Raw genomic sequence first — 68917 nt, forward strand, 5'->3', positions numbered from 1 at the left:
TTTCGCTGTGTCATGCTTAAAATTGGACAAGATATCAAAAAATTCGTAATTTTTTGTAAAGACGTTGAAATGCCTCCTTTTTTTCGTTAAATTGGGCTCGGAATTTTCCTTTCGTTTTCCTCAAGTTGGTTATGCGCGAAATGGGTGGTTGATGGGTGTTTTTTAAAATTACCCAGCTGTTCGAGGGTTACGGAAAAAAAAAAAAAAAAATAGATAAAAATGTGATCAAACTGTGGACACAATTTACCTGTTCGCAAAATGCTAAGCGAATTTGTTCCTGTATATCTTCCTGTTAACAAATGAGAATAAAAACATATGAACTGCTTATAAAAAAAAAAGTAGAAATTCTGGACATTGCGTATATGTGTGTGTAGGCCCCCCCCCCAGCATTTACATCGCAATGATTTGTACAACGTCGCGTCGCCTTCGTGTTCACTGTTATGTCGCATTTGTGTACGAAATCGCTCCGCTCTTCGCCTCCGCCGATAGTTAAACTTTTGCATTTAGACAAAATTTCGAGGAAAAGAAAACTGTGGCGCAGCGCGTAGCAAAAACGCGTAGCAAAAAGGAACAGTTATACAAATTGTAGAGGGGCGAAAATCTCCAGTTGGGGGACAATTACGTTGCGTAGGGAGAATTGCAGCCTTGTCCCCCTTTACACTTTTCATTTCATTGCTCATATTCGTAAGTTCCGTTCTTCATTCCATATGCCGATCCGCCTCACCTTTTTGTACCCTATGTTAATGTGCCTCGCCGAAAAAAATAGACAACGGCGTGCGTGGTAAAATGCTTACTCATCCTAAATGACTTTGTGCCACTCTTCAAACTTGCGACATATTTTTTTTTTTTTTTTTTGTGTTACATAGTATGACCACTTTCGCGCAATGCTATTTTTATTCACAAGTTTGTTTGAAAAAAAAAAAAAAAAAAAATACAAGACGGCTGAACTTAACCCTTCTTACTAAATTCGTTTACAACTGTTCGTAACACTTTGGCCAAAAAATGGACCGGAAGAAGGCAATGCCGCTTATCAAAAGCGAAGATGAGCTTTCCAAGTGCATCGAAATGCTGCGCATAAAAAGGCAGGAAATTCACGAGCAGATTTTAAAGGTACAAAAATGACAGAAGTTGTGGTGAACGCATTTAGACCCACGAGTACATGTGTTTGCGGGTGCTTCGGAGCGACACATGGGCTGATTTTTGTGAAGCCCATTAATTGCCCGCTTCTGCCAAATTTCATCTGACCCTTTTTTCTACCCTCCCCATTTGCTACCGCTTACCACCTACATGAGGAAGAGGACAAAGAAAGAATGCAGAAGGAGATCGCCATGCTGAACGAAAAGCTACAAGAGGTGTGCCATAGTATAACCAAGAAACTACAAACACGTTTAGAATATGACCGAACCATTAAAGAAACATCTGCAGCGTACACAAAAATAAGAGAGTCTGCCAAGTCTCTACTGCACATTTTAAAAGGGGAAGAGAATCATCTGGGCAGTAAAGTATACAGTGGGGCATCAGAGGACGATTTTAAATCGCTCAGGGAATTAAGGAATACTCACTACCATTAAGAGTGGGTTCTGCCAAATTGGTTCTTTTTGAGGGAACAGCCCTATTAATTTAAGAGAGAAAAAATAAGAGCCTATCTTCATGTCGAAGCAAGAGAAGGATGGGCACATCGATCTGCGCATATGCCTAGAGACATTTTAAATGAATTCCCTTCCCCCCTGCACAGCAATTCTGTTGAGGAAAATTAGGGCGAAAGGATAAACTGGCACTGCTAACAAGTGATAACGGTATGGCACGGAGGGCACTTCCGCAAGGAGGAAGCATTTGACATGTAACACCTGGGAGAGTGATAACTCGCAGGGAGGAAGCAGCGTAGCTATATTAATATCTTCACAAGTGTCTGTATGGATCCCCCCCCTTCGCCTACTGAAGGAATATAACCCCTTTCTTAATGTAGATATAATTAGACTGATACTTTGTCCAAATAATGTCTGAGATTGAAAAAAATGTTTTCTAAATTTAGGAAGCCGATCAGTTATAACTCACTCTATCGTAGAAGAATGATTTCCTCTTTTTAACAATTTCGAAACCGACCAGGTGCAAGTATCTTTCTTATACACACAATGGCGTCATCCATCAAGGTGGGCATGGCATGGAACGTGACACAATTTAAAAGCTTTTTTATTCCATTTGGGGTGTCATCCCAATGTTACGTGAAATTTTTAAAGTGTACATTTTTTACGCAACACGATTGCATCGTTGTATGTAAGTGCACGGATTTGCATTTTACGTCACTCATCATTTGGCTTGTTGTTTACACGCATTTAGATAGTTATGGCCTGTGTAACTTTGTCAATAGAGTCTGCACCGCTCGAGTAGCGTTCACGTAGCGGTTACGTAGCGGTTACGCATCGCGCATGAATCACTCGATTATCTTCCATTTGTTAACATGAGAAGAACGTAAGGTAAAATGGCTCCCTTGTTTAAGAGAGATGTGCAGGGTGGCATGTCGCAGAAGGGTCGTGATACTTCACAAGTGGTGCGTCTTAGCCACTTAGCACCCTTCCGCAATATGAAGTTGTTCCACAGAGGAAGGGGAACTCTCAATAAGCACTTGCCAAAATGGGTGAACGCGCAAATTGGTGAGAAAAGAGTGTGTACAAAAAAGGAAAAAGGTTTCCCTTTTTATTATAAACGGATAGTGTAGCTGTTTAGCGCTTATTACATTTTCTACATCCGTAGGTTGACGGAACGATGATTATAAAAATTGCGGCGTCGACTTTTTTTTTTTTTCCAAGGTTGTTCCCCGCGTACGTTTATTATATGTATGTATGAAGAATGTGCGAGCGTGAGTTTTTTTTTCACATAATCCGAGGAAAGAAGCAAATTGTTTGATTTTCCCACCCCCATGAACGCACCTGGTGTGTTTTATGTTGCATCGTTGCCTTATGCTGAGTCATTTCCGAATTGAAAAATTTTCTCCTTTTTCGAAAATGCTCCCAGCGCACAGGTAGGAAGGCAAACTGGGCGCTGTTTTAACGCTGGCATTTGCAACGGCTATATTTTTTCGTGGTGCCCATACGACCAGCTGCCATCGACGAGTAAATCAAGATGAAAGCGCCCGGGAAGGAAAAGCAACTGACGCTCCTCATATGCCGCGTCAACATGCTAATAAATCTGCTGCAAAGTAGACTGGCGTTCCCACTGCTATACCCATTCAACACCACCGCACTGAACAATGAAAAGTCGCTAGACTTGTACTTAAAGAAATTAAGGAAGGATGGAAACTTTAACGAAGAAGCTTTTATGAAAACACTGGCGTTTATAACACCATCTATTATAACCCTGACGAAGTTAGTCCATGTTTTGAAGGCAGGCCATTCTTTATGTAACTACTCTGGGATATCCACCAAATTAAGATATACGGACCGGAGGCGGGGTCCTAGTGTTTTAAAGCAACATGAGACAAAATTGCATTTATTGAAACCACAGGTGTGGAGATTGTTAAAGCCTAACGATGAAATGAACACGAAACATTTGAAGTGGCGGAAGTGACCACACAGAAGGAAAGGGGGTCAAAGTCTGCACGAAGTGGTTTAGAGAGTCCCCTACAGGGGGGAAGAGAGGAAAATGGGGTAAGAAAAAGTGAAATGGGGTGAGGAAAACATAAACTAGGACGAAATGGGGTGAGGAAAACATAGACTAAAACGAAATAGGGTGAGGAAAACATAGACTAAAACGAAATAGGGTGAGGAAAACATAGACTAAAACGAAATAGGGTGAGGAAAACATAGACTAAAACGAAATAGGGTGAGGAAAACATAGACTAAAACGAAATAGGGTGAGGAAAACATAGACTAAAACGAAATAGGGTGAGGAAAACATAGACTAAAACGAAATAGGGTGTAAACTGCTATGCGAAGTGAAAGGTTTAACAGTATCTGGACAGAGACATGGGAAGGTTCATCTACCCCCCATTGCTGAAGTGAAGAGTGACGTAAATTAATTAGCGATTCGATGTGCCGTGCGCTTTCTGTAGGATGATCAAATTCGGAGACCCCCTCATCGGGTGAATGACAAAATTGTGTCTTAACAATGGGAAGGGTCTGGCTGCGCCACGAGTTGGGAGGGCTCGTGATATATAGGAATCTTCCTTTTTTGCCCTGGCCAAGAAACGGAGCGCTGCATGTTGATAAGGGGTGTGGGTGCGCCACGTCCAGGTTGCGATAAAGGGGTTCCCCTCCCCTGAGGTGCCACTCCCCTGAGACACTTCTTCCCATAACGAATTCACTTTATGTCAACGCCGAGCTTTTTAAATATATCTTTTATATTTTTATGTCTGTCGAGAATTTTAAGAAATTTCATTTTAATTCTGGGGTCCCTGAGCAAAACGGGCTTGTTCACAATTTTACAAACGTCTAAATCGTTTTTATGTCCATCCTCTGAAAATTCTTTCCATCCAACTAAATTGAATTTGTAGCAGGTGCAGTCTTCGAACTGAGAGTTTTTATTGGGCACTTTACTGGCTTCCCCGTTTTGGGTATCCTGCTCGAGGGTGATCTTACTAGCCATGTCGCTACTCACTTTGGCAACACCACTGCTTTTACTTTCTGTATGGTTTGAAAATTGACCTCCATATGCTACGTCAAATTTTTCATCATGTTGCAAAGTTACGTGGTAGTCATTCGCCTTTAGATTGTTCTCCATGCCGTCTTTATTTAGGTCATTTTTATTCTTATAACTGTAGAGGGCGTGATCCCTGTCATAGAGGTCGTTAGGATGGTGACTTGGTCGGTTGGACGCATTCATTACTAAGTTATCTTCATTGGAATAATTATTCAGGGGATCGTATGGATTGTTTTCTTCTCCGTCCATGTCGTAGCCGTGGCTGCTCAGATGATCTCGTGGGTCGTACTGGTCGTAGTCAAGACGGTGGTCCTGGTTTGGCTCGAAGGTTGGGTCGTATTGGGTGTCGTAACTTGCGTCATAGTTGGGGTTTCCATTCAAGTCGTGGTTCTCATCATAGTTGGAGTCATAGTTTACCTCTTGTTGATATTCGCCCCTAGCACCGCCCGATGCATAACCATCGGCGCGCCTTCTGCCGGAGGCCTTCTCGTTGTTCCTTTTGTTGGTTCTCTCCCCAGGTTTAGTACTATAAATATCATTCTTCACCATGTTTCCGCTGCTTGGCACCCCGTCGATGTCGTTTCCGATGACGTCATTAACAATGCCGTCAAACCCGATGCTGGTCGTGTTGTTCATGTTGCTCGTTTTGTAGACGCGGTTGGCAGTTTTGCTCACTTTATTTTTATCCTGTGTGTGCATATTTTTTGTGGCTGCATTTTTGGATCCCCCTTTTGGCCCAGTTATGATATCTCCTTTGATGGTGCCCTCAAGGGAAATGTCGTTATTTTCTCTAACGGCTTGCACATTTTCGTTTTGATTCTCTTTTTCGTTTTCCTTTCCGCTTAGGTTACCGTTGCCTTCATTTGGAGATGCATTAGTGGTGGCATTGGTAGCACTGGTAGCATTGGTAGCATTAGCAGCTTCGTAATCATCCACGTGCTTGGAGGGGGCCCGAGAGGACACAGTTTTTCGATTCCTAAAGTGGTCCTCAAAGGTGTTTTTTTCACTCCTCTTATAGAGTTTTCCCCCTTTGGTCTGAGCAGCCTGTACATTTTTGGCATCCATTTTTTTCTTCTGCAATTTGTTCTTTTCTTCTTTCAGTAGGGTTATGTAATTGTACAGTGCATGTTGCTCGTCTATTTCTTTGGACTTACTTTCCTGTGATAAGTTAAAGAGGGTGAAGCTGTTTCTGTCCTGGTCGTTTTCATTTAGATATATTCTGGACTGGATGTCAGCAAAGAGGTGTGAACAGTGGTCATACAATTTTTTGTTTAGGGAGGGGATGCAGATGCTCGCATTCATGTTCTTCACCGTGATGAGGTAGTTGTCGTCTATGTGTTGGTGGGACTCAAACGATTTGGTAACTTTGTTAAGAACGTTTTGGGCGTAAAAAACGTCGCTCAGCTTTTTGAAGAGGAATTGGCTGTTTATCGTCACGTTGGCGTCGTTGAAGATGGAGTAGCACAGGGAGGCGCAATCCTTCGTGTGGGTGGCGGCGGGGTCAGACGCGGCAAGATCATTGTTTTTCGCAGGGTGACTCTTCGCCGATCGTTCCTCACTGGTCTTGCTGTCCTTGGCGGCACCCGATTGTTCATCCTCCTCGCCACTGCGAATATCCTCCCCGAGCTCAGCATCGTTATCTACATTCGCATCGTTATCTACGTCAGCATCGTTACCTACATCCGCATCGTTATCTACATCAGCATGGTTATTTACTTCCGCATCTACCCCATCGTCGCTCCTGGTGCATCGTCTCCTCTTCTGGTTAGCTTCCCCCCCGGGTACCTGCCCCCCTGAGAAGCTTCTCTTTGCAGTTTGGGCTCGATAAATATTCTTCAACTCACTCATCTCGTAGCAAACGAAAAGGAGAAAGGTCTTAAACGTGATCGTGGGCACGAAGCATTCATTCAAAGTAAGGACTCGTTCTTTTACCGACTTGACCTTGCGGATGAGATTTAAAACGGAAACTGAAAGGAGGTGCAAGGGGGGTTCTGCATCGCTTGTTCCGATGGCACCTTTCGGTTTGTTTCTATTCATACAGGTGGATTCAGTGGCAGATTCGTCTCGTTCCGCTTTTCCATCCAGCTTCATCGCATCCGTGTCGGTGGTTTTTGTGGGCTCATCATTACAGTCGTCTCTATTTCCTCTTTGAAAGTTGTCTCCACTGGGATCATTATATGGGTTCACTTGCTCCACTTGATCATGCAGCTTTTTGTTCATATAGCGATGGAGATATTCCAAACTGTTGAGCAGACCGGATAGGAAGTTCCTCTTGAAGTCATCCACATTGGGTAGGAGCATTGTCTTTTTTTTTTTTTTTTCAAATGTGTTTATTTTGATTGAGTTTTTATCTTTAAATTCAGTATTGGTGGAATTGCTCTGCGCTGAATGGTAGGCTTCTCCTGTTTGGCGAAGTCGCTCGGTTCGGTGAATCCGAAGCATCTTGTTTACGTGCCGAGTGACTTCTGATGCATCGGGGGAGACCAAGTGGTGGAGAATGAAGAGCGAATTAAAGTTGTAATGAACAATCTGGAAAATTATACTTATTATCATATCTATGACATTTATGTATTGATAAAGCTCAATAATTTTGTAATTCATGTCTTGGATGACATTGCACAAGCAGGAGAAGAAGTCGAGGAGGTAGGAAAGGTTTATATGTCTGTTTGGTTTTAGGTAGAAATCGAACAGGTGAATGAAGGCCATTTCAGTTTCTTCACAGGGTGTCGGTGTGAGAAGCAGCTGGGCTGTTTTCGCGTCCCCCATTTGTGTGGTCGCCCAATAATCTCTGCTAAACAGGAGTGGAGAGCCTTCCTTCGTACTTTTACACCTGTGTACGTATCTAAAGAATAAGTTGGCTAGCCCCCTCTGAACTTTGAAGAAGGAGAAAAAAAAGAACACTCGATTCTTCACAATTTCGTAAATATTTATTAAGCACAGATGTACCGTTTTCAGATCGACGTAATGAGCATATTTGTAGAGCACTTTCTTTTTGTTCTCATCATCGATCATATTTTTCGTGTTTATTAATTCGGCATAGTATTGCACAAAGAATTTGATATACTTTACGTAGTTAGGGCAAGAAAGGAGGACTTTCTGATTGGGGAAGAAGCCGGTGTTGGTACTTGTGATCTCATTGTCCTTTTGCTTGTCTTGACACAAGGTGAACTGCTCTGCGGGGTTTCGGATCTTCTGTATGAAGAGGCACTCCTGTGACTGCAATTGTGGGCATCCATTTGGTCTTTCACATGGAGAGGCCACAACGAGGGGGTTTCTTTGACTGTGCAAAATGGCTTGCTTGTTAAAGAAGACGAAGAGGACATAAGCATAGCCTCGGAAAATCGTGGCGGACAGTTTGACGACATATCGAATGAGCTCCTGTGGAAAAACATCATTCAAGTTGCTTATCAAATCGTATAGAATATCAAGCAGCTTCTTCGATGGTAAGTAAATGAGTCTTATTAACCTATTGTAATTATTTTTATAGCTGTTAAAGAAGCACATGTGAAAAATTTCACAGAGGAGGGAGAAAAAGTTAGACAGCTCCTTTAAGAGGTAAATCTCCTTATTGTAAGTGTACAGAATGTTACTCAGTTGGGTGCTGTTGTAGGAATAGAATGAGTAGAAGTTTATTTTGTTCATGCATATGCTTGTCTCGTCATCGTTACTATTAGTGTTATACATGTTTATCTTCTTCAACTGGTTCATAATGCTATATATGTGATTGAAGAGGATCGAAAAAATCGGGATTCTGTGATTATGAAGCAGAACACAACAGTACGTGCTCAAAGCGCGACCAATTACGTTGTTCGTTTTGCTTATTCTTACGATGAAATTTATGTAATCACACAGATCTTCCAAATTGGTGTACTCTCTTATTTTCAATTCCCTTTTTATTAGATATATTTTTTCCCTTTCCACTTGACTTAACCTGTTCAGGTTGATGTGCTGCTCTTCGAGGTGCTCATTTTGCCTGATCTGTTTTAGGATGTGTTCCGCACAATTTTCCTCGCTGTCGTTTACAAAATTTTTAATTGCATACGGGCACATCACGCGGATGGAGGTGGTTTTGTTTGGCGATAATACACCAGCGGTTTTTTTCCTTATCACTTTCAACCTTTGCTTCGCTTCCAACCTGAGCTTTGAGGAGTAGTAGTCCTCTCCCCAAAGGGGCTGTTTACTCGACTTCTCATCGGTTCGGTCAAAACTTGGGTGATAGAAGTCGTCATCGTTGGAAGCACCATGATCGTCACTATTATGTCCCTCCTCGCTGGTTATTCCCCCCGTTGTGTATTTAAAATTATGAAAGGCGAAACTGCTTTGAAGGCATTGGTCATCCTCCTCACTGAACTGGTCCTTAAATTCTGGGGACAAAAAGGAGATGCCTCCCCCTCCGCCAAGGTTTACACCTTTGCCACTGTACGGATTTAATGGCTGTCTCTTCCCTTTCCTGCAAAGGAATTTTCGTGTCGATAGGAAGGAGATTCCCTTAGAGTTATTCCCAATATAATTCTTCGCCAAGCTATCATCATTCAGTATGTTAAAATTGCTGGGGCTGCTTGAACCGCCCTGATTCTTATTTTCTTTACTAGTTTCATCCTCTACATCGCTAAGGTTGAGTGATAGATTGCCAATCAATGACCTGTTATGGTAACCAAACATCTGTTTGTTGTTTTTTCCATTGGCTTCTATCATTTCTTCATGATCATCCGTCGAGTGAGCTAAATTGAGCACTCGGAATTGGTCGCACAGCTGTTCATTTAAAATTCGCTTCATCACATTTATGTCGCAACAAAGGTATAGCCTTTTGTCTTCATTTTCTTGAAATGCATCATCCAGCTTGCAGTACATAACGACTCTTTCTAAGCTCCTGCCTTGGTTGTCTTCGGCGTCGGGCTCGCCCATGTTTTCAATGTACAATTCTTCATTCAATTTTTCGTGTGCCTCCTCATTTGAGGTTTCATTTCCTTCCGTGTTGAATTTCCCACGATAGTTTGTCCCACCTACCGGTCTAACTCTGCTTAGGCTATCCTCATGGAGGGGGTCTGCGTTGTAATACTCCGGTTCTCCGTCGTGGGTAGCCACTCCATCTTGTTCTTCCTTCTTCCTATCTTCCTCCACATCGCTCAAGAAGGTATCGCAGGGGCGGTCCAGCTCAAGCGCGTAACGATCAAACGTTTTGCGGTTCTTCCTGCACACGGCCCATTTGTCATACGGAGAGGTACAATATTTCGCATGGCTCGGGAACTCGTCCTGATTTTTAGCGAGCTCGTGTTTGTTTCCCCCTGTTTGAGGGATTTTGCTTCCTTGCAGACTTTCCGAGTGGGCTCCCTCCTCATTCGCCTCATGGTCCTGTACCTCTTCATTGGGGCTATCACCATTTGGTGGGTTCCCCTTGGGTGAGTCCCCTATGGATGCGTCCCCTTTGGATGCATCCCCTTTTAGGTTGGGTTCCCCATCAAGTTGGCTAGGCACCTCCGTTTCATGTCCGTCATTTTTGTTTTTCTTCCCCTTTCTGCCGATAACCCTGTTTGCGGTTCGTTTGCTTTTCCTTTGTTTGCTTCCCCTTGTGGGGTGTTCTTCTTCCTCCGCTGCTGCTGCTGTGTCGGCTTCTCCCACCACGTCAACTTCGTACTCCTGCTTCGCTTTATCCACCTCATCCTCTTCGCATTCCTCCTCCGATTCTTCCACCTCGGTTACTTCCTCCCAGTCCGAGTCTTCCATCTGCATGTCCTCCCCCTGGGGATCTCCCCTCTGTTGCATTAGACACTGTTGCTGTTTGAAGAGTTCCTCCAAAGAGGAATTAGCCTTCTCGGCGTCGTAGCAAATGCCCTTCAAATTCTTGGCAAGGAAAAAGGAGTAAATGTAATCTGGAAAAATATTCTTCAAATCGAAAAACGTCAGAATGAGGAGCATGCCAGAGGTACTAAAGGAAGGGAGAATTCTTGTATACTTCAAAACGCAGCGAAAGAGGAAAGACTGATTGTCAGTTGTCTTATTAAACCATAAGGAAAAAATGCGAAGCAAATAAATGATGTTATATCTTAGGAGGAAAACAGACGAATGATGATTACACTCCGATGTGTTGTTGGATCCCAACCAGTCGCTAAAGCTCAGTAACTTGTTCAGCAGAAAAAGGAGAGAATAAAACAACTCGCTATTTCTATACGACTTTAAAGAAATAGAATTAGCATTACTCGTTAAGTTGTAAAAAAAGTTTAAAAGGATGTTCAGGATGGATTTTACTAGAAAGAGTGTTTTTCGTCGATTTTTTAATATTTTGTAGAGTATTCTGCCGCTCATTTTGTTAAAATTGAGGAGAGACAATTTGAATGTGTTTCCATTTAGGTAGAAGATACACTTTGTTATCAATTTGATTATGAACTGAAGGTTATTTTCCACGTAGAGTATCGTTCCTATGTTTTTAAAATCCCCGTGTTCGTGCTTGCTTATGTAATTGGCGTTGGCCAAGAAGGGCCCCTCTTCCTGCTGACTGCCACCACTGAGCAGGTTGCTCTTGTTGTTACCGATGTAATTATCAATGCTGTGGTTATGTGTTTTCCTCTCCTTGGTGGTCTCTCCCCGTATCGGCTTGTTTGTCTCATCAATTTTATCATTTTTCACGAATATGTAATTTGTGTGGTGCACGTCATCCCCGTGGAGAACACCTTGCCTGTTGAGGTAAAAAATGTCCCCCTCTTCTTGCATCTTGTACTTATCATCTTCTTCCTCCTCCACTGCGCCCTTTTCTCTGAGCCCATTTTCATCATACAGCTTGGAAAAGAAGTTCACATTTGGGCACAAATTCATGTAGTAATAGAGCAGGTTGAGCGGGAGAAAGGGATACGTGGTAGTGTCGACTTTCCTATTTGGGGGGTAACTCTCTGAGGGGGTATCATCCAGTTCTTCTAACAATTCTACGTATTGGTGATTTGTGCTGCTGCCACTACCCAGGCGAGAGCAGTTTTTCGAGGAGTTGTTTATATATATGTCGTTATTCAGCTTGCAGTTGTAATTGTTTAATTCCTTTGATTTCTTCAGTGCGTACTTGCTGTCCTTTTCTACTTTGCAGATTTCAATTATTTTTGTGACACTTGGTGTGAAGGTCGACTTTAGGGGTGGTAAGTCCAGGTACATTTTTTCCTTTTTCTGTATGCGCTGCTTGATTTGGTTGACCAGGCTTGGCGCAGGGGCGCTCGGGCCGGTCACCTGTGTGCTCGGGGCCTGCTTTTCGTTAGCGGACTGCTGTGTGTTGTGGCCCCGATTCGCTGCTTCCTCCCCAGTGGCATTACTAAGCACGTTGAGGAGCCTACCTTCGTAGAGCTCCTTCTTCCTCCCCGGGGACATTTCGTTGAACTTCTTCTTCTCATAGCGATAAAGCTCGGAGTACAATCCCTTCAGATTGTCATACAGGTAGAAGTAGTTATTATAAAACAGCTTGTCGTTACTTAGATAATTTTTCAGTAGAATTCTGTTCGGAAAAGTATTATTCAGGTTACCAAAGGAGTAGTCTTTGTTCTTTTTCACCTCCCCAGTGATGTTCTTGATTTCTTCCAGGCACACATATATGGAGTAGCCGAGGTGGTAGACATAATGCCCCGATTCGTCATAAAAAATTAAGTTGTAAATAATTCCGAGGAGGTATCTAATCGTGACTAGGATGCACTCGTTGGTGTTGCTACTCACATGAGAGTTGTTCAGTTGGTGTGTTTTATCCATATCTGTTAATGTGTCTATTGGGGATGATTGTGCCTGCTTGGGTTTGCGCTCCGTGTCCTTCTCTGGGCCTTCTCTTCTTTCGTCTTTTTGGCCCAGATTCGTACAATTGGACTTGTTAGCTGCTGGCCCCTCACTGGGAAGTCCTTCTTCGTACAACTTTTCCAAGTAGATAAAGTAATACAACAAATGAATGAGATGCAGGAAGAAGTAATAAAAGTTGTCATTGTTGAAGAGGGCCAGTTTTGACAGAGGATACGAACTTAGGACGTTAAAAAATTTTAAATGTTCCAAAGATATGTTACCTCCAGAATTGAAGAAGAGTTCGATTAGGAGGTTCGTCTTGAAAAAGGTCTTCAAGGCGCATAATATGTATGAGCAGTAATTTCTGACATTCTTCATGTCTTTGTAGTTAAACCCATCCATATACTGATCGTCTGAAAGGTCCCTGTTCCTCAGGACATCGTTGTAGGTGTAGATGCACTTGGAGTTGTCATAGAAGAAGTTCTTCTCGCTGAATATGAAATGATGCTTCAGATTTTCCGCGCTTGCGTTCGGGTCATCCCTTTCGTAAGAGGAGTTGGCTGGGGCAAGGTTCCCTCGTGCTGCTCCTACTGCGGGGCGCGCACTGTCAATGTTGCCCCTAGGGACTACGTCCCCCGTGTCGGTTGTGTCATCCCCCTCCGGTAGGGGCTTGGTCCCAATGACTTGACCACATTCATCATAGGGGTCCTGAAATTCGTGGCAGGATGGGTCATTTTTTTCAGTGGCCTTCTCCGTGCAGCCACCCTTCACTTCACTCGGGCTGTCATACAAATTTGATGCAGCTTCATTTGACTTTGTTTTAAAGAGTTGAATTTTGGCCCCCACGTTTGAAAGCTCAGTAGTGTCCGAGCCTTTGCTTCTGCTGGAATCGATCATTTGGTCAGTGCCTGGGCCATCCTCTTGGCCTGTCATCAAGTCGTTTACCTTTCCATTGAGGTCTTTCATTTTTTTATTTATAAGTAGACATATGCTTTTGTACAATTTCTCGAAAATGGGGAAATTGTAATTTAGTAACAAATTAATTCCACCTGAACAGTTCAGGAAATAAAACAGAAAGTCGTTCACAGCCGTTACAAAAGCAATGTCATACGAATTTAAAAAGAGGGAGCCTTTTAAATAAATTTCAAATTCTTTTAAAATGTACAGAAAAAGAATGAAAAATTTATTTCGCTTTAAGTATGAAATGACATAATGATGTAATTTGTGTAGGTAATAATTTTTTTTTTTTTTTTTTTTTCATCTAAAATAAAAATTTCCTCCTCGTAGGGTTCGTCGTAGCAACTGTTTTTACTCTCTGGCCTACAGCTGTGTTGAAATAATTCTTTGTGAACATTCTTCAACTCGCACATCAGCTTGGACGTGATGGTTTGGCTAAACAGCTTCTTGTCATAGCTCCTCCTCTTCACGACGATGTGCATGACGGTTCTTTCGAAGCTGCTGATGTGCTGGTACAGTTTCACTCTGCAGAGGATGATTCCGAGAAGCCTCTTCGCGTTGTACCTACGGTGGGGATGGTAAATGGGGAAGGGGCACATGTGGAATACTTGGTTCTTAGTGAGATACGTAAAAAATGAGGGAACACAACGACGTGCAGGAGAAATCACGCGAGCGGGTAGCTGCTGCTAGGGAAAACAGAAAGACCCACGGGACTACGCGTGGGGCTAGGAGGATGGCTGGGCTTACCTCTTCATTTTGGTGCTTGAGGACACCTTGAGCAATTTCTGGTAGGGTGTTTCTCCATCCTCGTCCACCTGCAGCGAGGAAAAAAAAAAGAAAAAAAAAAGATAAAACAAAAAAAATGAGTAACAAAATGATAAGCGTTATCATTTGCTGTTAGATTTCCCTGCGGTGCTGACTAGACAGGCGGGGTCGCACATACCACATACACACGGTTCACTCATCGAGGGCAAATGTGTATTCGGGCCGCGCCATGTCGCACTCCATCCAATTGCTGTTCCCCCCAAAAAAGATAAAACAAAATTGTAGAGTTGCAAAGCAGTTTCTCGGTACCCGCGAGGGTGGCCATATGCGCACGTACAACCCTCCAGTGTGTAGCTTAATATATATGCACACTCGCATGGAGGTGCAATTGGGGAGGAATTTTTCAAATTGGCTTCATCTCCCCTTCTCGGGGTGTTGTTCCCAGATGGATGAAAAAAAAGACAATTTCACGAAATGGCACAGCGTGCTTTACGTAGCAAACAAATGAACCCGCGCCGATGTGCGCCGGGGGTGGCGCGACAGAGACAACTGAGTGTGCAGAATGCTGGTGCAGAAAGGCAAGTGCCCAGTTGAGATGGGCACGGAAAAACGGAAAACAAATGAGGCATTTAAAATGCGTTGGACACGTATATCATTTCGTCGTTGTATGCAGGGGAAAAAATACTATGTAATGGGGGCTAAATGGGGGGGTGGCGACTTGCATCCTATTGTTCGCCTCACGAAAGGCGTCAAGAAGAAAATGAAACACAAAAAATGAAACAAAAAAAAGAAAAAAAAAATGTGTCAAGCGGACAGCGGACTAATCAACAGAACCGCCGAAAACTCCTACGACGCCAAGGGCAACCAGAACACTTGGGTAAACCGCCCTAAGAAAATACTCTACGTGGGAGAGCATACACACAAATGTCACGATTATTTCACAGCGGGGGTGACAAACGTTTACATAAAAAAAAAAAAAACGGCCTCCTCTGTGCTTACAAAAAATACATAAGAAGGGTGGGAAAACGCGCAAGGCGATCTTCCACATGGCTGCACCAGATAGAAATGTTTGTGGAGCACAACACAATGGGATGCAAATATAAACAAACGAGCCCGCTTGTCTACATGGCGTATACATACGAATGTACGCTCAGGGGGGGAACGCGCAGAAGGGTTGGGGTCCAGCCGGACGTATCTCCCGAAGTACATGCGCATCTGTCCGTTTTTTTTCTATATTTTGTTTTACTTTATTTTACGTTTCTTATTCTCTTTTCTTTTTCTTTCTTTTCTTTTTTTTCAACTTACATAGGTGCAGAAGTGATTCATGACGTAGGCATCTGATATGAGCGCGATGAGCGATTTTAAGATGGACGTTTTAATTTTCCACGACGAAAAGAAGTAAACGTTATTAACACTGAGCATGTCGACTAAATTGATCAAAACATGGGGGCATTGGGGGTCCATATAAATCATGTGAGAATTGAAATTCATATGTATTAGGTCTCTAGCTAGCTCGGAATAAAGTGCACATCTCCTAAGTAATAACAAACACCCTAATATATCGTACGTCTTAATTTCGGTGTACTTTGCATAGTTAAAAAGAAAGTTTTCCTGATCTTTTTTTATCTGATGGAAAATGTAGAAGAGCCACATCATTCCGTATTTAATAATTTTCCTATAGATTATCGAATTGTCCTTGGAAATGTGTTTTCTCATTTTATACAGTTCAGTAAACTCGTTTAGTATCTTTATTATAAGTTCATTGTCCGGTGGGATGAAGCATGGCATGCTATCTTTCTTGGTGTAAGTTGTTTCACTTTCCGCTGCGCTCATGTCAATGACATCACTGGTGTGTTCATTCGATCGTTTTGTTGGTGGTTCTTTGACGTTTTCTCCATTTATCTGCTTTTCCTCGAGGGGGTTATTATGGTCGACATCATTTTCTTCCTCTTTAGCGGTATCTTCACAATTTGAGTTTCCAATCTGGTCAGCATTATTTTTTAGGAACTGTTCCTCTAGGAGGTCAGACAGGTGCCTCAGTTGGACCAGCTGCTGCGGGTGATGCGGTTCTCCAGGTTGGCCCATTTCACCAATTCGGCCGAGTTTGCTGGGTTCGCCCTCCTCATGCTGCGTACCCCCGAGGGAGCAATCAATTTTGTCGAAATAATTTCCCTGGCTGGATTGCTTCGAAATGAGCTTCTCATCAATCAGGGTGGTGATGTTATACGTCTTGATATCGACGGATCTCCTGGGGACATACAAGTGGTCCTTCTCCAGGTCTACGTTTTCAACGTCGAGTGTATCTTCGCCGATCCTGCTCCTCAGGTTAGCGTCCAGGAGATTTTCTCGGTAGGATCTGTAAATGGGTGTTGTGTAATGGATGGCATATAAATTTGTTGTTGCGAAATCGGCTGTGTGCAAGGTGTCCGCGTTAATGGTGAGGACGAGCAAAAAGTTGCCACCATCGAGGTGACCCCTTTCCCCTTGCTGCACTTACATCAACGCGTCGGTTATCTCCTCTGGCTGTCCCAACACGATGAGAGAAAGGGTCTTGAAGTTCCCCTTGATGATTATTTTATCCACCAGGAGAGATGAATCGACAACAGAGGAGCTACTTGGAGTAGCAAACAGAAGGCGATTTTTAAAATTATACGACACAGGATAAAGCTGCTTGTAATACTGAGAGGTGTACTTATTTATTACGTTCACGTAGATGCACAAATTGCAATCATTAGGAGAAGGGATGGTCCTCCCCTCAAACTCTAAGTTGTTAAAAATCTTATCGTTATTGGAGAGTACAAGAATGGCAGATAACTGAACTAGATGGTTTGTGAAATTGACTTCCTCAACGAATGAAGGGAACTCAGAGTTCGTCACTTCGCTGAAGACATTTTTGTCGTTACTTCTGTACACAGTCTCGTTAAATTTGTTTTGATTTTTTATGTCCTCTTCTGTTTTTTCTATATGAAATGAACAGACAGGTGTTTGTGAATTTATGAAAGTGTTATAGTTAATGTTATCTTGTGCGAAGTAATTTTTTTTGTAAAGTGTCGTTCTTGTGTTTTCCTTGATACTCCTACTGATGAGAGTTTTATTCGCATATAATGGATTGGCTTTTATATTTTCTGCCTTCATATGCTGGTGGTTACTATAAAGAGACAAATTTCCAAAGCTCATCATTCCATGGTTCCCTCTTTTTGTCCGAAGGTCATTATTTCGTTTCTGAAATTTGTTAATATATCTGTTGTTATATAATGGTGCGGGAGCTTTTGCATTTCTTCCATACTTTCTGTTCCTTTGGCTCGATGGGTTTTTTATACCCACGCCTCGTTTCCCTTCCTCCTCCTGTTCCTTCTTTTCCTTGCTCTGGTACATTTTTCGATCGGATGGTAGCAATCGTGTTAAAGGGGAGGGGTGGGCGCGTGAAAGAACAGCGGGAGTGCTTTCTCCCGACTCCTGCAACTATGTGCGCCTCTTTCCGCTTTTACGCGTGGATACGTTTGCAGATGCGCTGATGTGGGGCAAATTCCCATATGTAAAATGGTGGTGTTCACTAAGGGGAGTTAGAAAAGGAGTGACTTACGTGTACCCCCACCCCCCTTGCCTCGTCACATACAGAGAAAGTATATATATGTCCGTTCATCTACATCGGTAAAGGTTTGCGTCGAGGGGGGAAGCTTATAGGAGGAGGTACAAACATACCCACAGGATGGAGCAATAGAGGGGGGGGTGAGTGACGGTGTGATAAGTAAAATGTACACTAACGAATGTAGAAATGTATGAACAAAAGGAGGCACTCCTGGAAAGATTAAAAAGGGATGGGATGCTAGAAGGAAATGGTAAAAAAAAAGATGCCTCGTTGAGCTTTTCTATTTTTTTTTTTTCTGTTTCTTATTTTTTGTTTTTCCTTCCTTCGAGAAGCGTTTAACCGAGGGACCCAATCGTCAGTGTTGCACCCTCCTTCCTTTGTTCCTCTGGGGTTAACTCATTCCTGTGACTGTGCCACAGCTCCACGGAGAAAAACGCTGAACGGCCGCTTTCCCCAATATGTAGAATTGGGGCCAGTCATTCAGAGGCTCATTTTGCTGAGTTAATTCTGTTCAGTTAAAAATATTGTGTTTTTCACGTATCGCGAATGCGTGGAGTTGGTACATGCTAGGAAATTTGAAAAAAAAAAAAAAAAAACTAAATGGTCACAAAATGGTCACAAAATGTGGGTGAAGGGTGAAAGGTGAAGGATGAAAGAGTACTACTTTGTAAAAACGTTGGCGAAATTTACGTGTGGCAAGTAAAACAGGGAAGTATATAAAGGGGGTAGGAAAAAATGCCAAAGTGGAAAGCGAAAGTCAGTGAGAATATAAAGCTGTCGCAGTGGTATGAGAAGTTTTGCAAAGGCTATGCCGTTTTGTAGAGCTACGCAAAAGTTCCGCTTGGAAGGAAAGGATCTCGTTTCCTTTTGCGACTGGCATATGCAACGTATACAATACGACACGGAACAATATGCCTACGTACGTACAATGCATACCTTAACACTTCCATACGACGTGCGCCCAGGTGTTATGTACGTGGCACAGCCAATTTGTGCTTAGGGCGTGGCGTGCCAGGATGGCTTGAAAAAAAAAATATATACCCCTCATGCGACTTACAAAATTAGTACATGATAAAATGTACATTTGGGCATATATGGCTGGGGGAACAGGGGTAAGGAAAAAAAAAAAAAAAAAAAAGGGAGGGCACCAAAAGAAAGCAGGGGAAAAAACGAACGAAAAAATGAGGCAAATAAAAAAGAATCAGAATAAAAGAAAAAATTATTCCACCTTTAAGAAGCCTTCACTGGGAATACTTTCAAATGACATTTTGACACGCGCGTGTTGCATCTTCAAGCGTATCAAAATGGTGAAAACAGAATGGTGCAGAAAGGGGCTTATGTAAATAGAAGTTGGAGGGGGAAAGGAGCCCCTCCGAAGCCGCGGAAGGGGCAGGGGACACTGCTGAGGAGCAAGTGTATTTGTTCCTGGTAATTTTTTTTTTTTTGTGTATCCCTTCATAAACATTTCCAAGTGGTAAATTTTGGGGGGAGCATACTGGGTCTTATTGAAGTGGGTCTCGCCACGGGTACATACTCTCATGACTCGGGTCACGCACCCGGAACGTTACTTAATTTTGCATATATTTGCACAAGAAAGGGGCGCAGTTTTGTCTGCGTGTTGTGCTGGAATGAGGACCCCCTCGCGAAACGACCATGCTTCACGTTCCATATAAAGATAAAAATTCTCACGCTGGAGAGGGAAACATTATTGGAACACCGATGTGTTGTAACACGTCGTGGAACACAATAATATTTCCTTGCGCATGTTTACGCGTCTCCATCTTGTGCACGCCTTGTTCGTCAACCGCCACTCGATTATTCTTGGAGCTGCCTTTCGCACCGTTGTAATATGCACAGGTGGTATAAAAAAGGGGGAAGCAGAGCGGAGAAGCTCCACTTCCTAAATTTTAACCAAGGCACATACATAAGCATATTGTTCTTTCGTAAAAAAGGTGCAGCAACGGGGGAGAAGATTGAAGGCAAAGAACTGCCACGCTGGGTAACGTTCGCTGTAAATTTGAGTACCACATAAATGTGCACCATAAAAGGGGTTACGCTATAATTGTGTAGAAATGTTTTACGTGCCTTTTTTTTTGGGGTATACCTCACTGGTTACATGCGATTATCATGGGATGGACGAACGCATTCGGAAGTTCCTTGATCGTTATGCGAGCAGACTGGGGGAGGATTTAGATGGGCTTCTCCCTAAGGAAGTGTCTTATGATGGAGGAGCCCCATTTTTCGTTCCTGCTCTGCTTGGCGAAGGGGAGAAAATTAGCCCCTTTGCCGTGGTGGTAGTAAAAAATGGGAGGAAATTATGCACTCAGGGAGGCAGGTTATGCTTTTTGTGCCAACGGTTGAGACACTGTGGCATAAAAAGTGAACACCACCAGCGAGCCTAATTTTCTTTAAGAAGGTCGCTTCACGTTTGAGAGGCTTTTCCCTTAATCGAGCATGCAGTGTGTGTGAAATGTTGCTATGATGTGCACCTTTTTTTTTCTAGGCCACATTTTGTGACATGCTTTGGGGCGCCAATGAGGAAGAGGTATTATAATTTGGGGGATAGCCGCTCCCGGCCCATTCCTTAGGCGTCACCCTTACCAGGGAAGCATGTTTCGAGGAAGAAGGGGCGCAAAAAAAAGTTGTTTCCATGTTGGGGAGTTGAAGGGGGAAGATGCACCTCGCCGAGGGCACCGCGCAGTGCTATCGACACGTGGAGAATAAAACGCAAACATGAAGCGGAAGGCGGGAAAGATGAAGCGTATGGAGAGGGTGGGGCGGAAAGCTCACAGAATGGCTCCCTTCGGATAGCAAACAAGGTGGGAGAAGTACCGCCCCATTATGTTTCAAGCGCACGCTTGATTTGCAATCAGGATGGGTTCAGGTGTAGCGAAATGGAGTGTAAAAATGGAGAAGCGGTAATTATGAGCCGATGGATAGAAAGTCCCCTTTTTTTTGGGGGGGTAGGGAATACCCTTCTCACAGGTAGATTCTTTCAAGGGGGGAGTATGTACCTATCTGAACGGGTAACTGTCACATGGAGAGGATGAAGCAGAAGGAGCAGTCAACACGTTCTCTACGCATGCGTGTGGGGAGGTGGTGCAACTAAGCAGCAGAGGAAAAGCCAGAGGGGAGAGTTAGGACTTGAAAAATTCCTCCAAAATATATCCAATGGTATTCGGATAAGACAAATGAGAAGCAAAATAAAGGTGTATACATTTAACGGTTAAGAAGTTTGAAATGCCTCCAATTCCTTTAACCCGTAGTGTGTTGATCTTCCGAAGGATTTCGGTAATAACTTGAGAATCAATCTGATAGGAATGTATGAATTCACTTAACATATGAGGTGAGAAGTCAAAAGAATTTGAATAAATGGAAGATATACAATGGTTGCAGTCATCCGGGGTGAACTGTTTCTTAAAATTAAGACTATTTAGAAATAAGTTGTAAAAGAACCGCAAGATCCTCTTGTTGATATGTCTCAACCGAATGATTATGTATTTGAGATGGTCACAGATGAGATAATATCTGAGCAGGCGGAATTCTTCCTTCTTGCAATTTACGAAGTATTCTATATTTTTTATTATATTCATTTTTTCCAAGTGGGAAATATAACCACACATGTTTTTATTGATTAACCAGTACACTGTTGGGAAGGGTCTTATGCTTTTTAGGAGGGTTATTTCGTTTTGAAGTTCCGATTTGTATTTTGCTTTGCTCTTATATTTGGGTTCTATTTCAGATGGAGTATCTGTGTTTTTTAATTGTTCGTAATAATTCTGTTCATCGTCTTCGATCCCGTCTTCGATCCCGTCTTCTATCTCGTTTTCTATCCCGTTTTCTATCCCATTTTCCATTTCTTCGTAGTCATCCTTCTTGGTGCTCTTCGTGCAATCACTTATCTGCTCATTCGTTTTTTTTACAAGTTGCGTTTCCTTTTGACATTCGTTCCACTTGGATTGGATATATGCCACCTTCGGGGGAGGAGCAATTACGGTTTCGTCTTGGATCCCGTTTGTGGCGAGTGTATTGGTCAGGGAAATCCCACTTGACGTTACGCTGTTCGCGCTGCAGAGTGTGGGGGGAGTCACCCAACTGCTCATGCGGCAGGGGCTGTTGGCATTGTCCGACGCAGGGGTGGCCTGCCGACAGATGGTACCGTTCGTTGAGATGGCACTCTGCGTGGAGATACTATCCTGCGTCGTTATGGTCACCTGTGTCGCGACGGACGTGAGGGACGTAAACGAGCCAATGGAAGTTAACTCCCTGTTGACGATGGATGAGGGGTATCTCCCCCCCGATGGTAAAGCGGCTTCCATTTTGTCCCCTACCACAAGGTGACCATCATGAACAATGCGGCTTCCTCCAACTCTTCCAAAAGAAGTTTCCTCACGTTTAAACTCCTCAAGGCGATTTTGCGTAACATGGGATGAATCAGTATCGCTCACCTGCTTCTTCTCAACTTGCCCATGGAGGTGATGGAAGGAACTACATTCAATCTTCCGGACCTTGTGGTGAGGGGCACTTCGATCCGGTTCCGAATCGGACGACGATGCGGTGGCGGCGGAGACGTAGGTGGCATCGAGGGCCGTCTTATCTTGCCCCTCTGCTGACAAGTAGTCCCTGCACGAGTCAATCTTCTGCAGCAGGTATTTGTGAAACTTCTCGTCAATTTTTTTTTCGAAGACCATTAGGAAGAGTAGGTAATCGATGGTGAGTTCGTCGAAGGGGGGGTCGTCGTCGGGCGCGCAGAAGGGGCTCGCCTGCATCGGTGGAGGTAACTGTTCCTGTTGTTGCGGTGATGGAGATTGTTCCTGCTGTTGCCGTGGGAGCGGCTGGACCCACTCATTCGACCGCCTTGACCTCTCGAAGGCCTGGTCCTCCAGGGGTTTCCCGCCACTTCCTAGGGACTGACTTGTAAACAAATTGGAGAGAGGCGTTTTCTGCGAATATAAGAAGCGATTAATAAAATACAAGACGTTAATCCTTTTCTCATCGTCCAGCATTTCTAAAACATGCTCTTTATTCCTCATCTTGAACAGATTTTTTTTCCTGGCATTCTTTTTGCCATTCACTTCGCTATCAAATATTTCTTGCTGCTCATAAAGGTCGTCTAGAAAAATGTGTTTTAAAATTTCCCTCGATTTTGCCGTACTGAAACAGGAGTTAATAATCTGGTAGACTCCTTGATTCTTGTAATCAAAATTGGTGAAGTTAAAAGCTCTGCAGACTTTTTTAAATATTCTGGTGCAGTCGAAGTTTACGTAGAAGGGGGATATGTTGATGGTTCCGATGTCCTTTTTTATCATAATTTTTATTTTTCGCAGCCCGTTGGGGTCTCGGTTGAGGATGTTGTGTATTTCGTAGAAGTGGTTGAAGCACATGGAGGTCTCGTCGTAAAAGTGGTTTGCACCGTTAGAAGCGGTTGCTCTGTTTGAAGCGGTTGCTCCGTTTGAAGCGGTTGCACCGTTAGAGGCAGTTGCGGCAGTTGCACCTTTTTCTCTGTTGGCGTGGCCATGGTAGTTCGCGTAATTCGCGAGCTTAACGGCGCTGTCCCCGTTGGAGAGGCCACTCTCCATTGCACTCCCCGAGTCCGCCTTCCCGCCGCTATTGCACAGACGCGAGTTGTACAAGGAGAGCTTCACCGAGAGGTACTGATTCCGCAGCTTGACGTTTCTGTTCTTGTGGGGTTCCCTCTCCGCGTCGTCCCTATTGGTATTCTCGCTGTAGTAGTTATAATCGGATTCATCCTCCGAGATATAGCAGTTGGAGTTATTCAAGCCGAAGTAACTAGTGGCAGGAACTTTAACAAATGAATTTCTCAAATTGGGAAATCGTTCCGACGAATCAGAAACGGATAGGTCCTCTTCATTGACGACTTTTTTAAAATACTTTGTAGAAATTTTATAGTCTTCCTTTGATTGGTCGAGACAACTACAAGAGTTTTTGTGGCGAGAATTATGTATCCCTGAGTCGCTGCTATATTTACACAAATTTGTAGGAATGTTAACTGTCCCTTTTTTGGGTTTCTTCCTTTTTTTTTTTCGTCTTTTTTTCTTGTCAAATTTGACGAAACCTACATTTATATTTAATGGCTCGTTTATGAGTTCGTCCACGCAGCACTTGTTAACATAGTCCCCCACTTTTTTGCTTTTAGGGAATTTAAAGAATTGAAATATTTGCTTGTTACTTAGGTGTTTCGAGAAGAGGGAGTCATTCGTGAAGATTTCCCCTGCGTTGTGCATCCCCTTCTGTGCGCTGCTCACCCCATTATATGTGTTGCTGTTCAGGGCAGTGGGGCCATTCCGTTGAGCCTTCTCTGAGTCTGGCACCAGTTCCGCTTCACAACCGGCAGAGGCAGATGTACTCGTCTCTTCCCCATTGCTGCAAAAGTATTTCTTGTATATCTTTTCCGCTTCGGAAAATATTTCCCTAGACGGATTTTTGATACTGATGAGGGAATACGTGTTCAGGATGCTTCTCAGCAGGTCGTACGTCTCCCTTTCGTGTATCTTTACGTCATTGGTGATGATAAATTTAAAAATGCAGAACAGGTCAAGCGCCTTTAGGAACTTTATTTGCAGCTTGCTCTGCTCATCGGAGATGTCCAGCATCTTGGGAAGCGTAGTGACTAGGCGTGGTAACCAATCTTCGAAGGAACTCGGGGCAGATGCTCGCTAGCCTTCTGCACCAGGCGCTCCGGCAAACATCACGGTGTTCTCCACTTAATGACGGGGAACGAATCTTCGTGAATCGTATAACCTTTGCGGAAGGTATAATTATTGACATTCCCCCAATTTGGGAAAAGTAACGAAATTGGAAAAAAAAATAAACAGAAAAAAGAAATAAAATAAATAAATAAAGATGACCTTAAAACGGGTTTATCCGCTCGTTTCTGTATTCCTGTGGTGCTTAGCGCAGAGGGGTAGTTGTTAATCTTGGGCTATCTGTTCGCAATTTCTTCGCGATACTTTCCTTCCCCCCCCTTTTCGTTGCGGTAACGATAATTTCTAACTCCCCAGCCTAAGTTTCCCTTTATGAGCAATTCCTAGACTGTGGTAATTTCTATTCCCCCCGATTAGGTCCTAAGTATCTTTTGATTTTACGCATCTGCGAAATGATGGGAAAAAGGAAGAGAAAGTCGAAATGGCCAGGATGAAGAAACGGACGGGTGTGAAGATAAAAACAAGTAATCAACCAAAAATTGTTAGAAATAAAAAATTAAAAATAAGGTAACGTGTTTGTTTGTGTAAAGTGGGAACGTTAGTGCAAAGTTGGCAATTTTTATTTTCATTTTTATACCATTCTGTTCCATTTCTGTTCATTTTTATTCATTCGTTGTATAATATATAAATATATATGTATATATATATTTTTTTCTTTATGTGCCACCTCCGTATTCACATGTACGCAGTGTATATATTGTTCCCCCTGCCCACGGGGTCGATAAGTGTAAGAAAATGCGCCTGCCTGATTACACGCATATGCATCTAAGTGCGGGTATTCGCGCTTTGAGCGTCACTAATATATAAAATTTCTGTATGCCTACATGGGGCCAGGTAAGATGCACTTATCTTCGCGCCATTGGGTAGGTGGATGCGCTAAGCTGTGCGCACTAAACATGTAACGCGTGTACGCCCACGCAGATATTCCAACGCATATATGCACCTGTACACACGGGGGACTGTCCCCACTTTAACCTCTTAACTTCGGTAGCGCAAAGATAGGTCCCGCGTCCCGCTGCGCAGTCCACCCCGCACTCCGTATTACTTGCCATCCGCCAATAGGGACATACTACATTTGTGCAGTAGGGTGATGACCATGTGTGCTTATTCTGAACCCCCCAGAGAGGTGACACTCCTCCTTTTTGTGTGAGTGAAAGAAAAAGAAAAACGGCACTATTCTTATGCATTGGATTAGAGTACGCAGATACGTATGGTGAGCATAGGTAGTAGCGTGTGGGGGGACATGTTAAGGTGGACTACCTACTTCTTATTTATTCTGTGCAGCTTATGACGAGCAATTCCTTTTACCCCTATTTTGCGGCTGCTCTTTTGCCAGTTCGCCGCCTTTTTTTTTTATTTTTCTATTTTGAAAAAAATCGCCTCAAGGTAGATCCTCCTGGGATGGCTGGCAGAAGGGACACTATCTTCCTTCACAAATTTGATTGACGGTTTGATTCGCATCTTTCGCCATTTCGAGGGTTCTCACTTCTGTAGTTTACCACGTGGGTTCTGAACCGATTTTGTTAAATGAAGAAATAGACAAAAAAAAAAAAGTCGCCACAGGGGGATAATGGAAAAACGTTATTACGCGTAGGAAGATGTTCTCAATTTTTTGCGCTTACATCTATGTGGTCATTTGAATGGGCTCCATCACAGAGTAGCTTAATTGTGTTGCTCATCACGCACACATTTTTAGGTAAGTTCGTTCGAAATAGGTAAGATGTGTGGAAAATGAAGTGCCGGTGATGCGGAACGATGCGAAATGGGTCAGTTGAACTGCGCAGAAGGTGGAATTGCATTTAGATGTGGGGCTAGACCGGTGCGTTCATATTCACGAAGATCTCCTCCTCAACAGTTGGAATATTAGTGAAGGGACTTTCCCGGCAATTGTATCACATGCCCCATTGAGCATCTGTGGCTCCCCAGGGGAGGGAGATGCGAAGTAGATGCATGGAGAATGTTGCTAAACGGGGAGGAATAAATTCCCGTTTGTGAGCAAAATGGGGCAGAAAATGAGGCAGAATAATGGGGTAAACAAATATAGTCAACAAGTAGGATTAAAAGAGGCCCACTTCTGTTTTTCCATTCTCCGAATACGTTCTATGCAAAGGACAAATTGATGGAAAAAGAAAATGGCGAAATTTTTGCAGGCCAAAGGTGTCGCCCCTTGAGGAAAAAAAAATTGGGGAAAACACTTCCGCGGATGCGAATATTGGGTGTATTTTCTTTCTTTTTTTTGCGCATCTAGTAAAGGATGTGGAGCAGCCATGGGGTGTGATCCAAGAATCTCCCCAATTCTCTCCGCATGTGATTGGTTATGGGCAGTTACACTTCCCCCCTTGGCGTATCATCTTTCACAAAAATTAACTAACATGGTCCCTACCATGGCGGGGCTGTACTGTGAGGGGGAAAAAAAAGTGTATCGATAAGGTCCCGCGAAAGTGGATAAAAAAATCGACCCCAGAAAAAGAGGCGCGAAAAGTGTAAAGATTCTGTGAGAGGAGTTGGGCAAAAAGTACTGACTCGAAATTGATGAACAACTTCATATTAGTGCAATTTTTTTAAATACAAACCAAGTGAGTTTATTTATTTTTTTTTTTTTCTCTCTACATCTTTTCCATCGATTTCTCATATGACATAATATTTTGCACGCTTGTCATTGCTCAATTTGGAAATATTATTTTTGACCCTATCCTGATTCTTCTTCCTTCTTCGGTATCTGTTAGTGTAAGCCCCTGAGCTGCTTTTTCTTGGGGCCACCTTATCCACTACGTGTCGCTTTTTGTAGGTCTCTCATCGCAGCTTTTTTGAACCCCCTCGCAGGTAGAAGCGGTTTAGTTACTCCCCAGCTGAAACACTCTCTAAGGTGAGCAGCACCCTGCCATCACGCCTCTTTGGTGAATGCACACGATTCGACGAAGGAACGAGGTGACGAAGCGACGATTCGACGAGGTGACAAAGCAACGAAGTAAGAAGGCGTGATCCAATTGAAGAAACCCTTCTCAGTGGAGACGGACAAAATGGAAAAGAGTTTTATCATGGTGAAACCGGATGGAGTTCAGAGGGGACTGGTTGGGACCATCATCGAGCGCTTCGAAAAAAAAGGATACAAAATGATAGCATTAAAAATGTTGAATCCGACCAAAGAAATACTTAAGGAGCATTACAAGGAGTTAGCTGACAAGCCATTTTTTAACACCCTCGTTGAGTACATAAGTAAAGGTCCCGTCGTTGCCATGGTTTGGGAAGGAGTCGAAATTGTAAGTCAAAGCAGGAAACTCATTGGAGAAACGAACCCTCTGAATAGCAACACTGGCACCATTAGGGGTGATTTCTGTCTGGAGGTTAGCCGAAATGTGATTCACGGTAGTGATTCCGTTGCGTCGGCCAATCGGGAAATTAACATTTGGTTTAAGGCGGACGAGTTAGTGCAGTGGAGTCACCACTCGAAGCCGTGGATTTATGCGTAGGGGGCGTGCTCCCCCCTTTCCTCGAAGGTAGCCATGTGGAAGTTCCTATGGGGACTCTCCCATGTGTACGTCCTCACGTAAAAGGCGCTTTCCCCTGCTTGTGCTGCCACTGCCATTTATACCCATAAGAGGAACACATATGAGCACACACCCTACATGCATCCCCTTGGACGCTATTTTTACTCAAGCCATTGCTGAACTGAGCCAGTCATCAAAATGGCGACTCGTGAGCGGCACCATGCGGTTTTAATTAATGACTCCTTATTACAAGGTGGTGTTCCTACCCAATGCATCCACCCATCAGTGGACGGAAAAGAAAAAAAAAATGACACGTCATAAAAATGAAATAATTTATCGGTAGGCATTTTTTTCTCATTTTGTGTGCACCAGGTTAGAGGGTAAAAAAAAAAAAAAAAAAGGGGGGTGAGGTAAAGAGTAGTGAAGATAAAAGTAATGTGATCGCAAAACAACACAAGGGAAGGAAAACTTCCGAATGAACATTTTTAATTATTTAGGCAAATAGCTACGTGCACTTGGGCACATGGGAATATATGCAGACATATACAAAAATGGGCACGTGGCCGCAGGGAAAGGCGTATTCCGCGTGGTTTGAAGCGATTGGACGAAAATTCCGTCCGTGGAGGGTTCTCCTGGAAGGAAGTCCGTGTAATCACGAATAGGTTGAGCACCTGGACGAATTGATTACAATATCACGGAGGGGACTCCTCCTTAAGGGGCCCCCCCCTTTCTTACAAATAGGGCTTCACTGGTGTAGCGGCAAAATGACCTGAACATTTATAAGAGGTGCATTGGAATAAATTGCTAAATTGCCCCTTTCGTGGTTTGCCCTTCCGTTTGTGTGTGTGAGGAGGTCAGTTATGCCCCAGGAGGGGATGCTCTCCAATACGCGTCGTCCATCGCTCCGCTTACCGCGTACCTTGCCACGTGACTAGCTACGCAGCTTGCCTCCCCGCCTAGCTCAACGCCTTGACGACCATATTAACGTTGAACTTCTTCAAGTGGGTGTACTTCTGACCGATGCCGACGAAGACGATGGGCTTTCCCGTGAGGTATACCATGGAAAGGGCCGTGCCCACTTTGTCATCGACGGTGTCAAATTTGGTGAGGAGAATTCCATCGATGGTCCTCTTGTTAGCGTTACACGTAGCATCGGTTAACGCTTGGTTGAACTTCTTCAGCTGATCAATGGCATCATTACCAACTAATGCTTCGCCAACAAATAAAATAAAATCAGGGTTATTTATCAAAATAAGTTTCCCTAACGATCTCATGAGGGGCTCATTATCTTGCATTCTCCCAGCAGTATCGATCAGTATAACATGGAAATTTTCTTTCTTTGCATACGCAATGGCTTCCTTCGCAATAGCTGCTGCGTCTTTTCCATACCCTTTTTCGTAAAGGAAAACATCTAAGCAATTGGCATGGGTTCTTAGCTGTTCCACGGCACCGGCTCGAAAAGTATCGCACGCGGCGATCATAATTTTTAGATTCCCTTTCGTCTTAAGATAATAGCAAACTTTGGCTAAATTTGTTGATTTCCCTACTCCATTAACACCCAAGAAAACAATTGAGTATAATTTGCCAATCGATTTTGCTTCCAAGGCGGCTCGGAGGACATCAACCGATTCTTTTGGTATCAATATGGATTGGATAGTCTCGGACAAAACAGTGGAAATTGTTTTTTTGACATTCATAGAGAAGAGGGTTTTCTTCTTTCCAATTAGGTTCCCCTTCATCTTCTCAATCAGCGTGTCACATATTCCTACTGCCACATTTTTAGAGAGCAGCTTATTTTTAACTCCTTGTAAGACTGCCTCAATGTCATTTTCCTCTATCTTACTATTGTACGAGAAGACCTTCAAAATGGAATCATTTAATTTGTTGAGTAGATTATTATTACTATCCACATTGCAGTCACTTGAGTCGTCAAACTCTCCTTGGTACTTATTCATTTCGTGTACATCGGTTGAGTTCTTTTCATTTTTTGAGTAATCCAATTTTTCGATGTCCCTTTTGGTTATCTTTTTGCTTAGTTCCCATTCCCTTGCACTTTTTTTCTTCGTTTTACTTTTTCGCTTTACACTCGGTTCATCGTCCTCCAGCGTTTTGTCATCCTCGTCGCTTCTCTGCTTGCTGTATTTCTGTACTTCCATTTTGTGTCCGCCAGGTTTGCTCTTCCCTTTGGTTTCGTCATAATTTCCGTCGCTGTTGTCTGAGTAGCTGTCTGCATCTGTGCGTTCGCTGGCACCTGTGTCTTCGCTAGCGTCCGTATGATTATCCCTCGATTTATCGGTGCTGGTTCGCGTGTCTGCGCTGTTTCGTCGTCCGCCTATGCTGCCTTTCCGCCCATCTTTGCTTCCCTTTCGTCCGTCCACGCTTCCCCGTCTGTCCGCCCCCGCCCCCGTGGAGGCCATTTTAGCCTCCACGTCCTCGACGATTTTCAAAAACTGTTTGTCGAAGTTCAGGGGCAGGTCCACATCAAAGTAGTCCAAACTTTTGGGCAAAAGCTTCACAAAGGATTTTTTAATTCTTAAAAATAAATTCTCTACATAAGCAGAATTCTGTATCCCTTGATAAACAATGAGGATAACAACATCGACATCGTTAAGCAGTTTCCATTTGGCGTGGAATTTATTGTACTTTTTGCAGAAGTCCTCGTACTTCTCCTCTATAAGTATTTGCTTCACGATGGTTCGTATTGTCACGTCGTCTATTTCGTAGAAGGTGTAGGACCAGAGGATGAGTCCTCCCTTGCTGAATATTCTGACGACGTCTATCATTTTGGCGCAGCGTTGTGATGTGCATGGGTGTTACGTAGCCTAGCGATGTAGGGTAGCGTAGCGGTGCGTTAGCCCCAGGGAAAGACGCACATGCACGTGATTACAGACGTGGATGGGGCACACCAACAATCGGATGCATGTGAATGTACATGTGGGAAAAACACTCAGGAGGGGGTATACGAATAGGCCGGGAGCAGCTCATGGATGGCGAACTGAAAAGGCTGGACTGGAACAAACGGGGGGACGATACACACACTGGCTCATGTACGTGCATGTCTCAGGTGGTAGACTTGAAAGACGACCCACTCCGTTCCCCTCTCAAAAAAAAATTCGATCCTACTTAAACGGAGTTGCTGAAATGATGAAATGAACAGGAGAAGTAAGGCAGAGTGGTACGCACAAAAATGAGACGAGTTATCCCAAAAGGAAAAAAAAAAAAAAAAAAGTAGGGTGGGACGATAACTGCACGGTGGGCTGAGTACAGAAAGCAAACATATACACTTAAATGTTATCAAATTGTGTGCTTCGAAAAAATTTGCACTTCTCACCACTTTATGGTTGCGAATGCGCGTGGATGTTCGAACTCCTGAGCGGGCCAACGAACGAATGGGCACACGAAGGAATGGTCAAGCAGACCAATGGCCAAACAGACGAATAGTCAAAGAGATGAATGGTCAAAGAGACGAATGGTCAAAGAGACGAATGGTCAAAGAGACGAATGGTCAAAGAGACGAATGGTCAAAGAGACGAATGGTCAAACAGACGAATGGCCAAACAACCGAATGATCAAAGGGACGAATGGCCAAACAAACGAATGGTCGAACAAACGAAAGGGCGAACAGCCGAATGTGGGAACGGTAGCGTGCGCGTATGTATCCGTATGAATTAGCGCACCTACGAGCCAAGCGAGAACTGCGCGATGGCGCGTATGCATATACTTAAGCACATGCGAACGTGGGTACATACATACGTAGGTATATACATATATACATACGCGTAGGTATACATCCACACGGTCGGACGTACTCACAAAAAAATCGCCCATACACGGGGATCTCCACTTTCTGACAAAAAAAAGAAAGAAACAGAAAGAGAAAATTTTAACAATAGCTTACCCAAATTTCGTGAAAAAAGAAAAATGAAAAAAAAAAAAACAAAAAAAAAATCCATTACCCCTAAGAAAAATCGCTTGGCTAAATTGTTTCCCCTTGACCCGCATGTTCAGGAAAAAAAAAAAAAAAAAGGCAACTATTGGGAATACATAAATTGATCAATTGTGGGATCTGCCTAAATGGTGTTTTAAAGATTTATATTTTTTTCGTGGGGGGGTAGGAATCTTTGTAGGACAAATTATCCAACTGAATGGTTAGTAATGTGATATATATTTTTTTGTCCCCTTCCCCTGTTACTCAACACCCCCTTCTCACATATCTTGATGAAACTTTTTTGTTTTTTTTTTATGCTTCACCCATTTGAAGAGCGACAAAGCTATTTTCAAGTGAGGCATGAAAGAGGGTTATACTGAATTTTTTTTTTTTTTTGTTTTACTTTTATGTAGTTCTAGTTTTCAGCGGGAGGAACTTTCATTTTCGTCATTCAGGCATGTACGTATAGATAATAGCATGGCCCCCTCACAAGTCTACATTTGTAGATGTGTGAAATTGCCAAAAAGGGGGTTACAACTGAAGGAAGGACATATCCATCTTGAGCGTCTGGTCTGCTGCCTCACGACTGTTTATAGTCACTGCGCATACTAATGTGAACACGTTTGCATACACGTTAGATAATTTATGACGCGCCGAAGCACTATTTTATACACATATGTTTATATGCACTTATTACCGAGTTCGCTTTGGCGCGTGCCCCAGGGGAAAAACTGCGCAAGCGAAGATGATCAATGCCGTTTTAAGAAAGGAATATACTTGTCCAAAAGGGAAGAGTAAGAATTGAGAGGGCCATGGGCTAGCCTCATCCGTATGTGGAAGGTGATCATATTGACGTCTCACATCTAATTGGCACTCGCACGATGAATTGGTGATAAAACAACCCCTAGGATTCTTCAGGCGCTTAGCAACCCCCCCGCTGCCGAAACCGTATATCACATTTTTGCACAAAAAGATGAACCCCGACTTGGGAGCAACCCACAAGTTCACAAAAGGAATAGAAAATGGGGCCATCGAAATGGGAAACCCAAACCTGACAGTCAGCAAGATAAAAAGTCATATAAAGAGCTATCTCGAATTAGATAAAAAATTTTATGAACTGTTCATAAGGGTGATGGAAATCTCAGAAAATCTATGCAGCAATATTAAGGAAACTCTTAAGGAAGTGAAAATGGATATGACCGAGTCTTTATTGAATGAAGAGCAATTTTTAAAAAAAAAAAAGGACGAAAACTGTCTAAAGGAAAAACTACGTGCTGTCGAGGAGGTGATAAGGGAGTTATCCACAGTGATGATGCACATTGGCCAGAATTGCAAAAATCTGAAGGAGTTGTTTTTGTGTCTGTACATGTTCGTATTTGAGTCTCCCTCTGATGAGGTGCCTGTGGGTGGGTCCCTCAGTGCTCACGTCGTCAGACGCTCCAATGGCATGACAGAGCCCCCCACAGTTGCAAGCCTACTGTCACAGAACAAAATAAGTGAACACGAGTTTGAGGTGGCCCGTACAAAGGGTACATTCGTATCTGATGCGTACACCAGTGAGGAGATTAACAGAATGGTAAAGAGATGCCTGATGTTGTGTTCCCAACCCGCGGTGTCTTCTTACCACTTAACAGAACAGATACAAAATTTTTTTTTATTGACAGCTGTAATATTTTACATGGAGAGGGACATAAAAGTAAGAATTAAAATTTGTAATTTAATCTCAAGTGAAATACATATAAACATTTTGAATATAAAAAAATGTTCCGTGATACTTATGCACAATCCGTATTTAAATAAAATAAAACGGCTATCAAATAGGTTTTAAGGATACTTATGTAAGCAAGTGGAGAAGAGGGGGAATTGGAAAAAAAATAAAAAACAAACAAAAAGAGAAAAACAGTAAAGGAGAAAAAGAGAAAAAAAACAAACAAAAAAAAAAAGTGCAGTCACAAAAACATGGTTAGAATTTTAATTATATCAAATATGGCATTTCACCTTCTTGGTTGGGTATATGAATACACCGTACACATCTGGCATGCGTCTGTGCTTATACCACTGTACACACACGCTTTTGCGCGTGCAGTTAGGCAGACACACACATGTAGAAACTGTAGCCCATGCACCACACGTACGGTGTGCATGGTGTGATATCATATTCGATTAAAAAACTTGTAAATTTTAATAATAATTAAAAATTAATTATTGATTAATAAGGACGAATTACCACTAAACTGATCGTCACTAATAAGCTAACATACAAGAAGGTCAAATTTGCATGAACCAAATGATTAAATTAAGCACTCGTTGGCATAGAGAAGTACTATCGCCGATGAAACGGTTGCACCTATCGAAAGCCAAATCATCTGCAAGCGAGGGAGGGATGGTTAAGGCACACATGAGTCACTATCTGCTCGGTTACGTATATATACATGGGGAAATGGGAATACCCACGGAAGGAGGAAAAGCTCCCCCCATGCGCACACACACGGAGTGGAAGACATGTTTTAAAAAAAAAAATGCTTCTTACGTTAATTCTAGTTAAGTCAGATTTGTCCGACACCAAGTTGTGTTTCCACCTTATGGCCAAATAAAGTTCTAACAAGAGCACTGCCAATGTAGTAACAATGTAGTAGAGGCGTTTGGGGGTTACCCTACGAGATGGGTAAAAGGGGGGTAAAATATATGGGACAATTCGTTCATAAGCAGAGGCCGAGATGTGTTCACTCGTGCGGGTATATATGTGCAATCAGTACGACACGTATCTATATTGCGTAATGTCGAAACTGATGTGCTTACTGTTCTGTAATGATTCGATGTAGCTGCAGGGGCGCTTGAACTAAATAGGGGGGGGAGGAGAGTGTGAAAAAGAGATGATTACAAATTGGGGGGATAAACTGTCAATTTCGCACCTCCTGCAGTTGTGCAACGTTTATCAGTGCTCGAAAATGCTTACAGCAAATTGCAACGACGATTGCTTCACGTATGAATACTAAATAATTCGTTTGCAACAAGTGCAATTCGGCCTTTAAAAAAAATATGTTTAAATCGATCAGATTCATCAAGAAGCAGAACAAAACTAACAACACCAGGGAGCTGCTATTTGTAAACACCTTTCTTAACCTGCACGGGGGGTAAAAAAAAAAAAAGCTAGCTGGCTACTAGCCATAACTACCAATGGGCAAACTAATGACAATGTAAAAGTAGCAGAAGATGGCCAATGAAGAGGTGTATTTTGCGAAGAGGAAAATGCACACAGGGGCATAAATGATTTTATGCATGCCTATTCCCAATTACAGTCTATCTACAGTTGGAAATATGATGCCCTTTTTATTCGGTTTAAATTTGTCTGGAATTTTCAGAGGAAACAGCTAAAGGGAATGAAGTAAAATAATAATAAAACAAAGGTGAAAGCGATATAGGGACGTACGTAGAAAACACGAATATGCGATCTGATGGTCAATCGATGTTCTGTTCCGATTTGCTTACTGGCATATTTAGCCACTTCATAACGAGGAAGCCCATAAGGATTCCCGCCAAGTTAGACACAAGGACGTCTAATATGATCTGCAGTGGTGGTGGTGGTGGTGGGGGAATGGACACGCTCTGGTTAATTGGCTCAAAGGTGAGTTGCATCGTGGCAATGGAGAAATGAGCCAGATGTGTGTTTATCCCTTTGCACTGTGGCTCTTTTTACATTTTTTTTTTTTGCGCTGCTTTTTTGCGCTCTTTTTGCCATGATGACTCTTAACACTTACATGATCCCACCAGCACTCGTAAAAGTTGGGCAAAATATGCTGAAATCTTAATTCTATCAATTCGAATAATACGCTATTTAAATTTAACAGGAAAAAATTGCGAATGGCCAGTGCCTTGACGAACCAGCCCATCACGTGGGCTATCACGAAAAAGTCAAATTTGTCCTGCATACGTATGAAAAGGAAAAGAAAAAAAGTGGGGAGTAATAGTTGGCCATATATTCATTTGCTCTTAGTATGCTATGTTTGTCCTCTTTTCATGCGCCGCCTTTTTTTTCTTCTCCCATAACCTTGACGTTTTCGAAGGAGTTGCAATTCTCCATATAAGACTTTTCTACTGTGTGGAATGTTATGTTTTTGAAAACGTGTTTTATCATGAATCGAACCTCACTTAGCGTCTGCACAAAAGGGGGAAAGGTGTGACATTGAGTTCAAGTGATTTTGGGGTGGGGGTGGACTTGTCACTGCGTCTGAAAATGTTTCATCATTCGTTTCGCATCGTCCGGCATCGTTCGCCATCGTTCACCATTTTTCATTCATTCTTATCATTTTTCTTTTTACAAAGAAGTGCAGGAACAAGACGAAGGGGTAGTAAAACATAATTAACGCATTTAGGATAATTGTGATGATGTCTCTTTTTACAGAGTAGACGTATTTTTTGAACAACGTTGCCACTGCTAGGAGGTTGACGAATGTCATCAGTAAGGCTCTGCGAAGGGAGGGGGTAAAATGAATCAGTGATGTGGATAGGGGAGGTGGTGTGCACGTTGCGTCCGTCACAGTTCTTGGAGCTAGATGTTGACACACTGTACACGCATGCACATACACACACATAGAGACACACACACCCGCATACAGACAAACAAACACATACAGATACACACACACATTTTTGCGCCCCTCACATGCTTAGCCTCGTCCTATAATCCCAATTGTCAATTTTGTGCGACAACAGCAAAGTGGCCAGGAGAGAACCCCCGAAGAAATACACACTCAACCTGCGTAGGGGAGGGAGGGAAATAATTGTGTTCATTTGTGTATGGGTTCAAAGGTTGCAACGTGTCCATGTGCGCCGGAGAGTTATACACGCATTGTTGGATTTGCCCCCATCATGCCATCTTCCAGCGTACGAGAGAAGTACAGGTGAGCATATGCATTTTTCACGAACGGGTGTTCTAAATGTAAAGCTTTACATGTGTCCTAAGCATGAATACAGATGTGCATGTGTTCATCCGTAGGTCTGTTCATGCTAAGAGTTCGTTTTCTGATTTTTCTTTTTTTTCTTACATTTTAGTGTACATCATTTTGAATGCTTTGCTTGGATTGGCTTTACAAGACGGGTCCTCCTCCGCTGCTTCCCTACTTGTATGTTTTTCTGGTTTGTTCGTCCTCTCTATCGCTTGCTTATTTTCTGTTCCAATTGGCTATCCCCTTTCGAAGGATGAACTGAGGGGGTAGCGGCTGGAACGGAACGTGACACCGAAACGTTGACGTGAAACGCTAAGTTGAAAAATATTTCACAAATAACATTTCAAAGAGGGAAGCAAACAAAAGTGCACAGTTCGCCACTACTTATGGTGTGGATTGAAAAAAGGACTTGCTTTTTTTTTTTTTTTTTTGGTAAAAGCTTTTAACAACTTGTGTGATGTCAGAATGGTACAATCTGAACAGGACCTGTTTGACAAAAATTAGCACATACATGTGGCTGCTTGTGAGCACGAAAAAAGGTCCAACAGGAAGGAGAACATTGCTGGAGTGGCCATATATACATATAGATAGGTACGTGTAGGTTTGCATAAACACACGACAATGCTTATGAGCGTGTGGTGATATCTTTATAACCTTTGTTAGGCAGTAGCGGTTGGAAAAAAAAATAAATAAATAACAAATCTGAACAAAATTAAACAGTGTTATAAAAAATTATATAGAAGAAAAGGAATGTCAAAGAAACAAAAGGAAAGGAGAAAAATATATAAACGGAGGGACAGAAGAAAAGGGAAGCACATCAACCAAAGCAAGGAGTACGGGAAATAACGGAACGCAAAAAAATATGGAGGGGAAATTCAGTAACTGAGGATGGTTGGCGGGGTTGAAGAGGTGGAAAAAAAAAATGAAATGAGCAAATTAACGGTCTTAACAAAGGTGCAGGTAGGAAGTACTACATATATATATAATACTTTAGCGACTCAGCCAAAGGTGAACGAATTCGAGGGGTGTGAAACACTTTTTCACTCGTAAGTAATTGATTTTCCCATTTCACAATTCTATCACGGATAAATTGGGAGCACGCGAGGTGACAAATCCGCTTCGCGCTACTAATACTAACGCGAACGTCGTTACTATTGTCCTTCTACAGTGGCAATTATGGTTTGGGGGGGAAGTCACTGTCCCTTCATTTATAACTAAGCTCTCAGGGAAGTAATTATTCGTCAAATAATGAAGCGCTGCGTGGAAGCAGAAACAAAAAAAAAATCGCAAAATGGTTCAGCGGCAAAATTGGGTGTAAAAAAAAAAAAGGTGTAACAACGCGGCGAACATTCAGCAGAAAAAACATTGACTAGTGTGTTAAATGACCACCCTGGAGATGATGTTTTGGCTAATTTCCTAATCACACGAAAGTGATTGAGTTCTACGAAAGAACTGTGATTTGTAGATAGTCTTACACGAAATTTCTGCACCATTTTGAATTTTTTTTTTTTTTTTCTTTACTCTTGTACTTAAAGTCTTTTACTTAATCTTTGAAGGCATTGAAAGTGATTTATGCACATGTAGCGCTGTGGTAACGTGGTTCGCTTTTTACGGCAATTTGTAAGCGGGAAAGGGGGAAAAATAAAACGGCGAAGTAGCAAAGAAAAGGCAAACATGGTCCTACCGACTGGACAAACTTCCCAATGATGCAGTGAACCATTGAGTCTGCCACATTTCTACATTTGGGCTAATTTGTTTTTCCAGAAAAGTAGAGCGGTTTCACCGGGTATCTCAAAGATCGCAAGGCGTAAAAATGGGAAAAGGCAAAAAAAGGCGAAAAAAGAATGAGAAGGATAAGGAAAGGGAAAATAAGATGGAAAAATGAGACAATGTTCCTGACAGTGTTCCTTTTCCCATGTGGGTTTATACATTCGTGTGTGTAAGGTGGATATTTACTTTTATTTATTTACCAAGTTTTTGCCCCTTTTTTTATTTTTCCTTTTTTTGGGAAGGAATGCTACAACAAGGAATTGCAGCGGTGTGGTGGAGGTGAAGAAATTACCGAATTTAACTTCGGGCGTTTCTTCCGACCGTTCTGCTAAAACCAATCGCAGTGAATTCATTTTATGCCATTTCAAGGCAGTTCAAGGCAGTTCGAGGTATCTCAGCTATTCATAATCATGGGCGGAGCGGACGTGTTCCGAGCGACGGAACATTGGCAGGTTATTTAGCCGAGCACAAAACCGTCCAGCTGAGAAAATTCCATAGTGACACCCTTTTCCTAAGCAGTTTTACGAACTCGAAATAATGTATTCTTATTGGGTAGTTTATCATTTTTTTTTTTATTTTTTTTTTTGGGCAATGTGTAAATGTTGTTGCTGTTCAAATTATTCCCCCCAAAAAAAGGGCAGCCATTTCTGTTCAAATTTGTCACTGTATGGAGAGACATAGCTATTTGCATCAGTTCATGGGGAAGCAAGAATTATTTGCACTTGTAAAAAGCTTCTTCTCCGGGAGGTATAAAAAATGGGAAATGGCATTCATAAGAGGAACAACCGTTTTCTTGCAAAAGAGCAGAGAGAGGCGTGTCACGTCAAAGAGGAGAGAGAAAAAAAAATCAAAGCTGTAGAAAAAAAAAAAAAAAAAAGACGAAATGCTATGCGAAATTGTGCAAAATTTCACAGTCCACACTACAAAAAGGGTCTTTTTTTTTTTTTTTTCTACAGCTTTGATTCCTTTTTTTTCCCTACGTTGACAACTCTTCTGGCATTCTCTACGCCCCAAAGCGCTGTTACAACGAACTGGTAAAAAAGCAAATGTGACAAAATAATTGTAACAAGTTCGCTATGCCGTGGATGACGCGCAGGTGTGAGAATGGAACATTAAAGCTGGTGTGTTCATACGAAGTCGAGGGTCCTCTTCGTACCATTAGACTATTCCAATTATTTGCATCCATCATGGATACACACAAAATTGGCATCATGCTGTAAGTGCGTACTTAATAAGCCGTATATAAATGAAATGCAGGCGGATGGCGGTGGTGTGATGTTTTCTTTTTTTTTTTTCCATATAATCCCATCATCCTTCGCGCGTGGGAAACCTCCTCATGTGGTTCGAAGATGGTGCAGAGATATTTGTCACATTGGTTTGGGATACAGTTATTTTTTTTTTACTTTCCGGGATGACCTTCCAGTGAAGACGAACTTTTCAGCGTTCTTGTACATTTCGAGGGTCCCTATTTAATCCTCTCCACCACATGCGTTACACATATTGACATACAATGCTGGCACGAAAGCTACCCAGCCGCGCCTATGTCGGTGGTCTACAAAGATATATTTCCCTGTGGAGTTTCCCAATAGTCCTATATAAAACATGAGCAGAGATTAACCCGAGTGTTTTATTGAAATGTTAAAAAGAGGGAGGATGGTGTTCACTACGTGTATAATGGGTGATTCAGAACAGGAGGGGTCTACATACGTGCATACCATCCGGTGTGCATCATCCATACGTAGGTATAAATTTTATTTTCTCCCTCGCCTGTAACAGATGCAAAGGGGTGTTGACCAGCGGATCACCCCAAGGAGTACAGTGCATAGTCGCTACCTACCTCCGTATGCCCATTTTGCGTGATATGGGACTTGGATTTGTTCGCTTCTGCGTACGTGTACGCGCCGCAGCGAGTTTCGCCGTCGTAACTGCGCCCGCCGCATGGCTGCCACGATTGTTGCCGTTTTTATTTTCTCTTTTCAAACTTCGCTAGGGTTTTGCAGCCATTTTGTTAGCCGCTGATGCCATTTTGTCGCCATCTGATGTCATTTTGTTGCCTGCTGATGCCATTTTGTTGCCCAGTGATGCCATTTTGCTGTACTTTTTTTTTTTTATTTTTCCATGCCTAGTTCCACTTTTGAATTGACGATCGCGTGTACAATTTTGCCACTGGGGAATTTTTTTTTCGCGTACATTTAATACGCAAAGGTATATGGGGCATACGATGATACACGCATCGTGGCAGTGCATATTTTTAACGTATTCATCATTAATGCAGTGATCGCAGTTTCGCTTAATCGTTCACCGTTTTTTTTTTAACTGTTGGGACTTTCGCCTTAGCGAGTGGATTTTCTTTTATAATCTTCCCATTTTCATTGCGTATTTTGGCAAAGCCATTTTTATATACATGTATATGTAATATGTACCTGTATATGTATACATATGGATGTACGTTTCCCTTTCGCAGCTCACCAACGATAGTACGTACCATTTTTTTGCTTCTTTTTTTTCTTCTTTTTTTTCTTCTTCTTTTTCTTCTTCTTTTTCTTCTTCTTTTTCTTCTTCTTTTTCTTCTTCTTTTATTTCTTCTTTTTGGCGGTTTCGTTTTGGGAAAAAGCTGCGTACATTTATGTGTTTCACCTTCCTTCCCCCTTTTGGCATTTAATTGTTGTTTATAATTTTGCGCATCATCTGTGTACCATTATTTTTATGCTGCCAATCCCGCGTGGCCTCCTGCTTGCCATTTTGCTCCTCCCCTTTGGGTGTAGTTTTTTTTTTCCTTTCTTACACGAGCGAGGATACTACGTGAGAGGCTCCCCAACACGAATGTGCACGTTTGCCACATTTTCAAGGGAGAAATTTATATGACACTTTTTTCGAGCTGCCACATAGGGTACTTCATCGCAAGCCACTTTTCATTCCTTCTTTAGTCATTCATTTCGTTTGTCGAGTGTATATGCTTGTTATTCCTCCGTCGTAGCAGCGTTTCGTTCCGCTTTCACAGAAAGTTGACTTTGAAATTTAATGCGCCTGTTACAACGGGGGTGTATTTTGGGTTTTTGATGCTCCTCCGCTCTGTGTTCCCGCGTCCGTTGTTGAGAAAAATTGAGTGACCCCGCGTTTGTTCCTCGTTTGTTCCGCATCCATCAACGGTTTGAAGTGTGTTTTTGTCGGGAAGCAGCCTGCAGTAAGAAGCCCATAGGAAGGAGTCCGAAGGGAAGAACTTCATAGGGAAGAAATCCACCCGCGGCCGCCTTTTTGACCCAATTGACGAACCACAGAGGAGACAAATTATGAAATTATAAAGGCAGATTTGTAAAAACATGGAACATAAGGAAATTCAGAATGAGAATAACAACAAAGGTGAGTGCCGTCGGAGCATGTCGCAGCGCCACGGTAGCACATTTTAGCGGCCTCTCAGCGGCGTAGTGGTGCCGCATATCCCCCAATGGAATACAAACAAACTAGGCCACTCTGTCCAACCATTCGCCCCATTTGTAGAACTCGTCAAGGAAGAGCAACTGAAAAAGGAAGACCAGGAGACGAAGAACGCCCCCGAAACTTCTGAGGAAAATGAAATGCCACTTGTTAACAGCGTCTCTCTGGGGAAGCACCTCCTCAGGGGGAACTCCTTGAAGAAGGGTAAGAGGGAGAAGAAGTGTCTCCAGCTGCGCATATGTCACTGATTGTTTTTCTGGATGTGCTAGCAATTTGAGTAGTCCTATTTAACTGCGCTTTTCTCCTTTTGCAAATTTGTTGTGATGTCTCCGTGCAATTTGTGCCCATTGATGTAAAGAAACCGAATGCACATTTTGAATTTTTACCCCCTCCTTTCTTCCCCTCTTTCCTGTAGGCATCAGTGTGAGCGTTAGAGGAAGGGCAGCAAACGCAGGCGCCAACGCGAAGCAAGCTGGATCGGCATGGAAAAAGAAAGATGAAAAGAACAATGAAGAGGCAGGAGAAGAGAAGGAGAAAAAAATAGACGACGAATCCTTCCCAGATTTGCTGGAGTCAACAGAAAAAATAAAATCAGAGTCGTCTAAAGATAAAGATAAGAAAAAAAAACAATTAAAAGATTTTAAGAAAGGAGATGAACAATTCCTAAATAATAATGCCGGATTAGAAAAAATGAAAATCGACGGTTTCCCTGAAAAAAAAAAATTTGGAATGAATATGTTTGAGGGTCAAAAGAAAAATGAGAATAACCAGAGGAAGTGGTTTGAAGGGTCTACTGATGTGAATGGAGGAAACAATAACGTTCATAATGAAAACAAGGAGCAGATGGTTAAAAATGGTTATATTATGCCTGGGTTTAAAGGGAAGCATATGGTTGGCTTTAGGTGCTTTTTAAAGCGAGGATTGCAGAGCCCTGCGCCACTTCCTCCTACGACGTTGCCACAGGAAGAGAACTTCTTCTTGGAAAATGTGGAGAAAAAGGGCGGCATGCAAAAGAGGAGTTCCAGGATGAGGCAACAGATGGGACAGTCGCAAAACATCCAGATGGGTCAACCGCTAAACATGCAAATGGGTCAACCACCAAACATGCAAATGGGTCAACCACTAAACATGCAGATGGGTCAACCACTAAACATGCAGATGGGTCAACCACTAAACATGCAGATGGACCAATCGATGAGCATGCATATGAGCCAACCCATGAACATGCAAATGAATTTCCCAATGAATAATATGCTACCGAATATGCAAGGAAATAACAGTCAGCAGAGGAATAATCAGAACAGCCTAATAAGCAACTTAGAAGGCGCATTAGAACGGGGAGGAGGTTTAGGAGGATTCGGAGTAGGAGGAGGGGGGGTGGACCAAGGGAATTACCGATTCGCTTCCATGGCCACACAAAATAATCAAAACAAGTTCAATGATAATGGAGGAAATATGATAAGGGGAAATAATTTCAGTAGGAGTGGAAAAAACTTTGCGAACAGTAATAACAACCATATGCATAATGCTGAAGACATGGTGGGTGGCAAGGCGACAAATAACGCGTTTGGGGGACAAGGGAACAATGTAAATCACCTGAAGAGAAGTGAAAAGAGAGAGGACAGAAATTTTCGGAGAAAGGACATAGATACTGAGACCAACTGGAGAGTCGCCAGTTCGGCTAATAGGAACCCCGGGGGAGGAGAAGCGGACAAAATGAACACGGGGGGAGGTATGAACAGTGGGGATAATAACAGCGGAAGCGGTAAGAACGTGAGGGGGTACAACAATTCCGGCGGTGGTGAAGGCGGCGTGAATATGAGCAGCATGACCGCCAGTGGGATGACCCCAAATGGGATGGCCCCAAATGGGATGAACCCCAACGGGATGAAAGACAACTTCGGGAACGGAAAAATGGCGAATATGAACTTCCAGGGTGCGACAAACATGACCGGAAATAACAAGAACATTTTTATAAAGAGCAACGAGGAGGCGGAAAACAACAGCGCCTTTAAGGGGAACCTTCTGAATAGCAAGAATGAGGAAAAGGGGAACAGGGCGTTCAAGGGTGGTTTGATAAATGCGGGGCCGAATGCACAGGGGAGTGTGATGGGGAACGAGATGGGTGGGGAGGGCTTTGGGAAGATGGGAAATTTTGGAAGCGCGAACAACAGCAACCAGAAATTTGATTTTAACAAGAATTCCATCGGGGGAAACTTCGGTTCGGGGAACAAAGTGATGCATTCGATGGATCTGAGAAAGGCCAGAATGAGAGAAATGAGAAACATGAATGAGCAGAATAGCAAAGTAAACGAGGGCTAGAAGTGGATGAGGAAGGAGGAGGCGCAGCGGGAGATGGCGTCGGAGGAGACAAATCCAGATCGAGAACTCTCAACCAGGGCAGTGACTTGTGAGGTGGGGATTCATCTATAGGCAGGCACCGGGGTTGTGAATATACTCTGATATGACGATTTTGCGGAATTATTTTTTTTTCTTTTTTTGCATGACGTAGAAAGGAGGTTCCACATCAATGAGAAGGAGCACTACGCATGTGGTCACTTGTTGAATCCCCAATTATTTGTTTTTAAAAGAATTAAACGTTGAAGGGGAGGGGTGAACGAGTAAGCGAAAGGAAGAATGCACAGACGGGTAACTGTGAAAAGGTGTTTTTATGCCCATGTGTGTGACGAGTATGCTTCCCCTTTGTTATGTGTTACCCATGTGACATTTGCTCAGATTACTCGGTGCTTTCTCCCCGGCTCCCCGAGAAGTGTAGACTTGTACAGAGCGCGAAGGTTACGTATGGCGCGTAGAGGCAGTATGCATGAAGTACATACCGAAGCAGGTGTAGTGGTTACACGTATACAGGGGCGCACAGATTTATGAACCTACCACTGCTGTGATCCTCTGCCAACCCCAGCACGATGTGGTTTCTCCTCCCTAGAAAGAAGTATCCATCTTAACCATTGTAAAAAAAAAAAAAGAAAGCAAAAAGAAGAAAGACAAAACGAATTTATCCTACCTTTTTAATTATTTATGCAACCATATGTGCCAGCACAAGTACATCGGTAATGACGCTCGGTCCTGAAGAACACAGCCGCGTATTAAAAAAGAAGAAAAAAAAAAAAAGGTGACCGCTCGTGCGCCTAAGCATATTCTCGTATATTCATTCATGCCTATGCACAGGGAAATTAAATTTCACCTCATCATTTAATTAAGTAGATGGTCTTGCACACGAGAGTATGCATTAACCTACATGCGTCCACCTGCTAGTGTGCGTATGTGTCTATGTGTGTATTTATTTATGCGCGCACACTTCTCACCAAGCTGCAGTCACACGTTGCTTTTTTCCCCCTTTTTTTCTTTTTTCTCCCAATATATTTTATATGTATATGTAGGCCTGAGAAATGGCCTCCCATGTTAATGCTTAAGTTTTAATATTTCTCAGGATTTATTTTTTAATTTTTTTCCTATACATTGGATACTTCTATGTATCGGTCCACGTGTGGAAAGGGGCGTGCGCACCGACGTGTTGCCCGAGCGAGCCAAGCATGGCCAAGCACACATTTAACGCATCCTCGTATGCTTGCCCGGAAGGGAGTTTAATTTTTAAAGATGCAAATTGCAGCGCGCGCAGCGGCATATGGCCACGCAGATGTATATATACGTGTCCACGTGTATGTGTAAGGTGCCTATATATAGCTGTAAAACTGCCCCGCTGCGCGTCCACGCTTTTATTGATGCACGAATATTTTACCATTCTTTAAAAAATAAAAAAGTTGTAGCAAAATGGATAGCAGCACATGCGTGTGCAGTGTTTGTAGAGGGATGCCCCCGTGAGTCGGTGCATGTAAGGTGTTTAGGGTCGATCCCAGTTTTACACACTAAGTGTGGTGGGCTGGCCGGTTTCTCTGTTTCAAGAGGAGAGGGTCTCTGCACTCTCTGCAGAGATTTTACTCTACACCACTACTTATACCAGCATGCTTTAGATAGCTCCGTGGGTGTTCCTTTTTTTCCGAGGGGTGTTTTATGGACGGGTACATATGTTCGCATCAGCTGAAGGTAAATCTCCTACCAGAATCTTCCTACCAGCTGATTACCCCAGTGGAGGGGCAAATGAGCAGTCAGGAACTACCCCCATTAAAGAGATCCCGCCATGGAGAGGCACACACTCACGTATTCGTGCCTCTTCAATCCAGTCGAATTAAGTACCCTACCCTGTTTTAACGACTCACTGCTTCGCCAAGGTTGAGAAATGGGATGACACAGAGAAAAGAATCGGATTTTCTCCCATTTGTTTTAGTTTGATTTTCTATTTTTTATTTATCCGTAATCGGTCATGTTGCATCTGATAAAACGCAATGGTCCTATCGATGGCTGGGAATTACCACAAGCACTAGTGTGGTGAAGGAATAATAAAAAAAAAAAAAAAAAAATGTCACTAACTATGCAACAATAATAATAACCGCATGACAATATTGGACTGGACAAGTTGTACGAGTGAGGGATATGAGGGGACAGCTCGGTGTGTTTAAAAACGAAATGCAGTGATACGCGCGTTTGTAGTGGCATCTGCGCAAGGGGGTCCACGGCTCCGGTGCCCTGGTCAGATATGTTATAATATGGTGTGCTTGGCATGGTGTTATTAGTCTACTTGGTCCGGGATGTTTGGTATGATTGACCTGTTTCGCCTGGCCTCATCCTGCCTCGCCTGTCTCTTCCCTTTTGCCGCTACTCTCTCGAAACCCTTTGTTGGTCGAGGGAGGGCCCATCGCGAGGTGCACATGCACACGTTCGTCATTCGTTCGTCATTGCTTCATCTCGTGTGTCCTCTTCAGATGTCACCACACCATCTGTTTTCTTCCCGTATCTACAAGGTGGAGAAGCAACGTGGAACAATCACGAACGTTTGAAGGATGCCAACGTGGGAAAATATAGAGTGGGTAAATTTTCTCCCATAAAGGGGGGTCAGAAGTGGAAAATGAGCTAGCCAAACTTTTCTATTGAAACTTTGCTAGCAAAAAATTGCAGTGAAGCTATTTCCCGCCCTTCTTTGAAGAATTCAACCCTACCTGCTTTTCTTCCTCCCTGGTGAAGTCGTTAACGATGTCAAACTCCGCTCGAATTTCCTCTGTAGTTTTGTCCTTCATCATGGAGGCAATCTTCCCACAGGTTAAGTCTAGCAGTGGTTTTATATCGAGGTAGTTGGATGCCTAAAAATGTGTCCGTGAAGGGAAAAACAAACACACGTGCATGTTAAGAAATTCACGTGAATGCAACTATGTGCACATATACGGGATGGGGGAAGGATCAACAGGGTTGGAAAAATCTCTCGGTTAAGTTGGCTCTATCCTCCTGGCGTCGTCACCATTGTCGTCAGTAAGAGTCCCATTTTTTTTTTCTTTCTCACCTCTATCAATTCGTACAGGGTTTCCTTATCTGTGCTTACGAAATCGTAGTCCCAGCTAGAGACAACCTACATTTGGGCGTGTATTCAAGGGAGGGGGAAAACAAAGATGTATGGAAGTGTACATTATGCCGTGGTGGCGCAACGAGTTATGAACCTCCGCATGGGATGGTGCACATATGATGATTCACATGTGATGGTTGACAGGTCAATTATATTAAGACATGGTTGGAAGTAGGGGCCCCTTTTTTTTTGAGGGGCCAAATTACGTCTCGCTCTTACGTCCTGCAAGTTGGAGGTGATGAGGGGTTTGGGGATTTCCTCCGCGGGGTTGTTAATATGGTACTCCATGTATTCGATGATTTTTTTTAGAATCGGCGTCTTTATGTTTGGGAGTGGTATGGTGTCTTCCTCGGCCGTCATTACTGCAAGGAGGGGAGAAGCAGTTGACAGAGAAGTGGCTGGCAGAGAGACGGACGGCAAAGCGCACGTTACGGAAGCACCGGTTGGGTCACCGCTTAGATCAGCAGCTGGACGGAGCACACGCAAGCAAGCACATAGGTGATTACCCCCGTACGTGGCCGCAAATCGGTGGAGTTACCCCCCACTACAATATCACCCCAGTACACATAAATGTACGTACCTTCCAGTATGTTAAGTATGACGGTGGACATAGAGGCAGTGTACTTATCAACGATGAATTCATCCCCCTCGAAGCTCACTAATTTTATTTTTTCATTTTTCATTTTGCAGGAGGGGGAGAAGACTGGGATGAGTGGAACCTATGGGAGAGGGGAAAAAGTGGCGGCAATGTGTACACTGGCTCGTGGCGGTAAAGTGCAAACTCCTTCATGACTGGAAAAGGTACAAAGGCGTGGCCATTCTGTCTCTGCTCCTCTCCTCTTACTGAAACAGTGGCAGATACATGCACGGAGGTAAGCAGGCTCGATGTGCACCCTGCGGTAAGATCTTATTTTATCGCAGCAGATTGGCAACAAAAATTGGAAGTTCGTTCTGATCCGAAAGTGTCTGGAAAACAAGGAGTAAAAAATGACAAGCATTCGAAGGAGGTGGGGGACGATAAATCTGGGGGTATATACGAAATGGGTTGGACGCACGAGCGGATCTTAGCGCGGTTCGTTGATTTGCGTGTAATATGGAGCATGAAATTTCCTATATCTGTTTACATATGTACGTGCACTTCCGCCGCTATGGGATCGATGACGCAAGAGCCATGGGATTACTTGGCTGGAATGTGTTCCACTCTTCGCTTTAACCTTTTTTTCTCGCCAAAGTGCGTGTCCAGGGCTGCTTTCCGGTTTATCCCTATTGCGGTTAAGCGAACGGAGTGCAGGTGCGGGGGGGGTTGTTGCCCTGAGAGAAGAAAGAAGAGGGAAACGAAGAAAAAAAAGGAGAAAAAAAGGAAAAAGGAAAATACGAGTTGCCACAGCACGTATGCCTTGAGAAAAAAAAAAAACGCGGGGTTCCCCAGCAGATTCTTGCATAGCATATATAATGCGCAAGAGAAGCGCCAAAAAAAAAAAAACATAACGACCGACCTTTCACTAGGTGGCGGCAGACTCCGCAGCTTATTATTGTAGTGGAAATCAAAAGAAAACACCCATCTCGCACTTGCGATGTCATATAGCTGAGAGAAGAAAAGAAGGAGAGCATCGTAAAATTCCAAGGGGTAAATCTCAAGGGGTAAGCATATCGCAATCCGCGCAGTGGGAAAGGCAGGCCGAATTAAGGCGTTGAAAATATGCGCTCCGGGAAGCCTTTGCCAAATAGAGAAAGAGCGCGTTGTAGCTATGTGAGAGCGAAAAAAGGGAGATGGAAAAATTTAACAAAGGGAAGAAGGGAAAAATAAAGAAAAAAAAAGCGGAACATAAAGAAAAAAGCCCCCCAAAGTGGTAAGAGGCCGAAAGAAATGCAAAGGAACCCAAGAAAAGGCAAAATATTTGTATAAATAGGCGAAACAAAAGAGGGGACACTGACCGCCTCCCCCCAGAAGGGCAACGGTGGAAATATATCAGCGTGATGCCCCAGAACAAGTCAGTTTTGGTGAGGTGCGAAGCGAACAAGTAAAGGGGCAGCAGGCAAAAATAGTTTTACTTCCCGAATGTACTACGCATGGTATCCCAGTAGCAGTTGTCATAAATGAAGATTTATGTCCCCTTTTTCGTTCTTCCAATTTCGACACAAAAAAGGGGAAAGAAATATTATGCTGCAGAAAGTTGGCCCAAAAGGGGAAGCTGAAAAGAGGCTGCTCTTAAACAGGGGTGTGTCACCACTTCTTTGCAATACCAACCTCGTCTCTGTTCACCCCAGTTGGTTAACTTTACCACGTGCTAAACTGCCGTGGCACCCCCCGAACAGGCAGGGACACAGATAGGCACATCATACAAGTGTAAGTAAAAGATGTCGGCCATCGGTATGCCACCACACCTCTTAATCCTGTTCCAAGCCAGGCCACTACTCACTTTTTACAAACCCATCCAGAAGAAGAAGCACCAGGCATACAGCGGCATCTCCGAGTATCTGAATCTTTTCGAGGATAAGGAACCCCCCCCAAAGATAAAATGGGAAAATGCAAAAGAGAGGAAGGAAAGAAAGAAGAAAGAAAAAATAACATACAACGAATTAATGCTGAAAGAAATGAGAAAGGATTATGACCCATTTAAAAATGCCGATTTGACAAGCGACCCAAAGAAAACCATTTTTATTGGAAGACTATCCTACGATGTAAATGAGAAAAAATTAAAAAAAGAATTTGAAGTGTATGGAAAGATAAAAAGAGTGAAAATAATATATGATAAAAATTTTAAACCAAAAGGATATGGATTCATAGAATTTGAACACACAAAAAGTTTTAACGATGCATACAATTTGGCTGATGGGAAGAAGATAGACAATAGGAGAATTCTCGTCGATGTGGAAAGGGGAAGGACGGTGAAAAATTGGATTCCTAGACGACTGGGTGGTGGAAAAGGACCTCCAAGGGGATCCGATGAAAGGAAAAAGGTCACTCATAATATTAACTGGACGGCCCTAATTAACAAAGATAAGTACCGAAACGATAAGAAGAAGGTAGAGGAGATTTACAAAAATGTGGCGCTGTACAACGAGAGGAACGATGACGACAGCGATGAGATGAACGACGTGCTGAAAGGCCACCGACACCACAAGAAGGACGAGCACAGGAGCTCCAAGCGGGACCGTCACCACCGAAGCAGACGCAGCGAGTCGCACGACCGCCACAGGCATAAGCACAGGCGCAGGGACAGCCGCGATCGGGATAAGAATAAGGAGCGGGATAGAGAGAAGGAGCGGGATAGAGAGAAGGATCGGGATAGAGAGAAGGATCGGGATAGGGATAAAGACAGGGATAAGCACAGGCACAGAGACAGGGACCACAATGGAGATCATCACCGCTACCGAGAGCGCGACTACAACCGCGATCAAGGTAACAGTTACCGTCACAATTACAACCCCAGCCGAGATCAAGATCAGAATTACACTCATAACCATAATCACAATTACAACCAGAATTACAACCAGAATCGCGATCCGGATCAAAATTACAATCACAATTACAACCACAACCATAATCACAACTACAGCCGCGATGTCAACCGCGATCACCATCAGGATCACAATTACAATTACAACCCCGACAAGGACAAGTACAGGCCCAGAAGCCAGGAGAGGGGAAACCAAAGAGGCGCCTACTTTCCGAACGGGGGTGAACACACAGGAGAGAACGAGCAGGGGGATGCCCACATGAATATGCCTAACGCTTACGGGGCATAAGGAACTGGAGGAGGAGATTATGGGCAGTACAACTATTATGGGTAGGTAAGCAGTCACCCGATATGCACCTCTAAGGATACACCAAATGTCCGCCTTTTTGCACAGTCTTGTTTCTGTCCCTTTGGTGTCGACTGCCACGTATGTCCGAATATGTTGGGGGAGCAAGAACAAATGCGTCCAAGTGAAAATGGGAAAACATTGCCCCCCCTTTTTTGAACCAATTATGCAGAATATTCCCCCCCTGTGTTGTACCACAGGTAGAGAAATTTTGACTGCGGAAGGGGCGATGTGCCCATAGTTTACAATGTAAACCAGACTGATAAGAAGGAGAAGAGAAAAAGAGGAGGAAAAGACGAGGAAAAGAAGAGGATATCTTTTAACTCTCAATAAGCATACTCACATTTGAGAAGGTCGCGGAGGTGATAATATCATTGACGTTGTAAGGGAGGTGTCTTCCCCTTCTTCCCCATTTGTACTGATTTGTGCGAACTTTACGTGTGTGTATGTGGGTGGAGATATATGCGACTGTGTTCGCGAGGACGTCGCATGGTGACCCCCCCACGTGGCGCATGCTGCACACTTGGCCTACTTTGCCGATTTTGTGGCTGTTCTTGTGGGTTTCTCCCATGCAGACCGCAATGCAGTTCTTATAATCAGTAAGCTTATCCATTTAAATTTGTGGTGTAATATTTTTCCACCATGTTTCTCCCCCGTCCTCCGTTAATGTGCAATTCTTTACTGTGCATTTTGTTTTCTTTGTCACTTTCTTCGTCGTTTTTTATTTTTTTTTATTTACCCATTTGAAAACCCTTTAATTGAACTCTTTTTTGTGAGGCTATATATCCTCATATTGCTGTTTACGTGGAAGTACTCTGTTTGTCGCCATCGCACGTGGGAGTTATCTTTCTTTAAAATTTCTTGGCGTGGTGTGTCTTTTTTTTTTTTTTTCTGGTCGCGCGTGGTACGGCAAATTTATCCATTTTAACGGCCATGTATGGAGGTAATGTGGAATAAACTAGCATAGAATGGGCGCGCCCATGTGGGGGCCTTCACACGTGTGGGGTTTAGGACACCCGATTTGTGAGGCTTTGCACACGGGTGTGCAAAAACGGTGGACATTACATTGGAGCAAGTTAAGAAGAAGATACGAAGTAAAATAAAACGAAGTAACAGTGGAGCGGGAAATGTACCAAAAAATTGTTCCCTTTTGACATGCCATGTTTTATGGAGCGAGGGAGGGACGAATGACTCCACGAATCAGGACAGCTCACCGAATGGAAGCGCAGATTTGTCAGTTACGTCTTTTTACCTTTTTGTTCAATTGTTCCTTTTTGGGGGGAAGGAAGCTTTAAGTAAATTTCAATCAACGGAGCATTCACTTTGTGTGTAGGCGTCTGTGTGTTATACACGGTTACCGCCTTCCCCCTCCTGTGCACTTACGACTCTCCTCTTCTGCCCACTCACCAACGTCTCTTCTTCAGAAGGCAACAAATGAATAGGCCGAAGGGGGAACGACCTGGAGAGAGGAAAGGGGGGTTGTTCCTAACCTGTGCGGACATAAACAAACATGAGATGAGGAAAATCATAGTTATTAGTGATAGGAGGACACAGAGAAGGGCACTAATAAAAAAACTGAACATCCATTTTAGGAGCAAAGACGAAATAGCCAAGAGGGGAAAGATCAAGAAGGCTAAGTTATCTATTGATGACTTCCTACCAGTTGGTTTAAATGGCGAAGTGGTTGAAGGGAAGAAATTTCAGCAACGCGACGTTGTCAGTTTGGAAGGGAAGCATTTCCCGTTTGGTATGGCAAATGGGGTCACATCGCACAGGGTTCGAAGCGAGTGTGACTCTTTCGACGTGTACAGTACGAACGTGATGAGAAGGAAAAAAATGAAAAAAATTGTAAGTGATCTTTTCTCTAACACCTTGACGTATTGCATCAGCAGAGATTTGTCTATCGTTGAGATTTCAACCTACCTGTCCATTATGAAGTACATTTTTTTCAAATTAGTAAATGAGAGGGGAGGCCATATTGTTGACCTTTTTGCAGAATTAAAAAAGGTCATGTTACATCATTCAGTTAATAGGTCACCAAGTTGCGTTAAAATATTTTCCTACTCCTCTCTGAGGCTATTAATAAAATATGCCTTAAATACTTTTTTCCGAAATTTTTTTTTTTATAAATTTATTTTTGTCCCAATTTATGATATACATTTTGAGAGTGGGATTGAGGACTTGGGGAAGCTGGAAATGCATGATGAGATTGGCTTCGACGAAGATGATGCGATTTGCAGTTTGGACACTCCCTCCGGGGGGGACTACGTCAGGAGATTGCTAAACTGTACGTGAGAAAGAGCATGCAAAATATACTTCCTGTGGGGGAGGCGGTTGCACTGGGGGACTCTAATCATAGAGCACTTTTCCACAATCCTTTACCACTTTGATAAAGGAGCCCCTACCGATGTGGTTCTCCACCCTGAGCTATGTCAGACTATAAACGTTTCACCTCCTGTCTACGAAGTGAACTTGTTTGTTTCCTTTCGTCCGTTGAAGTACTCCACGTCAAGCTGCTTCAACGGCCGGGAGGATTTATCTTCACACAGACACACTCAGACGGACTCACTCACCGACCCCCACACAACCACTCCCCTCTGCAGTGCATGTTGGCGAAATAAACCACCTGACATTCGGAGAAAGCTCGGAAGATGCATTCATAAGAGAAGTGCAAAACCGTCTTAGCAGATTCGAAATAGGCAAGGAGCCAGTCACTTTCCAAACCAATAAGTCTAAAGAAAATAGAAATTTGAAGAAACTGTGCAAGCGAGTGGAAAGCTCCGGCCAGGTAGATGGGACACGGAAGAAGGACCAAGAAAAATGCAGTGCATCTGAGGGGTACTTGATCGCAAAGGTGAGAAAAATGGGGACGTCAAACCAGGGATGTAGCACATAAGCAGGAAGGGGCAGCGAAATGGAACATTTTTTTTTTTTTTTTCCGCTTACTTCCCAGATGGATAACTTGTACCGCGACTTGGAGGCTCGAATAGTGAAGCGGTTGGATGCCCATTTGGGGTAGGTGACCCGGTTACAAAGGTTGCTGCGTTACAGAGGGTAACTATGGACATATAAAGAAGGAAGTCCCTCCCAAAGGTAAAAAGAGCAAGGAGGTTACCTCATCAGTGAATATTAAGAAGTCTTCGAAGGAGTTACACTAATTTGGCTCCGTCCTCCCACCATTTTGTAATTCATGTAGCGGGCCGCTTGTATAGCAAAAAGTGCCTGTCATTTGTGATCAAATCGTGGTGGTAACTCCCCTTAACGATGGCATCGACATTGTCCGATACGCGGTGTATTATAATTTTGACTTCCAGTATGGGGTCTGAAAAATGGGGAAGACATCCTTGTGGGTGCGGTTCGGACGTACGTTTATTTTTGTGCGCAGCGGGGTGGGTCTACATGTGCAGGTTTATAAGCGCAACGATTGTGTTTTTTTTTTTTTTTTTTTTTTTTTTTTTTTTTGCGTACCTTCAGATGATTTGCAATAAAACAGAAACTTAAAGACGTCCTGTTGTTTCATCCGTAGGAACACCTCCAGTACGTCGTCTTCAAGCTGTTTTTGTAATCGTAAGGGGGGGGAGATGCGGAAACGGCAATGGGGTCGTGTGTGCCATCTCATCACTGCGCAGTGAGCATCTCTCGCTCTGCTCTAATCATTCCTCTGTCCTTACCTCACTAATTCGAAGCAGTCTCCATTTCCTGGCTGCAAAATCGTCGGTGACTTTTTTCTGGTGCATTGTCCCAATTTCGGATTGGACAACGGCATAGTCGCTTCTCTTCAGGGTTAAATTTGAGCCATCTGCGGTTTGGATTTTTTTATATGGCACTCCTTGGCTCGTTTGCCTATAGTTTTCCTGTGTGTAGAGGAGGGTTTCAAAATGGTAAAAGGTGATGTGCAGCATTTGCCGTAGAGATGGGAGTCCCGTTATCCGACAAGTGATTGTAAAGCGCTGCATAAGGGGGGTGGCTGTCCTTCTGACGCGTAAAAGAGGGCAAATCCCAGGTGTAGGCAATTGAATGCACTGTTTTGCAGTAACATACATTACAGTGTATGCTTGGTGGAGGAAAGATATGAGCAGCCATACCTCTCCAGTTAAATAGTCACAGTATAGTTGATATATCAGTTTAACTTTGGAGTCTGTGCTGAGGTTACTTTTCTCCTCCTGAATGGCAGTTTTGCATAGTGGGTTGATAGGTAAGCAGACTGTGCGATAAAATAATTCCTGGTTGTTGTAAAGCTGGTAGATATGCTGTTCTATGCTATCCCTAGTGAGGTTCAGCGTTTGCTTGCAATACTCGAGAACATGTTCACTATACAACAATTCGTCGTAGTTGAAATGTTCGTGCCAGAGGTTGGAATCACACAAGTTGGTTTCCAGTGTGTCTTCTATGGCTATGTCTACATATAGTTCTTTCTTCTTTTGGATTATTTTCCCTATCAGCTGAATGAGTTTGATGCAGGTTTTACATGACGAGTAGGTTTCGTGCGTACGGTTTATATTTTCGAACACCTCCTTTTTTATTTTTGTGCTGTTTTTTTCAAATACGCCCATTTTTAGAAGGTCGCGCAGGTAGTCGCTTCCTACGTGCATGCAGCTGGTTCTGAGCACAGGGGGAATGAGAGCCAAGGGGGGCAGCAGCGCGAAGTATGAAATGAGCAGGAGTTCCCTTACGCGTGGCATTTTATTTCTCAGGAGAGTCCAGAGAATCGCCGAATCGGGAGAATTGGGAGAATCATCTATCACAAGGGGGGGTAATCCCCATGGGGAGGGGGAAATATCTACGTGCTATAATCCGTGCTGTTATTGTGGCGCATTACTACCCCAAGTCACCGCGTCATCGCTTTATCGCCCTACCGTTTTGCTTTTCCATTTGGCTCTTTTTTCCCCCAAAAGTGTAGGCCTACGTGTTTGCGCTCAATGCGATGTTTAAGGAAACCCCCTTTTTCATATGTACCTAGAAAAGAGTCTTATTCTTGCAACAACCGCGACGAAGAGAAAAAGAAAGTGATCCATGGCAGTTTTGTTAACATATTACGGATATAATTGCCGTAGGAGGACGAGGGAAAAAAAGAAAAAAGAAAAAGAAAGCGAAGAGTTATCAAATGGTTGTCCGTATTCATGTGCAGCAAGTGTCATTCACTGGACTGCTCTTTTCGACAGCAGTTATTTTTTCGTTTTGCGGAGGGAGCATTTTCAAAAAACACGAAGTGGGCCCAGAAAAAAGTGCTTTTTTTGTCGCTTAATCTTCCTTTTTCGCAAAGAAGGAAATAACATTACGTGGTCTCCGCATTGTGGACGAGCAAAGATGTTATGTGCGGTGTAATGATGGACTGGCCGCTCCCACCCACGTGTGCGTTATTTGTCCGAAGTATTAAGTAGCATCTCACTTGGTATATCACTTCGTTGGTCTTTTTTATTTTGCGTATGCACGATATGCACATAGAACTTAAAGCGCGACGTAGGAACCGCCTTTCCTTTTTTTCATCTTTGGGCATTCGCCCCATTAGCGGTCTAGCACGATGGCACTTCTCAAAAACAGGTGGAAATTGAAAAAAAAAAAGTTATGAACCGTTCAGGAAAATTCACACGTTTTATCCGTCCATTTGGAAAAAAAAAAAGAAAAAATTACAAACATGTTTATAGGCACAACTGTAGGCGGAAGGAACCCCTCCAAAGAATTTTCCCTACCATCAGAGTGGCTTTCTTACAGTGATAAGTTACGCGATAAATTGGCATATTGAGAATGAAAAAAAAAGGAGATAAAGCATTGAGGTGTTATTACAATTCGGAGGAACAGAACACAATTATGGAACTTTCCTGCGAGTGTTCTTTTCCGGTGTCAATTTGTTTTTCTCCCGAGCTTACAGAGGAAAATACGCGCGCAGTTGAATAGGCAGAAAGCGTCGTCGGGGATATAACATTTTCGGTGCGCTTAGAGCTGTCGCAATTTATTGACATGGCGAATTGCTGACGGGGGGGAGGAACCTTCAAAAAATGGGGCAACCATAAAGGACAGGCTTAACGAGAAAAAAAAAATAAAGCAAAACAGGGAAAAACAAAGGGAAGCGAAACCAAGCAATGATATATATCACTATCCCAATAAACAACCGTAGCGACTATACCACCCCCATCTTTGCAGCAAAACGAAGAACGGCTCTAAACAAATACGTGAACAGATTTTTAAGTAGCAAATTCATGCAGAACCATACAGGGAAAGCGAAAAAAAAAAGAATAGTTGAAATCCATTCCATTTCTTTTTTCCCTTATCTTTTTTTTTTCTTTTGCCCATTGGTAAAAAAAAAAAAAATCGAATAAACTTCGTAACACTGAGGCAGTAATTATATACATTTCCAAATTTGAAGAGCTTCTTCCTTTTGCGACTGATAGAATTGGGAACAAAGAAGATTAGGAGAATTTCCTCTCTTTTTTGTGTATTTTGTACCACTGTATGTCGTGCCCCTTGTATAGGCAACATGCATATGCATTGGCGCCAATGCATGAGCGGACGATATTACAAACGTTAGATGACTGTATGTAGATATATAGGCCGACCACGGGCAGGATGAACGGGTTTAGAGCCAACACGAATGGACACAAATGGAAGTATTTTAATAAGGGCAACGGGAATAGGAATGGCGACAAAGGCAGATTGGATCGGAAGCGTGAAACCTACAGGAAAGACAAAGAAAAAAATGTAGAAGAAATTATGGACTACCTGATTAACATTTCGTACATTTTAAATGAAAAGTATGAGAAGTATTTTGTTCACGAACTGAAGGAGGATAACTTAAGAAAAGGAAATAAATGTTTTGGTGCGATCAATTTGAGCTACTCCTACGATGTTGAAGATGATATATGCATTTTGATAAAGATAAGAGACGAAATAAAAGGGAGCGAGAAGGAGTTAGCAGATCAGAGGAAGTGCTCCAAGATAATGGAAAAGCTGATATACTACTGCTTTTTCCTGCTAAAGTATAATGAGAAGGATGTACAGGATGAGAGAAATGGCAAAATGGGCGTCAATAGCAAAATGAGCATGCAATGCATAGAAATTTACAATCATTTTTTGCATGTCATCTGTTCGGACTACCTGAAGTTAGCATCGTCCAGTTATGGTTCCCATTTTGTGCAGACTGTTATCTGCGTGTATTCCTTTTTTAGAAGAGTGGAGGAGAAATATGCTGACGAGTTGAAGAAAAAAAACAGGGGCTACCAACCCTTGGACGTTTACTTCAAAGAGATCTGTACCATCACAACGGAGAAGCTGTTTACCCTCATGCTGAATAAATCGGGGACACACGTGTTGAGGTCATTTTTGTACTCCCTGGGTGGATACCTAAACATTAACATTTCAAATATATCTTTTAGAAAGTCCAAAGTTAGGGGAACCAGCACGAGGACTGAATTGAAGTACCTGGAGAAAGGGCAAAGGAAGGGTACCAAAGACGCAGGGGGAGATGACATGTTCTATCAGTACGTTGACATAATTGTCCAAAAAGTGACTGAAGAAATTGCCAACCCGAAGGTTTCCCTCCCCATGAAGAATTTGCTCTACCAGTACGTCTTTTATGAGGAAGCGGGGGGTGGAATTAGTGGAAAGAAGAGTATTCCCCTTCCTAATGGCACTAACCATGGGGAGGGGGCGGAGCACCCCCTAGGAGATTCCAAGTACATTATGGAGAGCCAAAGTCAGCATTTCATCCCCCCCCTCCTGTACCACACATATGCAGTTCCAGCACTAGGGACGCTGTTCGAACTGCTGAAGGAGAAAAACGTGGAATGCGACAAATTAGTCAGAGAAATATTTCTAATAGAGAAGACGAAAAAGTATTTTATTAACAAAACACGAGAGGATTCTAAGTGCCACGAAGAGAGTCCCCTAAAGCAGGTGCTCAGTATTTTGATTAAGATGGACGGGCCCAGTATCATGATAGAGAAGTTGCTCAGAATGAATAGTGAACCAATTTTCTACGTTTTTAATGTCTACATTTTAAAGGATATAAATAGCTTGGTGTGCGATAATGCATACTCCAGCCTGGTGATATACAACTACCTCACGTTGGAATACATCACTGAAGAGATGTTTGATTTACTCATGAAGAGTATCGATATCGATCTGATTATTCGGAGGAAGAAATTCAACGTGTTGAGGCGCCTCTTTGACTTGTCACAGTGTTACCAGAGGAACTGCAGGTTGCTGCTGAACGCGTTGCTGCGATGGTTGCGCGTGGGGGGTGCCGTCAGCACGGATTCTGCCAAGGGGAATCGCGGCAATAATGGGGAGAGTATCTGCAAGAGTAATGGCGCCGCTGCAAACACAGGTATCGACGCTTCCCACGTCGACGCCACATCCGGCGCGAAATTCCTGTGGATATGCATCCTCTGCATGCGGAGCTACCAGGACCTGCACCCCGTCCTCCGAGAGGTGTTCAGTGGGCAGAACAAAAAGAGGCGATGCGAAGGGGACGGCAAAGGGGACTGCAAAGAGGAATGCTCCAATCTGAACAACTACAATTTTTACGATTACCTAAAAGTGGACACAAACGGATACTACATCCTGACGCACATCCTGTCCTTTCCGAAGGAATCCATCACGCCGGTGACGAATTCGTTCAGGCAGTTTTGTAATTTTTTAAAAATTGTAAATGGGAATGTGGCTAGCCAGGAGGATATCCAAAAGTATGAAAATTTTTTACAGACGTTCGGAGGGAGCCATGGAGGTAATGAAAATCGAGAGGAGCGAGATGATGCCGATGTTGGATATGGGCCTATTCGGGGAGGGAGGCAGATGGGGCCTGAACAAACAGGGATAGGTAATAATCCCTCGCCCCAAACAAATGATACAAGAGTCAAACCGTTTATACGGAAAAACGCAGACCTACGAGGAAACATCCTTCTGTACTTCGCCTGTGATAGAAATCTGTCCGTCCTGTGCGAAAAAATCGCACACACATTTAACTTGTTAAACGAAAAATATCTGCGAAACTTTATTCTGTTGTTTAAGAGTGAGTATAAGAGAATAGCTAGCCATTATGTAGGAGCCCACACCATCGTGACGTTTTTCAAGCTGGGCTCCGATGAAGTGAAAAAGAAAATATTGGACGCCCTCGTGGAGGGGGACATAAACGTCTTTAATGGCTACATGAGGAACTTCATGAAGCTCAGGGAATATAAGAAGACCAAGACGATAAACACGAATAGTAAGAAGTACGTCAAGGCGAAGGAGATGTTCCAGGATATCCTGGTCCCGGCGAGGGAGAAGGGGGGAAGAGCGGCAGGGGGGGAAGAGGCAGAGGAGGAAGAAGTAGAAGTGGAAGGCGAGGAGGACGTACAAGTGGAAGACGAGGAAGACATAGAAGTGGCCGACGAGGAGGACGACAAGGTAGCCAACTCGGATGAGACTCACTTCCTAGATTCAGCACACAAGAAAAAGAAAAAACCTGATGCGAAACGAGCAGCTGGTAGGACGGATAAGCCCGGCGGAGAGGAAGACTACATGAATTTGATAACGGACTTTATAAAGAATTCCAAAAAGAAGAGCCGAAAGAGGAAGAAGGAGAAGGAAAAGATAGACCAAGTGCTGGGAAAAAAGGGCAAGTGCACCTAAAAGGGGTAGTGATGGTGATGGCAGCCGCGGCTAACATATGCGTGCGTTGTTCACATGTGGGTGTAGATTTGTGGTGGTAGGGGGTGGCGGGGTACATTCCTCCCATTATGCGACAATGTTTCGTCTACACCTGCGAAGGAGAGCCCCCTTTCGTTCGGCAATATTGCACATTTTTGTACGCGCTGCGCAGTGGGAGTGGCTCCCTACTATCGCTATGCGCAGTAGAACGAATAGGGATGGAGACATATCGTGCCATGCATGTGCGAGCGTAAGACCTTCCCATCATAGCGATAGCAGCGGGGGAAGAGATGCACACAGATTAGTTCGGTTTAAGGATACCATTTTGAATGTACGTCACAGAGCGCAGAATGGACAGATTATTCAACAGGGGTAAAGGTAATGCGTCTTCCACAACAGGGAAGGCAGCTCGCAACGCCCGCTTGGGCCTCTTCCCGTTTGGAATCCCTCCCTTTGCTTCTGTTTTAATTTTTTTCTTTCTTCTTTTTTTTTTTTTCCTCGTTAAAGCCCCTGCGTGATGTTCGGAATCCCTGGAGGGAGTTGCACATGCAGGAGTTGAACTCCACTCGCCCGCAGCCCGTTTGGGGGTGATCTGGAGCGAAGTTGGCAACTGTATGGTGTTCTGTTCTGCTGAGCTATGCCATGCTGCGGTGTTCAGATATATTTTTATTTTTTTGTGCGTTTGCTCAATGTAGAGACAGCTGCAAAGAGTGCAATTCACTTTGCCGACGTAAAAAAGCTCATGCTCGCGTTGCTTCCCTTAACTTCTCAAAAAAGGGCATATGTCTTATGCCGTTTGTGTGAAGTACGTTTTTTTTACGTGATAAACTCCATGTAACGGTGTTACGTTGATGGTTGACTGGGCGACTCGTAAATTTACATAAAACATCCGCGCAGTTGTTCAGAGGAAGTATACCTACACGTGTGGTGTTGTGGGGCAAACGTTTCACCATCCCGAGGGGGCATCTATCCTATACGCGGTTTGTATAAAAAGGAAAAAAAAAAAAAAAAAAAAAAAAAATCGCCTGCTTTGTGAAGTGGTTCCATGAGTCGGAAAAGGCGGACATAGCAACAAGGCAATTCCTTTTCGAGGCGAAAAAGGGGTTTGCAAGTACAGGTATCCGCAGAGCAGGTCAGTGCGGGCGTTCGTTTTGGCAACCGGGTTTAGATTTGTGCCACATTGGGTGAAACTTCGTGAAACTGTGTCAACTTTCTGTGCCCATTTTTCTGTAACCTTTGTGTAGCCTATTTGTAACCTCTTTGTAGCCTTTTTGTAACCTCTTTGTAGCCTTTCTGTAACCTCTTTGTAGCCTTTCTGTAACCTCTTTGTAGCCTTTCTGTAGCTTTTTTGTAGCCTTCTTTTAGCTTTTCTGTGACCTGTTTGTAGCTTTCCTGTAGCTTTTTTGTGTACCTTCCCTGGTCGTCTTGTTTTCGTTGTTACATTTGTTGTCACTCGCCCCCTCTGTCCCCTGTGCGCCTCTTCCCTTGCGGAGGGGAGGATGTATACAGGTACAGACCTACTGCTACACATACACCTATGTGCGTAAACCCCAGGGGGTACTGACTGAGAGAGGGGAAAATGAAGCAGACGTTGCGAGCAGGCATAAACTTCCTCTCAAAGAATGTCGTGAACATCGTAATTTTGCTAGTGTCCATAAGTTGTGTTCTCCTATTTGTAAAAAAAAATAAAGATGGTAAAAAGAAAGCAGAAGATCTGTTTGAACTTTATATGAAGGCGAATGAAAATGAAGAATTGAAGGGGGAGAAGGACGATTGGCAGGATGGAGGATCCATGGAGAAAGCCTTCCTGGATGAAAAGAGCAAAACGTTGAAGCTGAGTAAAATTATAAAGCTTACCAACACGGTGAAGATTTTCATTTTTTCCTACCCAGGGGAGTATACCCATTTCGGGTTAGGGATATGTAAGCATATAAAATTTAACGGCCCAAATCAACAGGGGAAAATAAAAGGCAAATGGAATGATAGGGATGACAGAGAGAAGGATGCCAAAGAGATTTTTCGAAGTTACACTCCTATTTATGTAGATAATAAGAAGAAAGAAGTTCACTTCGTCATTCGAATATACAGCCCGGATAGACAGTTTGTTGATGGTGGCAAAATGAGTGTCCATCTGGAAAAAATGCGGAACGGTGCGATGGTTAATATTGCGGGTCCGTTTGGGGTTTTAGATTATAAGGGGAGAAACAAATTTAGTTATCTGTCCAAAGGTGTGCAGGTTAAGAGGCACATCGTTATGATCGCTGGGGGAACCGGCATGACTCCCTTTTTTCGGCTGATAAAGCACATGCTCCTGTTTGACGTTAGGGAGGGGGAGCAGCCCTTCGTGACGCTCATATACGCCAACAGGAACGAGGAGGAGATTCTACTCAAGCAGGGTAAGGCGAGGGGCGTCAAGAAGGGAAAGGACAGGAAAAAAAAAGAAAAAAAAAAAAAACACGTGTGTGTTCAGCAATGTGTACATAGATATATAAATGTGTGCATACGTATATACGCCTGTACTATATATTGCCATGCACAATGGTACCTTTTTCCTCCACCACTACTCCATCCCCTTTACCACTCCCCAGTTTTTGACAAGTACGAGCTGGCCTTCCCACGCTTCAAAGCAGTGTACAGCATAGACGAGTGTCTAGACTCCACCAAAAGGGACACGTTCGAAAATGTAGGCTATCTAACGCAGGATCTTTTGCGGAAGTATATTCTCAAGTATCAGAAGCTAGACATCGAAGTTGTCAGAAGCGACACGCTCATTTTGATGTGCGGCCCACCCCCCATGACGGCTTTCCTTAAGAAGATTCTGAAGGAGGACATTCAAATGGAAAATGTCATAACGCTCTAGGGGTAGTGTTCCCGGCAAGAAGTTAACACAGGTTGGCCATCCGATTCGCATGGCACTTGTGTTCTGTTTAGGGGTGGTGGTAGAAGCCCCTACACCTGTTTGGTGCCCTTGACCCATTTGTGATGCAGGCGTGAATACGCATACTTATTCTCGTGGTGTTAAGCGGAGGTATCGCACACCCAGTGGGCGCTGCCGCTCTAAATTGTTTCTAAACCGCATTCGTATGTGCATACATATATATGTAATGTCTATATACCGCCTCCACGCCATGCATCAATTTGCTTTTCACTTTATTTTTTTTTTTCAACTTAAAGAATATTTGTATATAATTAAAAGCTTCCAAAGAGAAAGAGAAAATAAAAGGCGCTTGGTTTGTGAACAACGTACACGCGTGTCATTTAAGAAGTTGCAGACAAGTAAGAAAGTCCATGGGGTATTTTTTTTTTTTAAATCCCCAAAAAAAAAAACAAAAAAAGTCTTGCACATTTGTTATGTGCGCTCGAGGGGAGGAGGAGAAGAACACCACTCCTTCTTTCCACTTCCCCAGAAAAAAAAAAAAAAAAAAAAAAATAATTCCCCATTCCTACGTCAAAGAAATGAATTTATTTAAGTTCCAATAACCCAAGACGGTTATGTCAAAGTTAGCAATTTTCATATTCAGCATTCTTAACAGTTTAGCATTTTCCGCGCTGACCAGTTTATCCTTTTCTGCCAAAATTTTATCTTCCCGTATGACAATCTTCTGATCGACGATGTCGAAAGTTACTTTTCTTTTTTGTAAATCCTTCTGCATTGAAACTGGGACGTTTAATACATCTCCAATTTTTAAGGTGACATCTTGTGTGCAGATATTTCCCGCCTTTATATACTCCTCAGGTTGAAAGTCATTAAAAAATTTTATTACCTTCAGGGGGGAGTCTTTCGTTATTAGGAGGATTCTGTTCCCCACAAGGAGCTGCAGTGGTTGGAAGAGGAAAATGGGTTGAAATGTCTGCCTATCCCTTCTATGGGTTGTATCGGCCCCGAATGGCACACAAAGTTGTAACCCCGTTGGGCATCAACCATACGGGAGAGATGCACTATGTACATGTATTCACTGATAGAGGACGGTTACAAGTGACGCCCAATCGATAGTTTTTACCTCCGCTACCTTGCAGACGTTCGGCTTGGCTTCGCTCTTTTCGCTTGTCCCTAAGGCCAATTTCATGACTTTATTCTTCCCAATGAAGAACCTGCGTGGAGGGGGGTCAGATAAGAAGCATGTTGGGGTCACGCCGGGTTATCATATTGTACGTATATCCTTTTAAGGCGAAGAAAAGTTCCCCCACTCGCCGCCTCGTTTGTCCTTCTTCAAGTGGTAGCGGCATAACTAAATAGCTGGGACCCCTGCACGAGATCGATTACCTCCCGTTTGGCTTGAAGTACTCGATGGCCTGCTTCAAGTTACTATTCGAGTAAGTTCTAACATCCAGAATGTAAATATAAATATTGGGGACTTGGATAATTTTTTTCAGATCGGAGAGTTTCTGGTCTTTCTGCTCCTTCTTGTTCATCTTTTTCTTTACCTTGGTTAACGATATGGTGATATTTCTCTTAGACTTTGGCATTTTTGTTTACAAATGAGGGGTGGTGGTAGAGGGAGAATGAAGGGTAGTGTAGTGGGGTGGTGGCTTCGAAGTCTTCGTGAATGCGGCAGTCCTCGTCAAGTCCGCTTTACTTTACAGGCCCTGGCATGCTAGAACAGTCGCAGCTGTTATGTCAAGGGGGACATGACCGGATGTGGTACGTCGATTGGGGGAAAATATTTACAACACGTTCACAGGGTGGTGATAAAAGCATATTACTGCGTGTCGCTAATTTGTGGCTACTCCGGGTGACCGCTCCGCTGCGCTGATTTGGGAACGCGCTTTTGAGGTTGGGAAATTTCTTTCTCCACGACAGTAACATATACAGTAGAAGAAAAAATATATGCACGTATATAATATATATGCTTCCGTTCCTTCGTTTGTTGGTTTCTTGTTTCCTTTGTTGCTTTGTATTTTTTTTTTTCCAGCGGGGGCGAAAACGGTTCCTCCTTTTGTTTTCTTGCCTCACCCAGGTCTGTCTCCTTATGTAGTCGCTTTATGCCTCAGCATAGCACAAAAAAAAAAAAAAAAAAAAAACGCTACGTAGCACGCTCTTTTCTTCCTTGCCCCTTCCCCAAGGCGAAACAGAAGAACATTTCTACCCTGGGCGAAGTTTCCTTATCCTCTACGAACAATGCAAAAATCCCTTCGCATGAGAAGAACTGTGCTGTGAGTTTAGATAATGACATACGCATATTATAGAACTGAGGCTTCTGAAGCATTTTCCTGAAAGCACTTTAAATTGGAGGAATTCGCCCTCAGGTGCCAGTTTCTCCACACTCGAAAAAATTGCTTTACACGTGCATGTACGGATGTACAATTTTGCTTTTCCTCACGGATGCCAAATTTTTCTCTATTTATGCGTGATGAAGCTATAGGCAGATTTTTGCGAAAGTGGGAATATTTCCAAAGTGTGAGATAGGGAAGAGGAAAAAAAAAAAAATACCTTTTATGATGATACAGTCATTGGTGCAGTAGAAGATTAATCTTCGGCTGAGGGATTCAATGTGCTGGAAGGTTATTTCAGAAAAGAAAAGAGCTGGGTGTGCCAAATTATGCTACACCGTTCGGAAGTTGCAGCTCGTCGTTTGCCTTCCCCCCCCCTTTGATATTTCCTTCCAAGTTTCCATTAAATAGATTGCATGACCATGTGAAATTGTACGACACAGAGGAAGAGGTAGCCCATCCGGAAGATGCCTTTTTTTTTCTTTCTTTTACATACATTTCTGCCACACCGCGTGAGCGTAGGCGTCGCCCGCGTCAGTTTCATAAACCCACATGTGCATGAGCAGGTGGAAGGGGAATCATATTTGTAAGGGCATGCGGATGGGATTTGCCTTCATTCGAGGCACCACAGGGGATAGCGGCGAATCTCCCGGTTATATATATGAGACAAGCGCTCTTGCCCGTGAGGCTTCTATTCGTCCTTTTGAGCATCAAGCCTAGGGGACACAACAGCATTCGTAGGGGGTCATTAGAGGTGCTTGTTCCATCGAGGGGGAAAAGCGACTCGCCAAGTTTTCGTACCACGACAAGGAGCCACGTGGGTGGGGCCTCCTCGATCATATTGACACCATTGGAAAGGACCCCCCGAGGGGCGTCATTCCTGTTTGGGAGCAAAGAGGAGAGAAGCAATCCGTGCATGTGTTTAAGCAGAGCATTTAGCAAAAGGGACATCTCGAGATTCTCCAAAGGAATAAGAGGAGGCAGCCTCTTCAGTAGCAGCTTGACGTATATTGCTCCTGTGCGTCTAAGTGGCAAGTATCGCCTGGAAGTTCCGAACGGGGCAGCGAAAGAGGGAAGAGACACATTAGGAAGAAGAGTAAAGATGAGTGCATGGAGTGGGGACCAGGTGGAGAAACGGTACGAGGAGGAGGCCGGGATGAACGGAGTGATGGGGGGGCATGATGGGTTTGTCAGCGCGGGGAAGGCGTCCCCCGCATTGTCCTTGCGTCCACCTCTCTCCGCAGAGGAGGTTCGAAGCGGGTTCATCAACTACTTTAAGGAGAAAAACCACACGGTCGTGGAAAGCTCATCAGTCATTCCGTACAACGACAACACATTGCTATTTACGAACGCAGGGATGAATCAGTTTAAGAAAATATTTCTAGGACAGGTGGATAAGAGTAGCGATTTGGGAAAGTTGAAAAGAGCAGTGGATACGCAGAAATGCATAAGAGCAGGAGGGAAACACAACGATTTGGATGACGTAGGGAAGGATGTCTACCATCACACGTTCTTCGAAATGTTAGGAAATTGGAGTTTTGGAGATTATTTTAAGGAGGAGAGTATCGATTATGCATGGGATCTCCTAACAAATGTGTATAAAATAGACCCTAACCGATTATATGTGACCTATTTTGGGGGCGATGAGAAATTGGCTAGCTGTCCTGAAGATATGGAGACGAAAAAGATATGGTTAAAGTATCTTGACGAAAGTCGTATCTTACCATTTGGTATGAAGGAGAATTTCTGGGAAATGGCAGAAACAGGTCCATGTGGTCCTTGCTCAGAAATTCATTATGATCGGATTGGAAACAGAGATGCTAGCAGTTTGGTGAATAAGGACGACCCAAGTGTCTTGGAAATATGGAACATCGTCTTCATGCAGTATAATAAGGATGAGAAGAAAAATATGAACAAATTGCCCTTCCCATGTATCGATACAGGAATGGGGTTAGAAAGAATAACCTCCATTTTGCAAAACGTTGAGAGTAATTACGACACGGATTTGTTCCTCCCGATTTTTAAGCAGATAAAGGAGATTTTTAATCATCTGCCTGATTATGGAGGTAAGGTTAATGAAGAAGATGTTGACAAAATTGATTATGCGTACCGAGTTGTTAGTGACCACATCCGATGTGTAACAATTGCCATTAGTGATGGTTGCCTTCCTGGAAATGAAGGACGAAATTATGTCATAAGGAGGATTATCAGAAGGGCCATCCGAGTAGGTAAGCAGATATTCCAAGTAGGCACTAACGTCATGTGGTTCTACAAATTGGTGGATTCTGTGTGCCAAATTTTGAAGAACTGCTTTACCGATTTGAAAGATGAAGATCGAGTGAACTATATTAAGAATATCATCAAACAGGAGGAGCTCGTTTTCAACAGGACGTTAGAAAAAGGAGTGGATCAGTTTAATAAAATTATCAAAAGGGGGAACAATACAGGGGGGGATAAACTCTTCAGTGGGAAAGATGCTTTCGATTTGTACACTTCGTATGGATTCCCTATCGATCTGGTACAAATCATGTGCGAAGAGAAAGGCTTCAAATTAAATATGGGCGAATTTAATGATCTGTTTAGGAAACACCAACTAGTGTCCGATACGAACAATTTTAAAATGAATAAATTTTTTGACCTGCCAGTGGAGAAGGCCCATGAGTTGAAGCAGAAGCATGGTGTGGGAGCAACGGAGGATCATCTGAAGTACGAATGGAATAACGATGATAGGAAGAATGACACGGTGAAAGTGGAGACCAACGTAGTGGTCATCTACGATGGGGAGAATTTCATAGACAGGATTGAAAAACCGAGTGAAGAGAAG

General features: G+C 43.3%; 17 protein-coding genes across 17 annotated transcripts in view; 10 read left to right on the top strand and 7 right to left on the bottom strand.

Moving 5' to 3' along the window:
• Positions 1-1002: 1002 nt before the first annotated feature.
• C922_04801 (hypothetical protein) lies at positions 1003-1571 on the top strand (the record flags this gene model as incomplete). The annotated part of the gene is made up of 2 exons (XM_008820379.1): positions 1003-1110; positions 1293-1571. The coding sequence occupies 2 exons, from the start codon at positions 1003-1005 to the stop codon at positions 1569-1571; spliced, it is 387 nt and encodes a 128-aa protein (XP_008818601.1).
• A 1549-nt stretch (positions 1572-3120) lies between these two features.
• Positions 3121-3564, top strand: C922_04802 (hypothetical protein; the record flags this gene model as incomplete). The annotated part of the gene is made up of 1 exon (XM_008820380.1): positions 3121-3564. One exon carries the CDS (start codon positions 3121-3123, stop codon positions 3562-3564), a length of 444 nt encoding a protein of 147 aa, XP_008818602.1.
• A 732-nt stretch (positions 3565-4296) lies between these two features.
• Positions 4297-17472, bottom strand: C922_04803 (hypothetical protein; the record flags this gene model as incomplete). Its single annotated transcript, XM_008820381.1, has 5 exons — positions 4297-13526; positions 13688-13896; positions 14080-14147; positions 15403-16453; positions 16595-17472. 5 exons carry the CDS (start codon positions 17470-17472, stop codon positions 4297-4299), a joined length of 11436 nt encoding a protein of 3811 aa, XP_008818603.1.
• Positions 17473-20823: 3351 nt separating this feature from the next.
• Positions 20824-24300, bottom strand: C922_04804 (hypothetical protein; the record flags this gene model as incomplete). Its single annotated transcript, XM_008820382.1, has 1 exon — positions 20824-24300. One exon carries the CDS (start codon positions 24298-24300, stop codon positions 20824-20826), a length of 3477 nt encoding a protein of 1158 aa, XP_008818604.1.
• Positions 24301-27431: 3131 nt separating this feature from the next.
• Positions 27432-27881, top strand: C922_04805 (nucleoside-diphosphate kinase; the record flags this gene model as incomplete). Its single annotated transcript, XM_008820383.1, has 1 exon — positions 27432-27881. The coding sequence occupies one exon, from the start codon at positions 27432-27434 to the stop codon at positions 27879-27881; it is 450 nt and encodes a 149-aa protein (XP_008818605.1).
• A 974-nt stretch (positions 27882-28855) lies between these two features.
• On the bottom strand, positions 28856-30682 carry C922_04806 (fused signal recognition particle receptor; the record flags this gene model as incomplete). The annotated part of the gene is made up of 1 exon (XM_008820384.1): positions 28856-30682. One exon carries the CDS (start codon positions 30680-30682, stop codon positions 28856-28858), a length of 1827 nt encoding a protein of 608 aa, XP_008818606.1.
• Positions 30683-32800: 2118 nt separating this feature from the next.
• On the top strand, positions 32801-33655 carry C922_04807 (hypothetical protein; the record flags this gene model as incomplete). The annotated part of the gene is made up of 1 exon (XM_008820385.1): positions 32801-33655. The coding sequence occupies one exon, from the start codon at positions 32801-32803 to the stop codon at positions 33653-33655; it is 855 nt and encodes a 284-aa protein (XP_008818607.1).
• Positions 33656-34118: 463 nt separating this feature from the next.
• On the bottom strand, positions 34119-36618 carry C922_04808 (hypothetical protein; the record flags this gene model as incomplete). The annotated part of the gene is made up of 10 exons (XM_008820386.1): positions 34119-34193; positions 34358-34481; positions 34627-34666; positions 34784-34950; positions 35125-35198; positions 35317-35394; positions 35586-35750; positions 35876-35983; positions 36147-36294; positions 36491-36618. 10 exons carry the CDS (start codon positions 36616-36618, stop codon positions 34119-34121), a joined length of 1107 nt encoding a protein of 368 aa, XP_008818608.1.
• A 5245-nt stretch (positions 36619-41863) lies between these two features.
• On the top strand, positions 41864-44300 carry C922_04809 (hypothetical protein; the record flags this gene model as incomplete). The annotated part of the gene is made up of 3 exons (XM_008820387.1): positions 41864-41903; positions 42042-42182; positions 42394-44300. 3 exons carry the CDS (start codon positions 41864-41866, stop codon positions 44298-44300), a joined length of 2088 nt encoding a protein of 695 aa, XP_008818609.1.
• Positions 44301-47014: 2714 nt separating this feature from the next.
• Positions 47015-48131, bottom strand: C922_04810 (S-phase kinase-associated protein 1; the record flags this gene model as incomplete). Its single annotated transcript, XM_008820388.1, has 4 exons — positions 47015-47191; positions 47389-47454; positions 47668-47810; positions 48029-48131. The coding sequence occupies 4 exons, from the start codon at positions 48129-48131 to the stop codon at positions 47015-47017; spliced, it is 489 nt and encodes a 162-aa protein (XP_008818610.1).
• Positions 48132-49806: 1675 nt separating this feature from the next.
• Positions 49807-51198, top strand: C922_04811 (U1 small nuclear ribonucleoprotein 70kDa; the record flags this gene model as incomplete). The annotated part of the gene is made up of 1 exon (XM_008820389.1): positions 49807-51198. One exon carries the CDS (start codon positions 49807-49809, stop codon positions 51196-51198), a length of 1392 nt encoding a protein of 463 aa, XP_008818611.1.
• A 1491-nt stretch (positions 51199-52689) lies between these two features.
• C922_04812 (hypothetical protein) lies at positions 52690-54151 on the top strand (the record flags this gene model as incomplete). Its single annotated transcript, XM_008820390.1, has 2 exons — positions 52690-53542; positions 53859-54151. 2 exons carry the CDS (start codon positions 52690-52692, stop codon positions 54149-54151), a joined length of 1146 nt encoding a protein of 381 aa, XP_008818612.1.
• Positions 54152-54443: 292 nt separating this feature from the next.
• On the bottom strand, positions 54444-55937 carry C922_04813 (hypothetical protein; the record flags this gene model as incomplete). The annotated part of the gene is made up of 4 exons (XM_008820391.1): positions 54444-54577; positions 54724-54808; positions 54927-55109; positions 55341-55937. The coding sequence occupies 4 exons, from the start codon at positions 55935-55937 to the stop codon at positions 54444-54446; spliced, it is 999 nt and encodes a 332-aa protein (XP_008818613.1).
• Positions 55938-57819: 1882 nt separating this feature from the next.
• C922_04814 (hypothetical protein) lies at positions 57820-60864 on the top strand (the record flags this gene model as incomplete). Its single annotated transcript, XM_008820392.1, has 1 exon — positions 57820-60864. One exon carries the CDS (start codon positions 57820-57822, stop codon positions 60862-60864), a length of 3045 nt encoding a protein of 1014 aa, XP_008818614.1.
• Positions 60865-62461: 1597 nt separating this feature from the next.
• C922_04815 (cytochrome-b5 reductase) lies at positions 62462-63742 on the top strand (the record flags this gene model as incomplete). Its single annotated transcript, XM_008820393.1, has 2 exons — positions 62462-63278; positions 63471-63742. 2 exons carry the CDS (start codon positions 62462-62464, stop codon positions 63740-63742), a joined length of 1089 nt encoding a protein of 362 aa, XP_008818615.1.
• A 583-nt stretch (positions 63743-64325) lies between these two features.
• Positions 64326-65349, bottom strand: C922_04816 (hypothetical protein; the record flags this gene model as incomplete). Its single annotated transcript, XM_008820394.1, has 3 exons — positions 64326-64697; positions 64884-64974; positions 65147-65349. The coding sequence occupies 3 exons, from the start codon at positions 65347-65349 to the stop codon at positions 64326-64328; spliced, it is 666 nt and encodes a 221-aa protein (XP_008818616.1).
• Positions 65350-66754: 1405 nt separating this feature from the next.
• The window catches only part of C922_04817 (alanyl-tRNA synthetase), a gene marked incomplete at both ends in the record, with an annotated part of 3546 nt that continues 1383 nt past the window's right edge, over positions 66755-68917 (top strand). Inside the window, one exon of the mRNA XM_008820395.1 lies at positions 66755-68917. This exon is cut by the window's right edge and continues 1383 nt beyond it. Coding sequence (XP_008818617.1) covers positions 66755-68917 — 2163 coding nt within the window.

Source organism: Plasmodium inui (genome assembly GCF_000524495.1).
Source record: "Plasmodium inui San Antonio 1 unplaced genomic scaffold supercont1.30, whole genome shotgun sequence".
Classification (NCBI taxonomy): domain Eukaryota; phylum Apicomplexa; class Aconoidasida; order Haemosporida; family Plasmodiidae; genus Plasmodium; species Plasmodium inui.